The sequence below is a fragment of the Danio aesculapii genome, chromosome 7 (genome assembly GCF_903798145.1).
Source record: "Danio aesculapii chromosome 7, fDanAes4.1, whole genome shotgun sequence".
NCBI classification, from domain to species: domain Eukaryota; kingdom Metazoa; phylum Chordata; class Actinopteri; order Cypriniformes; family Danionidae; genus Danio; species Danio aesculapii.
In genome coordinates, this window is record NC_079441.1 from 65,255,954 (window position 1) to 65,328,042 (window position 72,089).

At 35.6% G+C, this 72,089-nt stretch overlaps 2 protein-coding genes and 1 long non-coding RNA gene across 3 annotated transcripts; 2 read left to right on the forward strand and 1 right to left on the reverse strand.

Moving 5' to 3' along the window:
- The first annotated feature begins 1,225 nt into the window (after positions 1-1,225).
- On the forward strand, positions 1,226-19,464 carry eif4g2a (eukaryotic translation initiation factor 4, gamma 2a). Its single transcript, XM_056460796.1, has 21 exons — positions 1,226-1,235; positions 1,825-1,933; positions 2,151-2,216; positions 3,225-3,350; positions 3,610-3,712; positions 5,822-5,953; positions 6,039-6,105; positions 6,191-6,342; positions 6,424-6,534; positions 6,613-6,795; positions 9,707-9,845; positions 9,947-10,083; positions 10,171-10,251; positions 10,526-10,654; positions 10,730-10,834; positions 10,919-11,134; positions 13,440-13,698; positions 16,040-16,244; positions 16,327-16,535; positions 16,877-16,998; positions 18,356-19,464. The coding sequence occupies exons 1-21, from the start codon at positions 1,226-1,228 to the stop codon at positions 18,419-18,421; spliced, it is 2,727 nt and encodes a 908-aa protein (XP_056316771.1). The 3' UTR covers positions 18,422-19,464.
- Positions 19,465-24,058: 4,594 nt separating this feature from the next.
- On the reverse strand, positions 24,059-56,410 carry ctr9 (CTR9 homolog, Paf1/RNA polymerase II complex component). Its single transcript, XM_056462357.1, has 23 exons — positions 56,264-56,410; positions 54,408-54,506; positions 54,092-54,331; positions 51,663-51,780; positions 50,496-50,585; positions 48,578-48,834; positions 47,502-47,609; positions 46,453-46,689; positions 46,279-46,368; positions 46,063-46,191; positions 44,273-44,456; positions 44,106-44,194; positions 42,328-42,513; positions 42,153-42,240; positions 41,786-41,934; positions 39,753-39,869; positions 37,336-37,481; positions 37,184-37,255; positions 35,065-35,347; positions 30,893-31,050; positions 30,122-30,218; positions 29,923-30,035; positions 24,059-24,742 (listed from the first exon to the last, which is right to left on the reverse strand). The coding sequence occupies exons 1-23, from the start codon at positions 56,306-56,308 to the stop codon at positions 24,352-24,354; spliced, it is 3,486 nt and encodes a 1,161-aa protein (XP_056318332.1). The 5' UTR covers positions 56,309-56,410; the 3' UTR covers positions 24,059-24,351.
- An 8,735-nt stretch (positions 56,411-65,145) lies between these two features.
- Positions 65,146-68,464, forward strand: LOC130231485 (uncharacterized). Its single transcript, XR_008838046.1, has 3 exons — positions 65,146-65,164; positions 67,895-67,955; positions 68,444-68,464. It is a non-coding gene; the product is annotated as an uncharacterized LOC130231485 (long non-coding RNA).
- The last annotated feature ends 3,625 nt before the right edge of the window (positions 68,465-72,089 follow it).

Here is a 72,089-nt window from a genome sequence, read left to right on the forward strand (position 1 = left end):
TCCACCGGAAATGTATCCGTGTGGGAAGAAACCCTAGGTCTGCATATACCCTATGGGTTATATGCCGAAGCATGCTAATAGGATTTTTAACTTGCCAGTAACCTGGGTTAATCGTTTCCAGTGAATTGTATACCAATGCAAAATCAGCGTGTTTAAGGTTTGTTTTCTTTAAAAATCAGCGATCTCCACTGGCTGAGTGATATCCGATATAAAGTGGGTGTCAAATTGTACAAGAAGCACTGCATTAAATAACATTTCCCCACCATGTGTTTATAATATGAGCATTTATTTTACCCCAGTATATACAATGGAGCTTCTGCGCTAGCCTGCCGATTCTGATAGGCGCGTGCGAGCAAACGGCTTTTTGTCTCGTTTTACGCTTGAGCAACTAAATGAATGCCAATGTCTGTTTAACTGATTGTATTTGAATTACATTACAACATTGATGCTGTAAAGGAACCGTATAAAATGGAAAAAAACTCACAATAACAGGTCACCGGAAGTTTATCAGTATGGGAAAAACACTAGCTCGGCATATACCCTTTTGTGTGTCAATATACCTAAATGATTCAAGCACTCGCTCAAAATATTCGTCGCCACCTACTGGCGAAATTGTAACATGCATGAAAATGGTCACTGGCTACATCGTTTTTTTTTTCTTCAGAAATTCGTTTTGATGAAAAGACTCACGAGAAACGAATCACCGGCGTGATTTTAAAGTAGTCCAGTGTGGGTGCAACTAAACTTGACGCTGACGTACCATCCAGCAAGTTTGACGCATCCAGTGAATAAAGTTGCGGCTGTGCGTGACGTCAGATCACACAGTTCTCCTCCTCATACCGGTGCGGCCACTGATACCTCAAGGCGCACTGTCTTTAAACATAATACTAATAACGTTAAAATAAAAATCTTTTTCTTTTCTCATCTTTCTTCTTTTCTTTTTCGGTAACCCAACACCATCAAAGCTGAAGTTCTTTTAGAAAAGGTAAGCTTGTTCTCATCTAACGTTAGCCTAGGCTGCTGCTGCTGTAAAATGGCTCCGGTTACTCGCATGTTCTCGCTTTCTACCTTTGCTACACCCATAACACCTTACAGTCCGTTATCCCGCCGAGCTGACCGCTTTTACCAAGCTAAACCCAAAGCTTTAGCGCTGTGTGTGAGCTGTGTGTGTATTTATGTTAATTGTGTGGCTGTCCTGACTCCCTTTATGCTTCTTTATGAGAAAATGGCGTCTGGTTATTAGATCAGCTGTTCTATCGCACCACCCTGCCGGTAAACCGCACATTTGACTATAAACCGGCGGTTGTTACGCTAACAAGTGACCCGTTATCAAACTCAGTTCTTATGTTTAATTTCTGCTTCTTTGTTGAGCTCTATTTCAGCCTTAAATGTCTCAATCTAGTCAGGTTTCTTGTGTGTGATAATTAGCTTCAATGCTAATGCACGAGAGGAGATGTATGACAACAACTGAGTGTGTGATTTTAATTATTGTTCAACATCATCATAAAGTTTACATGGCGTTAAACCGTATAGATGTCATCCATAGCAAATGATAGCAAATAACTGAATGAGCACAAATATGATATCACAGGATTGCGGTTTAATAAATCAAGGTTCTTTTGTGAAATCTGAGCTCATGGCAGAGGCCTTGGGCTTTGTTCAGGTTTGATGGCAGCTTCTTACATTTTTAACAGCTTTTTATTTTTTTACAGCAACTAAAACAACCATTTGTTCTCTGCTTGATGTTTTGTTTTAAGTTCTTTGCTTGTCATTTCCATTATGGTGTGATTTTTGATGAATTAAAGTGCTTTTCTCTTTTCTCAGGCGTGTTTTACACCCCCACCCTTTCACTCTCATTCTTTTTGAGGATCTTTCATTGTCAAGCCGCCAAAGTGGAGAGTGTGATTGCAGAGGGGGGTGCTTCTCGTTTCAGGTACTCATTTTTCTTAAGTACTGTTTTTGATATAAGCGAATTAATGATTTTAGTTGAGGTTAAATTCGTGGTGAGGTACATACTGGTTGCATTTTAATAAAACTGATGGTCTGGCAGAACATCTCTAACATGGCTTTCTGTGAATGTTGATTTATAGAAATCTGAAATTAGAAATAGTTATATTAGTAGATATGAAAGATAATTTTCCCTGTTCTAGTGCTTCTTCGGGCGGAGGAGGAGGTAGGGGTGCAACTCAGCACTATCCCAAGTCTGTCGGCAACAGGTACATTTAGAGAGTTTGGTTTATTTGGGAGACATTAGACCACAGTACATTTTAAAATGTTCTTTTAATTAATTTGTATTAAAGCATGCTTTTTTTCTACAGAGGAACAAAGAGGCAATGTCTCCAAAAAAATGTAAATGACTAAAAATATACATAAGATGTTACTTGGTGTAAAATCAAAATGTACCATGTTAATTTTGCTAGCGCACATTATTCTTCAGTTAACAATTTAGGTGAACAAAAGAAAATGTTTCTTAATTCAGCATTTGGATTGGCGGTCCTCCTCTGCTGATGTCAGTTTGATGGCTTCAGCCACCATGTTCTTAACTATGCCCTTTTTACTGTTACTTTGGTATGATGGAATGATGTGCAACATACTAAAATAAGTCTCCACAACATCTGGTTCACACTGGCTCCAAGAGTTTGTTGATCTTTCAGATTTGTCAAAAAGCAGCCAGCAACAAAGTTCTGCACAAAATAAAATTTAATTGTAGTACTTTTTGTTTTCATAAATTAATTTTAAAACAAAGTTTCTAATGGATTTTGAAATTATTTATTAAAAATAATTTCAGTGCACTTTTTATTATGCTTATAATCTTGTGAAAATAAGTCCCTTTTATAAATACATCTGTACAAAGACCAAGAACACAGCATTTAGAAAACCTAAATGAACTAAAAAAAGATTCAATGAGCTGGTCAACAAAACCAAGTCCCACCATACATCCCATTTGAGATGTTTCACTCTGTCACAACTGTAAAGAATAGACTTCTGCAACTTCTGTTTCATGCTGACTTCAGTGTCTCAACTCAATTTTGTAGTCATGAAAACTAATTTCATAATTAAATGAACTAGTAAAATATATTGGTAGCTTGTCCCAAATTTAAACCGAAAATATTTTTGACACCTTGTGATTTAAATGTTGTTTATAGTATTTTAGTGGTTCATGTGACATTAGCAGCCCATTGAATCCTTTACAATGCAAGTGACTGTGTTGCATTGTTTTCTAGCGAGTTCCTGGGGAAAACCCCAGGGCCTAGCGTTCAGAGATGGGTTCCTTCACGAAGCACTAGACGAGATGTCAACTCCTCCAATGAAAAAGAACGACACGATGCAATCTTCAGAAAAGTGAGAGGGTAAGGCTCTGAAATTCATTTACAAATTCAAATTCATTTACAACTGCAAAGCTGTAGTTGATTTGACTTTCAAGAACAATAGATTATGCTGCTGATAGCAGATGAAATGATCTAGTCATACTGAAAAATTGCATAAAGGTAAAAATAAATATATCATACATTATGTACTTGGTTGCAAACGTAGTACAATTTTCTAAAATAAATGCTAGATGTTGGCTTTTACTAAAGAGATGACGGTTTTGTTTTCATGTCTTTCTAGCATACTTAATAAACTGACCCCTGAAAAGTTTGACAAGCTATGCCTTGAGCTCCTGAATGTGGGCGTAGATTCAAAGCTCGTCCTCAAAGGAATCATCTTGCTGGTGAGGATTTTTATTCACTTTACATTTTCACGCTACCAATATTGGTGAAATTCCTCAACACTTAATGCCAGTAGTTACTAACAAAATGCTATGATGATTTTAACATTACAATGAAATTGGAATGAACCGTTTAAAAAAAAAAAAAAAAAAAAAAAAAAAAAAGGTGGGGTTTTTGTCAGTTTATGATGGGCAAAGTCAAGTTATGCATTGCATTTTTCACTCCTTCAAGAAGCTATATCACTTCAGTATTTGTTACAATAGGATCCCTTAACTTTTTTTTTAGCACTTCTAAAGATAGTTATAATTTCATAACTGAATTATGTCTTAAACTTCAAGTAAGATGAAAATTCAAAGTGGCAGCAAAAAAAAGCTATTATTTAGTGATGAGGAGTGGCTATGTGCCTGCTCCAATATCTATCCCAAAAGTACTTCAATTTCAGTTCATGAGCAAAATTATAAATGTACTCACAGGATATATCTAACCCCACTTTGCCTCCAGAGAATATTTCCCAATTGTTCCCAGCTATGTTTCAAATGTAAGTTAGACATTGGTGCAGTGATTGTGACAATCAAAATTTACTGGAAATGTACTCAAAATGATTCAAAATAATTGGAAAGGCTTTTGCTTTGTCCCCAAAGGTATACCTTCTGAATTGTACATTGGAATGGTGTCTTGATCATTATAAGGAATGCAGTGTTTCCTCTAGGATTTTTTCCAGCTGTTGGAAAAACAGACTCTGTTGGATCTTTTACTCAGATCTATCAACTACCTGCGGCGTCGTTTCATTGACAAATGTCGTGAGCGCAATATTATAATTTGACATGGCATTCATGTAATACGAGCATGCGAATCTTTTGTGCGTTTATGTAACGAGTATATCTCCAACATTTATTAGATTTGCTAGCAATATTTGTGAATGTCTCCAATAGACCTACAGAGCGGCATTGATGGTCTTACTAAAGAGATCACCGTTTTGTCCTTGTGTCCTTCTAGTTTATTTAATAAACTGGTGAAATTCCTCAATCAATGCTAGTAGTTACTAGCATAATGCAATGATGATTTTTAACCTTATTCAAATTTAAAGGAGTGTTTAAAGTTAGTGGGGGGTTTTCAAGTCTGTTTAGCATGGGCAAAGTCAAGTCATGCATCTCATTTTTCACTCATTCAAGAAGTTATTTCACTTCTTTATACATTACAATAAGATCCCCTTTCCTTTTGTAGCACTTTTAAATGCTTCTAAAGACAATTAATAATTTAATAACTGAATTGAGCTATTTCCTAAACTAAGTAAGATGATAAAATTCAAAGCGGCAGCAAGTGTTGATAGAATGTAACTTGAAGTGTTTACATTGTTAAAGCTATTATTATATTCATGTATTGACCTATCGACTCCTTTATCAACTAGATTTTGTATACTTTGTTCGGTTGCAAACAATTTAATTGATTTATTAAAATGTAATGCTAGATGTTGGTTATTAAAGAGATCACTGTTTTTTTTTCAGTATCCTTCTAGCTTACTTAATAAACTTGTAAAATTCCTCAACACTTCCTCAACTAGTAGTTTTATAGCAAAATGCAATGATGATTTTAAAGTTACAATATAATTATTTCTAATTTTAATTTCTAATAAAAATTGTTTTTCAGTCAATTTATGATGGGCAAAGTCGAGTTACGCATTACAATTTTTTTTTTTTTTAAAGAACCTATTTCACTTCAGTATACGTGTGCTTTGTGTTAGCCTTTTTTTAATTTATTAAATTTGCATTTTTGGAGCTTTGGTGTTACCGCCTTTTTGAGTATGTATAAATGCATGCATATTGCACGTTTAGCATTTTGGCTGAGCACCTAGTTAAAGTGATATGAGTGTAATTTTTTTGTTTATTTTTTTACATCAGTAAATGTTGCAGTAAGACCTCTTTTGTAAGGGATTAATTTAAAGTTAATACCTGTATTGGGCTATTTTTTCTGAGTAAGAATTTAATTCCAGGCATCTCTTATTTCCAGCAGTGATAAAATCATTGAATTAACTTTTTTAAATCTGAAGTGTTGTGTAATTCTTAAAGCTTTAATTATATTGATATTGAACCATCTACTCCTTTCTCAACTAGATTGTAGACAAAGCCCTCGAAGAGCCGAAGTATAGCTCGCTATATGCTCAGCTATGTCTGCGTTTGGCAGAGGATGCACCAAACTTTGACGGCCCATCAACAGAGATCCAATCATCACAAAAGCAGAGCACTGTAAGAATTTGCCATTTTTATCTGTTTGCCTGAGGCTTCACAACACAAAGTACACTTATTCAATTATCTAATCGTGTTCCTACAGACATTCAGGAGACTTCTGATATCCAAACTTCAAGATGAATTTGAAAACCGCACCAGAAATGTTGACAGTATGTAGATTTCTGGAAGTGCCAGTATTATCTCAATACTGCTGATATGTCCTTTTACTTAATTTTTTTTTTTTCCCTTTGTAAGTCTATGATAAAAATGACAGCCCTCTCACCTCTGAGGAGGAGGAGCAGCGTGGCATTGCCAAGATCAAAATGCTGGGCAACATCAAATTCATTGGAGAACTTGGCAAGCTCGATCTCATTCATGAGTCTATCCTTCATAAATGCATCAAAACAGTGAGTCATTCATAAATAATCCATTTAAATACTGCTGTTCGCTCTCGGCCTTCATTCTAACGTGAACTCTCCTGATTGAAGCTTCTGGAAAAGAAGAAAAGAGTCCAACTTAAGGATATGGGGGAGGATTTGGAGTGCCTCTGTCAGATAATGAGAACCGTGGGGCCAAGGCTAGATCATGAGAAAGCCAAGGTAAGCTGCTTTAAGACTACCAGGACTTTGACTGCATTAAGGCGCAGTGGCATTTCCTAACACACTTTTCTCTTGCAGTCTTTAATGGATCAGTACTTCGGCCGTATGCGATCCTTAATGAACAACAAGGACTTGCCTGCTAGGATTCGATTCCTGCTTCAGGATACAGTGGAGCTGCGAGAGAACAACTGGGTGCCTCGGAAAGCTTTTATTGATAATGGACCTAAGACTATCAACCAGATCCGTCAGGATGCAGTAAAGGTCAGATCTTGCCCTTTAATTATTTCTTGACCCCCCCCCCCCCTTTTTTTTTTTGGATTAAATACTCCATTCAGACAGGTCCCATGAATGTAAGAGTTTTTTTAGATGTTAGTATCAGCATTGTTCGTTTTGTTTTTATAATATCTATAATCTAGTGCGCACACCAAAACGGTGATAATTCACATTTAGGAGACCTAAAATTGCTATAAACAAAGCTTGCAGTTTGTGACTTCCGCCTAAATAGATCAACGACTTTATTCACTACATTCAGTTTCTCGTCAAATCGTTACCAATAAAATGCTCTCTAGTATGACATGCCACGCCCCCCCTTCAGAACGCTTTTCATTTGATGCACTTGAACTCAACCACCCACTGGCAATAAAAAAATATAAATAAAAAAAACAAAAAACAAGACTGGTTACTCATGAAGCTAAGCAGGGCTGAGCCTGGTCAGTACCTGGATGGGAGACCATATGGGATATTAGGTTGCTGTTGGAAGTGGTGTTAGTGAGGCCAGTAGGGGGCACTCAATCTGCGGTCTGTGTGTCCTAATGCCCCAGTAAAGTGAAGGGTACACTATGACCCAATTCTAGCCCTTACCACTACCCCTTTTTTTGTGCGTTCCCGTAAAGGAGTAGGGGTGTCCCAAGTCTCTTTAGCTTCAAGGTGTCGGGGTAAAGGGAAGGGGTAAATAGCCCTTCGAACAAAGATTTTTTTTTTTTAGGACCACACTTGAAGCCAACGGGTATGTATCCCAGAATACACCACCGCAAACAGCAAGATCGCAGCACCCGGAAGTAAGGAGAGCCACAATTTATTTTATTTTTTTTTATATTTGTCATGATTCCAAATTTTTACAACATAAAAGCACGTTTTAATATTTTTATAACCACGTTTGTGTTTTACCATCATGCTTAAAAAAAAAAAAAAGCGCTAAAATAAAAACCGCTAAATTTCACAATCTATAATTCATAATCATAAGTCTTGTACAGCAGTACCACAACATTCTAACACGAAAACCCTGTCAGTAATGTCTAGTGGCTGGGAATGAGCTTTTTACAGTGTCTGGCATAATGTTAATGTTGATTTTGGTGTGTTTGCATGAATATGGTCACTGTGTGAATGCACAGTACAGTTACAATCTTATTGCCACATTACATCGTTATGATAACATGATATCGTTGCCTTCAGTGATTTTTTTTCCTAAAGATAAATACCAAAAAAATAACACAACTGGAATAACTACAGCAGTCGCGATCGTCTGATCTCATTTGAAGCAAGAGATCGCAATGACATATGATGACATGTGCAGGTGCTGTAGTGCTGTCCCAATTCTTAGGGGTACATTTTAAAGCCCTTCCCCTTCACCCTCTGTTTTAAGGGCCAAGAGGTAGGGGTACAAAAATAGAATTGGGATTGGGCCTATACTGTTAGTGGGTGCCGTCTTTCAAATAAGTCTTTAAACCAAGGTCCTGACTCTCTGTGGTCATAAAAATCCCATGGCACTTTTCGTAAAGAGTTAGGGGTGTACCCCTGGTGTCCTGTCCAAATTCCCTTCATTCACCCTTATCCATCATGGCCTCCCAATCATCCCCATCCACCGAATTGGCTCTTTACTGTCTCTCCACTCGACCTATTGCTGGTGTGCACACCGGCACCGTTGTCCTGTGGCTGCCATTGCATCATCCAAGTGGATGCTGCACACTGGTGGTGGAATGGGGAGACCTCCCTCTCATGATTGTGAAGCACTGTGGGTGTATGTCCATTCGTAATAAGTGCGCTATATAAATACATATTTCTTTAATACTATAGAAAGTTTACGTTTTTTTTTTTTTTCTGTTCATCCTGCCTCTGAATGATACATATTTAAATGGTGTTCATAAGTGCAGTGCTCCTGTTTGCAGTGGTAAGCCAGGAAATGCCATCACTGCTGTTCTTAAGTGCCACTTGCTGGCCTACTATTTAAGTCTCCTTCAGCCTGTTTGCTATTTCTTTCAGATGTTTTATATTGTAGGCCAAAGGTTTTACAAAACTAACACCAGAGCCTTCTAATTTTGCTTAGAATTTCAGAATTAAACAGTCTAAATTATATTTGAAAATGCTCTTGTCTATGCACATCTTTGTTTGGATCATGACTAACATGCAGTGGTTTCCTCTAATTATAAACGTGAAAAGAGCAAAGGCAAAGCTTTTTATTGAATGGTTTTTGTTTTTTATTTAAATCTTTTTATTTGATTTATTTCAATTTCACAAAGAAAAGTTCAGCAATTCAGCTTAAAACACATTTTCATAATTAAAAGGACAGTCTAGTTTTGTTAAACGTGAGAAAATCATCCCGTAACGGTCAAATCATGTGTCGCGTATTGTTGCATTATCAATCATACATGCGTAGTATAGAACATTTTGCAAGATGAGGGTTTTTCAGTGCTGCTCCCCTTTGGTGTATGTTGCATGGTGGTTAAACACACCTGTTAACACGAGGACAACTAGTACCACCAGAATGGTTCTGGAGCCTGTCCCAAACTGGCCTCTTTTTCATTTTGAAACCGTATTTTAGTCACCTGTTACATGTTGTTAGCATGTTACCGTAGACATTGGGGTTTCAAAACAATATTGTTACTTTAAAATTTGGTTCTATTTCAATATCAAAATCTCCGAAAATGTTCCTATTTTAAACCAATCACAGATTTTCCAAATTGTAAACACTTCCAATTTTTGGAAGGTTTTTAATTTATTTTTTATTTATTTTTGTGATCTGCAGTTTGTGGGTACGAATAATTCTATAAGCAAGGTGTTTGTGTCCTTAAGTTGTAAAAAACTATGTATTGCAGATGTATAAAAACAGGTTTACTTATCAGTATTATTATTATTATTTATTTTTATTTATTTATTATTTTTTTTATCCTTATAGGATTTGGGCGTTTTTATTCCACCTATGACTCAAGGAATAAGGACTGACTTCTTTCAAGAGAGTTCGTTCATGCCGACGAGAATAAAACCTGATCGAGAAACTCTTGGGGGATTAGCGGATATGTTTGGGCAGATGCCAGGTATGTCCTGAAGTCTATTGACATTTCAGGGGCAGGTGGTGCATGACTGGATTTGTACTGTGGTTCATTGCAACCTTAATAACAGTGTTGTCTGGTCTTAGGCAGTGGGATTGGAACTGGCCCCGGGGTCATTCAGGACAGGTATTCGCCAACCATGGGCCGCCGCACAAACCCTCTTTACAATGGGCACAGTGGCCACATGACTCCTGCACCTCAGCCTTTCATTAAATCCAACCAGGTAAATGCCAAGGCACCACATAATTGATGTTTCAGGGTATCGAAATGTTACTGGAACTAACAAGCATGTTTCACTTTGTCAAACCAGACTCATTCATCTCAACAGCAAGCTCAGTCCAAGGATATGCCACCACGATTCACTAAGAAAGGACAGCTAAATGCTGATGAGGTATGAACACATTTTATTTTGCATCAACTCAACAGCCTTTCAGTAGTTCTCATCAATAGAAATGTGTTGGGTGCAAAAATAAAAATTGAAGATTACAGTACAACAAAAGAATCCATTTTAAGTCAATGTTTTAGTTTTTCCAGATAACTAATTTTTTTTTTATTGTACTTCTATTTTTTGGGGTCGTAATTAGCCAAAGTGAATTTTAGAGAAGTGCCATGTGATCCACTTCTTCTTCGTCTTCATTATTCATTATTCATCCTTCCTATTTCAGATTAGCTTGAGACCGGCTCAGTCATTCATCTTGAACAAAAACCAAATGCCAAAGTTGCAGCCTCAGATCCCAACAATGATTCCTCCTAGTGCTCAACCTCCACGTACATCCACACCACCGCTGGGACAGGTAATGAAGACTATTTCGCAAAGGAACTGAGTCGGTTTCTTTTTAAAAGTGTATTTAACCCTACCCTTTGTTTAGCCACCACAGCTTGGGCTGAAAACAAATCCACCTCCAATCCAGGAGAAGCCACAGAAGACGATCAAGAAGCCACCTCCTGCTAAAGAGGAACTTCTTAAGATGACTGTATGTACCCTTTGACATCTTTTCATTGACGCTTGTCCACCAAAACATTTGAATGAGCCTCTCCTTGTAATTTTATTTGTACAGGAGACTGTGGTGACTTCGTTCCTGAGCAGCAAAAACATGAATGATGCTGTGAACGGGGTGCGGGAGATGAAGGCTCCCAAACACTTCCTACCTGAGATGTTGAGTAAGATGATCATCTGCTCACTGGAGAACCCAGATGAGGACCGAGAGCATGTCAGCACTCTGATCAACAAGCTCCGCGTGGAGGGACTGGTATCAGGAGAGAACTTTTTGCAGGTGTGTGTTTGAAGGATAATGTGGGTTGTCTGTATGTGGTTTATGTTCAGAACAAAAATTGAGCATGCATGGGTCCATTAAAAACCTTCTACTGTTACGCTTGGAAAAAACGGCATTGATTTGAAGTACATGGACCATTTGAAGTGGGTTAAACCCAACACAATACAAACATCATGGACATTTATAAACTGTGTTGCCAGGGAGGTGGTTTTCCTGCACAGTTTGGGCTATTTTAAAAGTTGTGGGGAAAAAATGTTGGTCTTTTTTTTTTTTTTTTTTTTTTTTAATGATGGTTATATATTCATCATAATGTGCTGAGGCTACAAACAACACAAAAATAATAATAGTATTAATAATAAAAACTAAATTGTTTGCTCCTGCTAACCATACCTGGCAACCCACATACTGCTGTATTTATGCCCAGATCTTAGAAAGTGACTTAATGTTTTCAAATTGTTGATTTGGTGTGTAGATGAACACAGGGCAGGAGCAAATAAAGACTGTCATTCAAAGAGAACAAGCTGGGAAATGAGCTAGAGCAGAAGTCTTTAATAAATATAACAAGGATCACTACAAAAAAAAAAAGCAAAACAAACCTGCTGCTATATAAACCGCAATGAATGTTTTCTCTGTACTGATAAAATCTGGTAAAAAGATGATCAAAATGAACCATGTATGTAGTGCTTTAACTGTAATTTCGTGAAGCTATAGAAATGATTGTGCACAACAAAAATAGTGACTTTAGTTTTTCTAAATTAATTTAGTTAGCAATCGTAAACCTTTAGGTTTGTGGGAATCCAGCAGTTGACTGACTGAATAAGGGGGAAAAATTAATACTTTTCCTTTCCTTTGGAAAGATTTTGAGCTGTTATTAGGCTGTAACATTTCCTTGCACTTGGCAACCCTGTTTATATGTTACTAGCTACGTTTCTATCCACCTATTTTTATGTGAATTTTGGATATGCGCATAAAAAAAACGGTTGACCGAAACGCCAAGATGCGCATACATTTTGAAAATGCTCTTCAATATATGTGCATAACTAAGTAGGATTTTGGTCATTCTAAAATGCCTTGACCGTCTCAGTATTAGTGTTATTATATTATTAATGACCTCCAGAATCAAGAGTGTCAATGCTTCGCGCCTCACGCCTTAACGCTACCGCGCATTCACTGTTTGTTAGGATTGCCTTCTGAGGCACTAGTAATTTATTTAATGATTAAAAGATGCACGCAGCTTATCGCAGCAAATTCCATTTTAATGTTGATATTTAGCACCAATTAATCGAAGTGATGATTTTGTTCTCTTTGGTTGGATGTAAACGCTGCTTTATTCGCAAGTCTTTTATGCAATCCAGTTTTGCGCATTTTTGGAGAAGCATAGCTAATGTTGGCCTTTTCTCCAGATTTTCTTTTGTGCAATCATGCACGTTTGGGAAGAAAATGACACTTGCAGTAACAAACTCTTTGCTCACATGGATGCAACATCAGCAATTAACTTTGTATGCTAATCATTGCATTTAATCAAATCTTTCTAGATTTCTAGATCATTTCAATTTGTGGTTACTGGCTCCCCTAGTATGTCGACACACCAATCACATTTAAGGCCCCGGTATACTTCAAAAATAATCGGTCATTTCGAACAAAATCTGGCAACAACGAAGTTCTTTTGAGTTTGTTTTGGCAGTTCGAAATGGCTCACCAAAGCAAACTTTTTGGGGAATTCATTTTGTTCCTAAACCTCTTTTTTTGAGCCACCATTGGTCATTGTGTCATGGAGCTCCATCTTTGATGTGCTCCGTATTCTCCAAGTTCATAGTCTGACAGCAGAATAAGTCCAGCATTACACCAAATTAGCAACTTGAATGCACTGGGGGGGTCGAGTAGCAGAGCTGGTAGAGATCCGCACCTGTACTATCGCCTGTGGAAAGACTCTGTCTGATGCTTAACCCTCAAAGAGGCACAATCATGTCATGCCACATCTGATAAAGTTCTAAACCTTGTTCCAATCGGTGTCCGATAACGGCAAAATTAAAGCCATGTGACATGGTGCTTTTTGCTGGAGAAGGCCGTTTACTAGGTGTTTATGATCTGTTATTATCTCTCGTTGTGTTTGGCAGTATTAAAGCAGCATAACACTCTGCCTACTGCTGAACGGGAGTGTTGGAAATGGTATAACATCACTTAGACTTTTGCCTTCAAATGAAGAACAAAAAAAAACACTTTGTTTGAAGGATACCGAAGCCTTTACTCTCGCTGCATCTGAACTCAAACTGAGGGTGTTTTCTAACATAACATTTTTCTCCAGGCTTTCCTCAATGTTCTGGACCAGTGTCCCAAGATTGAGTTGGATGTTCCTTTGGTAAAGTCTTACCTGGCTCAGTTTGCTGCCCGGGCAATCATTGCTGAACTCGTGAGCATGGCTGAGTTGGCTCATCCGCTGGAGAACGGCACACACTTCCCTCTTTTCCTCCTCTGCTTGCAGCAAATGGCCAAACTAAAAGATCGGGAGTGGCTGACTGACCTCTTCCAGCAGAGTAAGGTCAACATGCAGAAGATGCTGCCAGGTTGGTGCTTTTGTATATGTTGTATATCGTTCTTGTTATCTTGCATCATCATTCTGGTCCTTTTGAAAACCTATAAGGAAATTGACTGTATTATGTTAATGATACCTTTTGAAAACTGTATTTCTAAATGCTTTGTAACTAGGGCTGCACAATAGATCAGAGAATGCAATATCCATATCACAGAAAAGTGCAATAAATAGTTAATCATATGCCAAGCATTTGTATTCATAGCATTTTAAAGTCTTAATGTTTGCGCACATTTGTTTTGTTAATTGACTTTGAAATATATCGATTACCTGTTTTATCATTACATAAAATATATTTTTTTATTCAGAGTTCATACGGTCATGGAATTTTGACGTGGCATTTTCCAGGCCTGGAAAAGTTTTAGAATAAAAAGGAAAATCCCACAAAGTTTTGCAAGTCATAGAAATTAGTTTAACAAATATACTTCAAGTATACTTGAATTAGGGCTGCACAATATATTGGAAAAATCTGACATTACGATATTTTGTATTTCTGTGATTTATATATTGCGATGTGAATACAATTTCACCAGATGATTAAACGGGTTAATTTGGATTAATTGAGGGGATTTTGTAGAGGAGCGAATCTCGAATAATAAATTACAAGCATAGAAAAAATATAGCAAAGACAAAAGTGAATTTATTTAATCTTTATTAAAGTTACAAAACATTTCTTGTGGCTGGATGTTTTAAAATTTGAAACGTTCACACAGTCACAGGCCTTAAAGGGACAGTTCACTCAAAGATTAAAATGTACTCCGTTTACTCACACTTCACTTGTTTCAATACTAAATGGGGAAAAAAGGAAACCCATAAATGTGTGAAACAAGTGAAGGGTGTAATGAAAAGTAATTTTTAGGTGAACTATATCTTTAAAAATGCATGCAGATGATAAACTTTTACTCCATTATGATTGAACTATAATCCCAACATTGCATATCTTGCGATGTGACTATTGCGGATGCACACATTGTGAAATTGATGCTGAAGTTATACATTGTGCAGCCCTAACTTGAATACAGGTTAGTTATCTTTACTTTTCTGTCCTTGGCCAAAAACTTGCTCTCACAGTGTTAGTGCTGTGTAACCATTATCAAAATCTTTTTTGCATAGATATTTAAACAAAAAATAGATTGTTGCGTGTCCTATGATATGCTGTAATTAGAATGTTTTTTTTTTTTTTTTTTTTTTATTATTATTTATCATGTATATGTAGACATTACATGAAACATTACGTCATGAAAATGTGCTTAAGTTCTGGAAAAGTCATGGGATTTTAGTAAAAATGTGTATGAACCCTGTTTATTGCTGATAAAGCATTTTTTAGGGTTAGTTGTATCATAATAATGGTATTTATCCTATACATAAGGATATTTCTTGTGACAGAATAACAAAGTATTTAACAACCCATCAACTGAAAACAGCATTGTTTCATTTTGTTGAAAAGAGATTATCTAACTATCTATCTATATATATATATATTTTTTTATGTCACTTTAAAATTGAGAAATTGGTAAAGTCAACCCCAAATCTAATGTTTACACAGTTGATGGGAAAACAAATTTTCTGCACTAAATAGACTCATTACAGACATAACCTGTCATCAGAGGAGCTTTAACGAAGCATCACTGTTTCATTCAGTAATTTCAGCCAAAACCAAGAATTCACTTTCAGGCATAATATTTTCAGTGGCTGAAACTTAAACCTGTTACTAGCTATGTTTCCATCCTCCTATTTTTATGCGCATTTTGGATATGCGCATAAAAAAATTGGTAGAAAGAAATGCCAAGATGCGTATAAGTTATAAAAATGAGCAAAAAAACAACTACACATAACTGAATGGGATAAAGTTTTTATTCGATAAGAAAGGATGGCCTTAAACTACGATAGAAACCCTTTACCGAACAAATTTCAGTATGCGCATTGTCATGTGTGTTTTTTTTTTTTTTTTTTTTTTTTTTTTTTTTTTTTTTTTTTTTGTTTAAGAGATCATGTGGTGATAAAAAATGTGTGTGAATGGCCAAACCAGCAGGCTGAGCACATTGTAAAACATCTGAAATGTTGTTTTGGTCATTCTAAAACGCCTTAACCATTTCAGTATTAGTGTTTTTATATTATTAATGACCGTCAGAAATGTCAAGTGTCTGCGCTCTGCTTCAAACGCCACCACGTGTTCATTGCGTGTCTGCATACGGTCTTCTGAGGCACAAGTTATTTATTAAATAAAGAAAAGATTGACGCAATTCTTATCACTGTATGCTGGAAAATTTTTTTGGACTTCATGATATCCCCCATATTACTGTCTCTTCCACCAGAAATTGATCAAAACAAAGATCGCATGTTGGAGATTTTAGAGGGGAAGGGCCTGAGCTTCTTATTCCCTCTCATGAAGCTGGAGAAAGAGCTGCTGAAGCAGATTAAAGCAGATCCTGCCCCGCAGACCATCTACAAGTGGATAAAGGACAACATTTCTCCCAAACTGCACACCGATAGGGGGTTCGTTAACATTCTGATGACCAGGTATGGTTGACTGTTAAAAACCGAAAGACATTTGTTAAGGTTAATTCGGTTTACACTTGGTTTAACCTCTCAATTCTTCCAGCTTTTTGCAGTATATTTTCCATGAGGTGTATGCCACTGATGATGAAGAGCAGTTATCTGCACCTACGAAAGAGCAGCTCGACCAGGAGAAGCAGCTGCTCCTTGCCTTCAAACCGGTGATGCAAAAATTCCTGCATGATCATGTGGAGCTACAAGTCAGTGCCCTCTATGCACTGCAAGTCCATTGCAATGCACATGCTTTTCCTAAAGGTATGTAAACGTTTTCAGATTAGAAATTGTGTTTTTTTTTTTTTTTTTTTTTTTTTTTTTTAAATATACATTTTAGTTTTGTGATTTATAGATGGGGAAAATGTATAGATTTAAGTTATTCCTATAGTCTTTAAATATAAATGTTTTTTTTTTTGTTTTGTTTTTTTTTTTGATACCATCAATCAGTCGTAGAAGTAGTGGTTATTTGATTAAATTACTAAAGTGTTCTTTATACATTTTATAGTACAATTTGTTTTTTTTAAGTAAATAAAAATATCAGAACAGTCAAATTTGTAAAGAGTTATTTTAAATAAGGATTTTCTCCCTCGTTATTTTTGTAGGAATGTTACTGCGTTACTTTGTCAACTTTTATGATATGGAGATCATTGAAGAAGAGGCCTTCTTAGCATGGAAAGAAGACATTTCCCAGGAGTTTCCTGGGAAAGGGAAAGCATTGTTCCAGGTAAAGAGCAACATGTTCAATCCTCTGACTGCAGTAATCAATGATACCCTTTCACCAGGATTCTTTGTCTGTGGATTACTCTGTTAGCTGCATTATTGTTGTCGATTAAGATAATCCAGAATAGCTATCCATATCTATTCATCCAGCAGTATCTATCCATGAGCAATTATCCTGGATGATAGATAGATGGATGCTGACCAAAAGTTGTATCTTTCTATCTGTCTGTCTGCCTGCTCAAAAATGGGTGGATAGTAGACATGTAATGGATCACAACCTACAGTTCGGAACACATGTGACCCATGGATTAATAACTTTTTTGTACTTGTAGGTTAATCCAACATTTTATAACATTTGCAGAGAGATCACCTCCCGCGTCATTCAAATAACGTGTATGAAAGCATTTTGTCTTCCCTGTAAAAAATAATGAAGGAAAAAGTTGTGGTGGGACCTAAATGCTTTCTTAGGTTATTAAAAGGGTTTCTGTCACTGTTTGTTTAGCCTGCATTAATGCATTCAGTGTAAAGCTACACAATTAAACATTATAAGATGGTCATGTCAGTTCAAACCTGCGCAACATGAATGATAATGATTTGCGTATGTTTATCAATCCTTTAAAGCGTTGCATTCAAATCTGCGCTTGATCGAGAGATTGTTTTTACACTTTCAGTTCGTTACAAACAATTAAATATCGCATAAGAACTGGGATAACGGTTTATAGTTCAGATATAAACACTGATGTTTATGGTGAAGATTAAATTCCCCGTTTAATGGAACTTAACTCTGGTGAATGTTGTAGCAATTACATTGTATAACCCAATAGGTGGCGCCAAACAACCATCAAAATGATGTCGCTAAATCAATAGTATCTGGATGCAGCTTTTATGATGCAAGCTGAAATTGCATCACTCAGCGACGCAATGTCAGACACAGTGCACTCAATGGAGTGAGTGATGTCACTGTGATGGGTGGGGTTACCTGAGCGTATTGAAAAGCATTGGATGTAGCTCAGATTAAGTTTGTGAATTGTTGAATCATGACTTGAAAATAAATGTTGTACAAGATGTTATATTTCTATATTTAGCATTCTCCACAACAGCAGCAAAGATCATTTTTAGTATTTTATATTATCCTTTTATTCAGCGGGGTTCTGTTTGTTTAAGCCAATGGTTTTTGCAGTAATATTTTTGTATAAATGGTAAGCAAATTACATTTGTCGTCTCCCTTTTTTGCTGATCTGTAAAATGGTCCAATCCGTGACTCAACCATAGTGTGATCCGAATCATGAGATTTGTGATCCGTTACATAACTAGTGGATAGAAGCATGGCTATTGACACAATCTCTGTTTCTGTTGTTCAGGTGAACCAGTGGCTCATGTGGCTGGAGACTGCAGAAGAGGAGGAGTCCGAGGAGGAAGCTGACTAAACAACCAGCCAAAGCCTTTCACCTTCATTTACTGCCGCACTTCATTCCATGCCGCTGTTTTCTGCAGTGTCAAGCCAACGTATTACTTCACGCTTCTCTTCGACCTCATCGTTTAAGCATGTAATGACTAGCATCTGTTAAACCCACCACAGATAAACGGTATTAGCAGCTTAAAACTGCATCTTTTTTTTTTTTTATTATTATTATTATACATTTGTTTTGCTTTTAAGAAACCTGTATTTGCAAGAGCCTTTTCTGCTGCTGTTCCTTTCAGCACAAAACTATAGAAATGCACTTTTGCTCAGTGTCATATTTGAGTTGCTGCAATATATATATTCTCTTTTGTTTGTTACAACGGATCCTCAGTAATCATCGGTTACCATGATGTTTAGTCGATGCTTTCGTACCTCACAGTACTGGGTGTTTATTATGCTGTGTGTAATGGAGTCTAATGAAAACTCTCCATCTGCAAGGTGCTCGAGTCTGTGGAGAAAAAAAAAATGGTTTACTTTCCTGTTGTTTGACTGTACTTTTTTTGCCCTCCCCTCCTATTTCTTATAATAATGATCAAAGCCATTTGGGAGAGATGAATTATGCGGCCTTTTTCTTTCTTTTCATCCCCCTCCGCTACTTGTCAAGCTGATACTTGAATTATTCTTCTTTTTCTTTACAGCATGTTCAGGGAATACCAAACACAGCCTGTTTAGATGCAACGATTTGATCCAAACAGAAATGTGTAATTTTTTTAAAATGCATTTTAATTGGTAAAAAAATAAATAAATAAAGATGAAACGAGATGAGAAATTTGGTATGGATGTTCAATTTCTGAATCGCGGTTTTACTAACTTTCATGTGTGCCCATGATGTCTGTATTTATTTAATCATGAGGGGGAAAAAATGAAGCTTTATCATTAGGTAGGAGCCGCTCTTGTGTGGCGTCTGTACGATGATTTGCTATTTAAAAAGTGTTACTGTAAGGTGTACGAGCTCAGAATGTTCAGTGTACCACTGTTGCTTTCAATAAAGTTACACACCAGCATTTATTTGGCCTTATTTCATGTGTTCTTTGGTATTAATATGTGGAACAAAGAACATTCGTTGTGTCAGCAACCTTACATTTTCTTGTAGTTCATATTCTACTTTAAGATTAAGTTTATTATTAATCTGGAGACAGTTTTCAACTTGTCAGATTTATAAGATGACATTTTAAAGCCTCAATGTGAGTCCGGTGTTTGTCTTTGAACACTGAGCTCTGTTTTTCTTCTGTATGCTTGGATTGTGGTTGGTTGGCACATGAATCAAAATATGCAGATTTTTGTCAGTGTTTCTCAATCTTCAGGAATGAATAAAAACAATGCCCTGATAAGAAATGAAATATACAAACATCTTATGGTTATATTAAGTAGAAATATAGTTACTGAAATGGTTAATGAGGCGGTCATAAAAATGACGCCTCATGATGTAATTTTTAAAGTTAATTTTCTCTAGTTCTTATGTATTTCTCATTCGTATTGTGCAATGCTTTCCATAGGTAGGCTTTTATTGTATTATTGATGCCATGTTGGAAACCTTTTTTATAATGTGTGATTAAAAAATCATCTAAAGAATTGTTTGTCGACTGGGTCGCGTCGTGTTTTTGATTTTTTTTATTTTTTTTTTAAGTACCTCAGAAAAAACAAACTGTACACAATTTATGAGGTTAGATGATATATCGTGTTCCTATACATGTCAGTGTTGTTATTCTACAGTAATTTTCATTGTAAAATGTAAAACTCACCTCAGAATAAAGAACTTTGCTGACCTGTCAGGTCTTCGCGCGCAATTTCCGGCCGCGCGCTTTATATGGTAGGTTTGATTTTGATACTGAAACATTATTTTTGATTGAAAATGTAATCAATACGTAATCCCTACCCCTAAACTAAATCTTAACGGTAAATTATTCCCAAAATCAGAAGGGAATAATAGTTAGATAACAACAATGTAGACGACCGCCCTAATTGTAAGCCCAAATTTAACATAAACTGATTGGAATGTTGTTCCACGGCCTATTTGTTCATCCAAGAACGTGTCCTGCTTGGTGAAATCCCACTAATCCTTTAGCGTGAAAAGTAAATAACAAAAAAGTACCAATATTATTGCTTTATACTGATACTGGCATCAGATTATATGCATCCAGATATCATTATTTTAACCAGGAGCAGTTTCTGTTTTAATAATGTTGATATATTTTTGTAGCACTGAAATTGCACTATGGGATTATAGGCCGATACAAAACAGTGTTATTTTATATTTTTCTTATACCAGTTTAACTTTAAAGTGTAAAGAAAAACTAGTAACTGCAGCTACAATGTAGTCCTAGTCATATTCAGAAATGGCAGAACATTTTTTGTGAATTTAATTAGCTTTTTAATATGATTTGATTATATCCCTACAGAAAAAAAAACTGCTTAAACCAGCCTAGGCTGGTTGGCTGGTTTTAGCTGGTAAACCAGGCTGGTTTTAGAGGGAGTTTGGCCACTTGCAGGCTGGATTCCAGCCATTTCCAGCCTGGTCTTAGCTGGTCAGGCTGGGAAATGAACAGCTAAAACCAGCTTGACCAGCCTAGCCAGGCTGGGAATCCAGCCAAAACCAGCTATGTCCAGCTTAAACCAGGCTGGTCAAGCTGGTTTTAGCTGGTCATTTTCCAGCCTGACAAGCTAAGACCAGCCTGAAAGGGGCCAAAACCCCTCTAAAACCAGGCTGGTCAACCAGCCTAGGCTGGTTTAAGCTGTTTTTTTCAGTAGGGATGCTTAGGAGTTGGCTCGAATTTAGAAAAAAAAAAGTGGGTCCATGGTAAAACCATTTGAGAACTTCCACCTCAGGCATGTAGACTAGGGTTGGTTCGAAAGTCCACCCCACTCGCAAATCTTTTGGCCTAATGTTTAGGCAAAAGAGCCTTTAAGGCAGAATTTGGCCTTTACATGTGGTTGTTGTTCCATTTTTGACTGCTATGCCAACAATAATTGTGAAAATCACAGAAAGATGAAGGCTTTAAAACAAAATATATTTTTATTTATTCAAGTGGCCAATTATTTAATTAGTTTACACTTAGTTTAAAACAAGTTTTACCAGATTCCTAATTTTATTAATTTTTTAAAAGATTTTTTAAATGATGGATGATAAATTTGTATTTAAAAAACGCATGATTTTATAGTGTACAAAGTTAAAATGCAAAGAAATAAACAGTAATTTGATGGCCTGCCGCATTTGTTATTTGTGATTTCATATACACATTACCACAATTTATATCATTATAAAGATAATCGTGTTTATATAAACACTATAAATGAGGAGGACTTCTCTCCTCAAACCCCAGGTCTGAATGCAGACACAGTGGATAGCAGTGCAGCAGTGCAGTCTCTTTCTCTGTTTCAACCATTAGCCCTGCCGGTAATCTGGAGGATTTTAAACATATTGCGAACACAGCAGCACGGATATAGGCGATGTGTCTGAATGGGAACGAACTCAACTAATAAAAGACAAAGTCTGCCATTCTCCAAATTTCGTACAGCTCTCTTGACAAAAATGCTTGCTAAACACAAACAGCTTTGCTGTATCGGCCCTGACAGAACCACAGGGAAAAACATGCAACAAATCCTGTGGATCATGGAAACAAACATATACGACTCTTCATGAACGGTAATTACTGTGTTCTGTATGCAGAGTCCGTGGACGCGGTCTCACCCAGTCATTGGTTCTCACAGCTTGGCAGGTCTGCCTTGGCTTCGGAAAACACGTGCTGTCATGAATAATGAAGAAGCAGGGTCTTCTCAAAGGATAAGAAAACTCAGATATGAATAATAATGAGAAACTGATGCATCTACACTCCACTAGCAGATTCATGCCACATCACTGATTTTAATCTCGCCACAAAAATTATTTTAAACCCAGAAGATGAAATTAGCTGACAAAAGCTCCAAATTATCCAGTGTTCCCCACAATTAAAGCTAGCAGGTGCTAACGTGGTCTTAACTGATGCTCAACACACACAAATCTGTTAAAATCTCAAAAAAAGTACTCCAGGGTGTCTTGAAACTTTAAAATGTCACTAAAATGCGGTATTTAAACCTCATAATTGAACAGCAAATGAGGCGAATAACTGCAAAAAAGGTCCACCTTTTCAGAAAAAATACCCCCCCCACCACCTTTCAAAAGGCTGGCTATGGGCCTGCAGCTATCCTGTAATCGTTTTATTCATCCGAATCAATCATATACTTTTAAATATATTAAGTGGGATGGCACGAATGTGTCGCTAGCTACCATTTTTGGAAAGTAAATTTGCCTGTTATTGATGTTTTAGGAGGGGCAGCATGGTGGCGCAGTGGGTAGCACAATCACCTCACAGTAAGAAGGTCGCTGTATCGAGCCCCCGCTGGGTCAGCTGGTGTTTCTGTGTGGAGTTTGCATGTTCTCCCCACGTTCGCGTGGGTTTCCTCCGGGTGCTCCGGTTTCCCCTACAAGTCTAAAGACATGTGGTATAGGTGAATTGGGTAAGCTATATTGGCCTTAGTCTATGTGTGTATGGATGTTTCCCAGTGATGGGTTGCAGCTGGAAGGGCATCCGCTGTGTAAAACATATGCTGGATAAGTTGGCGGTTCATTCTGCAGTGGCAATCCCAGATTAATAAAGGGACTAAGCTGAAAAGAAAATGAATGAATGATCTTATAGGAACTGGGGATCATAGCTAAATGAGCACAGTGATGTGTGGGTCCAGTTGCCAAAGCAGTTTAGAACCACTGCCCCAAACTATCTTATTCATTCAGTTATTATATTAAATAAATTGCTACTGAAATGGATATTTAATTTCATCAACAACACATTTGATCCATTAAAAGTAGCAGTAGAGACATTTTCAAAACTTCACACTTAGCTGATGATTGATAATAAAGCTTGCTTGGCATGCTGTCCCAGGAGAGAGCCCTGAGCTTATGAGATCTTCGAGCCCTGGGCTCCCTCCTGTTTGCAGGGCGAGAGGGGAGTTTGAGCTCAGGTAGATCTCGATGAACTCCCCCGGCTTATTTCTAGCTAAATGACGGATATGAATGACTGAGAAGTGTACTTGCTAATAGCTTCAGAATCAGAAAGAGCTTTATTGCCAGGTATGTTCACACACATACAAGGAAGTTGTTTTCGTGACAGAGCTTCTACATAGCTTGGCTATGGTATTAATTTTGTGTGTTCAATTTACTTAAGTTTCGTGTTTTTGGACTGTGGGAGGAAACCGAAGAACCAGAGGAAAACCCATGCGAGCCCGGGGAGAACAAGCAAACTCTGCACAGAAATGTCATCTGGTTTAGTAGGGACTTTAACTAGAGGCATTCTTGCATTGAGGCAACAGTGCTAACCACTGGGCCACCATGTCGCCCATCTGGAAAGGAGGGTGAATAGGGGTGGGTGGGTAGGGGGTGGTTCTTCAAGACGAGGATAATGAGATAAGAAAAACTCTGGTTATTTATATTGAGTTAGGAATAATCTGATTGGAGGATCGATCATGAGCTGATGCGGGAACAGCTGAGAACAATCATAAGCACGTGATCCTCTCGAAATTAATTTAGAAATAAACTTCACTTAAAATCAATCGAATCCTGAACTAAGTCTTCTCATTCTGTTTCAAAATATTTTATTCAAAGGTTATTTCATATTGTACACCAACTCTGAACCACAGTGTGTGATTGTCCCTTAAAGACCACAGAGCACATTAGAAGCTGTGATAATCAACAGAAAAGCGTTTCATTTCATACTCAAAAGACTGAACGACAAAAGAAAACGTTCTCGTTGGAAAAATAAAACAACAAAACGAAAACTCCAGAAACATTATTCAGGAAGACGCACGACTACAAACGCTATGATCTGAACATGACAAGATTTTTTAGTTTTCTTTGTCCTGGATTTAGTCACTGTCCTCATCAGATCCCCTGTTGGAGGCCTCGTTGTTGGACCCGGAGTCATTATCAGATCTCTGTGGAGAGCCTTCGTTTTCGGACCCGCGGTCAGATGCGGCGGCGGCCGGAGACCCGGCGGGAGATTCATCATCAGAGGCGTCAGAGCGGCTCTTCTTGCTCTCGTTGTCGGACTGCTCTGAATCAGACTGTGGTCGTGGTCTCCTCCTCTTCACAGGCCGTTCGCTGCCGGACTCGTCGTCTGAGTTCGCGGAGCGCTGTGGAGGGCTGCCCGCCTCACTGCCTGACTGATTCCGGCCTTCATTAGAATCGCTGTCAGAGACGATGCGTTTCCTGGGGGCTTCCTCGTCATCTGAACCGGAGCCGCTGTCTCTGGCATTTCTGGACAGAAAAAGAGGAGGGGTTAGGGCTGGGCGATATTGCAAAAAAATTATCACGATAACATGTTTCATATCATTCGATATCGATAGGTATTGAATATTTTCTAACAATACATTTAGGAATATTAGGATTTTTTTTTGTTTAACCACTTTATTTTAATTTACCAGCATTACTAAGGCAAATAGTTTTAATAATCAAAAACTGAGTTTGCGTGGGTTTCTTCCGGGTGCTCCGGTTTCCCCCTCAGTCCGAAGGCGTGTGGTACGGGTGAATTGGGAGGGCTAAATTGTTCGTAGTGTATTTTTGCATGTGCTTTTATTCTGACCTGAATTGACAACGGGCTTTGAGGTCACGTTTTACTGGTGTCTCCCGTAACTAGGCGACCATCAACCATTTTCTCAGAGGATGACAATCAGACAAACCATTGCTGCAGCTCGGAGACTAGTTTATGGAGAAAAGTAAAAACAGCTGCAGTGTTTGGATGCGCTGTGTTTGTCTGAGGTAATTAGTCTGCCTTTTTATTACTGAAATGGGTATATTCCATACAAAGTGTGAAGCAGATTGGTGCGCTCGCGGCATTCAGAAAAGTTCAGATGTTTTCAACTAGGTTCGCCTGGAAAATGCGCGTGCGTCATGCTGCTTGCACAACATGTGAGCGTCGCTCCCATACTCCTCCACTGGAAATGACAAACATACACCCTAAGCTTATTGGCATTGCTTCCAAGGCTCGCACTCAGCAGCCACGTTTTAATAAAACTATAGTGCTTCATACTGAAACTTGACAATGGTATTCGGTCAATAAATATTGATACCCATTTTATTGCCCAGCCCTACGAGGAGTTATTATATTTTACCTTTGTATTTTTTTGTGTATCAGGATTTACATAGCACGATCAATATAAAATACTAAATTATTAAGTAATATGGAAACAACATCATAATTTAATAATAGAGGATACAAAAATAAACGACAAAAATGTACATTAAAACATTAAACAAGATTTTTTACTTTAAATTTATTATAAATAAAAAAATTTCTTGAGGACAGATTATAATAAATATTGTGTACGTTCAATTTTAGGAAAGTTTTTAAGCATTTTTATAAATCAGACTTGAAGTGATTACTAACAGCAATGATAAGTCTTTTCTCCATTTTGACGTGTTGCACAAAGATGATTGGCTAGCATCTGCGCTAAGGTTATTATAGTTAACGAAAACGAACGAAAACTAAAATTTTAAATAATTGTCGTTAACTGAAATAAAAATAAAAACTAGAGTTTTTAAAAAAAAAACTAGAACTAACTGAAACTGTATTGTGTACATACAAAACTAACTGAAACTAACTAAAATTATAGCAGAAACGTCCTTCGTTTTCTTTGTAAATGTATTTAATACATAATCTTACTGTAAGCATTTTAGCAGTAAATCTATTTACTTCATGCTGCAGATGTTTGACCGAACAGCACTTCAGAGTCTGTAATCCTGTTGCTATTGGCCAAATCAAGCGGGTTGTCCCCCAGTCATCCTCGCTGTTGCTCCCACGACAAAAACAACAAGTGGACATGACAGCAGCACGGTGACAGCATTAAATACAGAGACTTAAAATTATTACTTTAACACATTTGTGTCCAATAATGGGTTTTATTTTTGTATTAGTGATCCATATCACGAATTGATCTTTTTAACCGAATCTTCTAAGTGAACCGCTTGAACTAGTTCACCAAATCGAACTGAATCATTTGAAACGATTCATGTCTCCAGTAAGCACTCTTATCTACAAACTACTTACTTTTTAACATGCCCAATACCCCACTCTGACTCGAAATAAACCAATATATACTGTTATTCAGTTATCAGAACAGTAACGTTACACTGAGATCAGATTTGAGAAGCGGTGAACCGATAATACTGCGCATGCATGATTCAGCAGATGGTGAACCGAACACAAACAGTACATGACAGCCTGCTGTGACTGAACTAAACTTGAATAACTGCAGCGTGGGTAAACTGAAAGCTTAAATGAGTGGATCTGGTGAAAAAAAATTACGTTTATTTCACAACAGAAAATCGTAATGGATTTTAAATAAGTGATTCATGCTTCTGTTGGGTTGCAAAACCTAACTGTAAGAAAATTTTCAGATCATGGTGATGTTTTAACTGACTGAAATTATGATTTCTGACTACATAATTTTGGTATGTTGAGTACTAACATAGAAGGACTGTCACAAAAGATCTGGTTCACCTCAAAGATCTGAACTTCCCATCACTACTGTGTATCTAACCTCAGAAGCAGCCTTGCACACTTACTTTACTTAAGGCTGCTATGCTTCCCTTTTAAATGTAAGGCTGTTGCATAAAATAATAAAGTTTTAATTTAAAATTTCTTTGCTGCGTCCTCCTTGTTGTTTCAATAATGCATAATAATCTTTAAACCATATTAAAGACACAGCAGCCAGTAAAGGTTTAAAAGTTTTTGTGAAGTTTTAAAGGTGTGTTTGTGCATGATACATGAGCGTTTAGATGCCTGTATGTGAGTGTGAGACTGGGCAAAAGAGCACTCGCTTCACAGCTCTGTTGATTCCGCGAGTGACTCCGTTTCGGTAACACTTTGTAATAACTACACACTATGAATCATTTACTAAGCATTAGCATCTAGTGAGTTCATTATTTGTTAAGCATTAACTCTACATTAATAAACGTTAGTAAGCAGTTTATAACTGAAGCTACAAATGCTGTATTCTTGACTTATAAGCACCTATTTAATGTGCTTAATAATTGTATTTTCATACTTAGTTAATGATTTATTTTTCATTACTAAATTAAGTATTGCATTATTTACAAACCATTTGTATTTAAGAGTAGTTGAGGGTTTTAAGGATCATTCAGAATGAGTTAGTAAATTATTAATAAACTATTGAAATCAACATTTATATATCTTATTATTCAGGCATATACTAATAGTTAACTAATATGTTAATAAATGCTTTATTAACTCAACTTCATGCAATTTTGTGACCTAATCTAAAGTGAGGACTATGCTTTATAAATCCCTTATAAATGACAATTAAAGGCTCAGTATCAAATAAACAATCTTTGCAATCTTATCTAAAAAGTGAAATTACTGTAAAGTTTAAACATTGCTGAATAACAGGAGTGTCAAAATACAACATAAAACTGGATAAAACAACAACAACAATATAATAATTTAACAATATAATAAGATGCAATGTTTAAACTCTACAGTTATTTTATTTTCGATAAGGTTGCAAAGATTTATTTTTCATTTGAAGTACAGTTTAATTTGTGTATCTTTAAGTGAAAAGGAATAAATAGTCATTTTTTCCTGTTTAGAATTTAACTGAGCCTTTATTTGTCATTTATAATTGATTTATAAAGCATAAATAGTCCTCACTTTAGATTAGGTCACAGAACTGGATGAAGTTAAGTTAATAAAGCATTTATTACCATATTAGTTAACTATTAGTATATGCCTGAATAATAAGATATATAAACATTGATTTCAATAGTTTATTAATCATTTACTAACTCATTCTGAATGATCCTAAAAACCCTCAACTACTCTTAAATACAAATGGTTTGTAAATAATGCGATACTTAATTTAGCAATGAAAAATAAATCATTAACAAAGTATGAAAGTACAAGTATTAAGCACATTATAAATATGTTTTGTAAGTCGAGAATACAGCATTTGTAGCTGCAGTTATAAACTGCTTACTAACGCTTATTACTGTAGAGTTAATGCTTAACAAAATGAATTAACTATTTGCTAATGCTTAATAAATGATTTATAGTGTGTAGTTATTATAAAGTGTTACCCTGGGTTTCTTTATTTCTTTCTTTATTTTGAAGATAATAAAAAATATGAATACAACAGAAAGACATAACACTTAACAAATGACGTGTCCACTTTTGTAGGCTCAAAACAATAGTGTCATATATTGATAAAATAGCCTAAGCTATATTGAAATCATTTAAAGAATTACAAATATCGGCTATAATAAAATCACAATAAATAAATAAACCAATATAAAACAAATAAAAGCTAGATATAACAATGTAGGTATATACAATACATAAATTAAACTGTTTTAAAGCCATATTACTCTTTCATTTTACTAAGGCCTATCTGAAAAAAAGATTTTCTAAAAACAATAAACACCAGAGGAGGTTTAAAATACTATTAATAAAGTATGCCAACGAGGCCAACAGTCGGACGGCGAGTAAACAAATATTATTAGTGAAAACACACAGGCCTGTGCATATAGACATATAATGTAATGCTTTACAGTAACGTGTCATTTGTTTGTTTCGGTTGTCTTTATTTTAATCGTTTCGTGATGATGCAATGGTGTGATTTATCTGCCGGATTCCCACTGAAGGGGGCGGGTTGTGTGATGTTTGATTCGGGGGACGTTCTGGGGGCGGGGTTTGCGTGACGAGGTACTAGCTTGACAGTGGAAACGCGACATGATTTCGGCCTCACTACTCAACCTCCCGGGCGATTGGCCCGGCCCGATAAAAGCCCTGGCACGCACTGGTCCGACAGTGGAAATGCGGCTAATGAATCCGAAATTTTAGTCTGAAACTTTCGTCCATCATTATAAAATTTGAACCGGGTTCCATTTATTTCCGCTTTTCGCATCCGAAAAAGCACTTTGGAGGGTGTTTTGACAGTTCAGAGCCACCGTACAAGTGAATAGCTAAATACAGAATGTCATCACTTAAGCTACAGATAACTTTATGACAAACACAGTGCATAAAATAAAGGTACTGCCAGTCTATATTCAGGATTTGTTTACATACGTGAATGTGTGAAGTATCCCAAACAACGTATCAAAATTCCACTAATTTCTTAACATAAACTTTGCATTTAGGGATAATCCAGTGCAGATCTTTAATAAACAGGACCCTGTGCAGTATTGGATGCACACAATTTGTAGCCTATTCCTTTCTCTACTTTGGAAAAGAGGGAGGCCTTTTAAAGTTTCACTTGCTTTCAACCAAATCAGAAGGACATGTTTTGACATTCTGTTTAAACAATGATTTTTTTTGTTGCATTTTTTGCATTCCTCTGCAATACTCCACAATAAATACGCATCACAAAAAAAGGGTAAATTATTTAGTTCATGCTGAAGCAAACACGAGGAGCGTCTCTCACCTGTCTTCTGCTATTTTCAGGCCGTCCTCATCAGATGAGGAATCAGAGGATGAAATGATGGCTTTAGACTTGATCTTTCCTTTAAGTGAAGGCGGCATGCGCTCTGGCTTGGGCTTTAAAAAAAGAAAAAAATTCCATTAGAACTCTCATGCCATCATTCATCTTGCATATTATCCTTATCCTCCATATTGCACCTTACCTTCTCAATCTTCTTGCGCTCTCTAGGTTTGCGTTGCTTTTTAGGCCTTGATCCTCCTTCCTCATCATCTGAACCTTCATCCTCTCTTTTATTTGGTCTGAAGCAACACGAGAAACAATCAATCTCAAACTTACAATCAGTTCACAAACACTACAGTTCAATTCTAATCAATAGCTCAGATTTGTCAGCCAAATAACAGCACCAAGTTATCGTTAAACATGATGATAACGCATGGTAAATCCTCACTAATCTAGATGAATCAACCAAAAAATGAGCAATACACTGGTTACAGTATTTATTCTAACTGATAGTTAATAAATTAGTCAACTGGTCATTGTTTATGATGGTCAGGTCCATTATTAAAATCAAAAGGTCTACTTGTTAATTTAAATTACATTAGCTAGCATCAATAAAAGCATTATTTAGTAAAGTGTTACCAAATTATGTAAATAATACATGTTTGATCTATAATTTAATCTATAAAACCGATTTAAACCATGACAAACAACAGCAGCAAAAAATAAACCAAATAAAGAAATAAAATTTGTATTTAACAGTAGTAGTAAAAAAAACTAAATTGCATAAAAGACGTATTACAAAAACGTATGAACAGAAAATAAAATAAATAAATAAATAAAAATTTAGTGTATAAACATAAAAGTTAATATAAAATATTAATCAAATCTATAAAAAGTACACAAGTTCTAGGTTCTAGATAGCAATTTGTCCCATAATATGAACTTTTTCCTGAGAAAACAGATGCACATTTACCTCCTCCTCTTCTTATTTCTTGGTTTTTTCTCTCCGTCTTCTCCTCCATCCTCAACTTCACTGCCGCTCTCAGTCCTCCTCTTCTTTTTCTTCCTGATGGGCAGATCCTCATCAGAGTCATCGTTGACAAATTCATCGAAGTCGCCTCCTTTCTTGCGCTAATGAAACAGCATATGAACATCATTAAGGCAGCTGCTACAAGTGAAAACTGATTTTATTTAACCTTATTCAGAGAAAGTCAGTGAAGACAATCACCTATGCATCTTTAATACCATGTTTGAAAATGGCCTAATGGAGCATTTACACTAAACGCGTCCTACGCCTTTCGTAATTAGACGCTTGAACATTTGGAGTTTATTTGCACATGAAATTCACTTCACAACAGACTTGGAACCAGTTTGGATCCCTAACCCAGAAATCGCTCCAGTTTTGATGCAATATGGCTGACATGGATTTTTTTGTGTGGGTAGATGTGCTTTATATGCTATGAAAGGCTGAAAGACAACGTGGACTTGTGCAATGCAGTTTCTGGGTCCATCAAATTCTTCAGGGGCGCTTTCAGCTTGGTGAGTTTCATCACCTGCTCAAGGAGCTACGCTTGGGTGACGGCGGCTACTAGAGCAACTAGTGCCATGAATTTTCGACAAAGTTCAAATTTTTCAACTCTAGCGAATCACATGCATGTTAAATGCCCAAAACACTCAATTCATGCCATGTCATTCACCTAAATCATGTTATTTGCGTCACCTCATTCTAGCGAACTATATCGACCTAAAATGTAAATGACTTGCACATAACGATTCATCTGCATCTGGTGTGAACGCACCATAAAGCCTAGTTAATACTTGATGCGTCTGCTAGTTCGCTTGTGGCGAATGTGACATCATCGCGGTGTTGTCGGAGGTTTGCTTTGGGTTGATGTGACATGATTTCAGTTGGTTCAACGCACAACTTTTTTTGTAAATTTGTACATGGCTCCGCATCCGATAATACACAACTTGGAGATGAGTCTGGTCGAGCTGGGGCAGTTGTGCAACATCTTAAGAAATCCAAAACAACCATCTGATGTAAAGTCCTTTAGGTTTCCTCTGAAGCTTTGAGGGAAAACAATGCATCCGTTTTGTGCACAGATTGTCCAACAGTTATTAAGTAAACTATTTGTTTCTTTTTATTGTGTAAAAGGTTTTGCACTAAGTACGAAGTTAACTTGGATCTATAAATGTAACCTAAGTTTACTAAAAGCAAACATTTTCATTTTCATTCATATTCATTTTATTTATAGACCTTATTATGCTTTGCGTGTATGTGCAAGGAGAATGCTAAAAACTTTTGGTCGGCAGCTGATGCGTATAAACAATCGCATTTGGACAGCTTTGAAACAATAGTTTTAATCTATTTTATTCACTTTTAACGTCTTTGAACTAATCCTGTTGTCAAACAGCGCCACCTCCTGGACTGGTTATTTTTTAAAAATGCGATCTAATAAGAATGAAAAACAACTGCTGCGAGGCATTTTCCCCTCGTTGTCAGATGGCATCTTGTGTCGTTTCTTGTGCCGTCTTGTGAAGCCTCGTCATCGAAGTCAGCAATTTCTCTTTCTTTCAAACATACAACCAACCCAAACAAATGTAATTCATCAAAATGTTTGACACACAGTACAGCACAGGACAGATAGTACAGCCTCCTGACTGTACTGTCCCACTAACACACTGATTAAATTAGTCACAAAGTAAAAATAAAGTGGCGTTTTAAAATGACCGAAAAACACACACCCTGGTAGATACTACACAATACACACTAACTAAAAACATAAACGGCTTTCGATTAGATACAACATCCACATCAGCCAGCAGCAGAGTATCAGTAACAGACTTTTACTGATCATTTTTGTAAATTGCATGACTTGCATAACTGTTAAGTTTCATGCCAGTTATCTGGTTTGCTCTATAATGCAGTGAAGTATTGCGTTTGTGTGTGTGTGTGTGTGTGCACGCATTGAAGATTCGCTGATCATACAGCTGACAGGTCGGGAACATACACATCCATTAAATACGCCATTGAAACCCATTTTCAGATCGCAAATTACCTGTTGTAAATGCTGTAAACGGAAGTTCTAAACATTCTACCGGAAGACGCTGGTCGCTATGGTGCCCTCCATGCAGCAGCCAAGAACAAGGTCTATAGTTAAATTCATTCATTTAGCAACTCCAATTGCTGACTTCTTTACTACAGTTTTGGCAGGACAGTTACTTCGATTCACCCTGAAATAATAGCACAACGGTGAGTGCCTCAAGTATAAAAGCCTTCACAACTCTCGGCTCAGCCTAGGCTCGCACTTCAGAACCAGGCAAAAGTATAAATCATCCTTAAGATATCTTGTGCATTTATGCCAGTTTATACTTCTGCGGTAAGTGTGCGCAGTCACGTATCCTTTGCCATAGCCTGACACAGACCCCGACACGAACCTCTCAGAAAATGCTGTGATTGGTTGGCTTGGTATTGGTGACCAATGTTGGTGGCACCTGGTGGTGCGAGTGTTTAACAAGTGTCGAGTCCCATGGAGGAGCTCCAGATGGATACTTTTGTTTTGTCTTCACTTAATAATTAAAGTTGTTGCACATTCGCGCCTCTTTTTTGCTTGAATGAGTGAATTTGAGATACTTGTACAGTCAGTTAGCATTGCTATTTGGAAAATGTGCATTAAAAAATGATGTGCACAACTGAGGAGGAACTTTTTATCTGATTAAAAAACTATGCATAAACTGCAACGGAAACGCTTTTACCGAATGAATTCCAGTATGTGCATTAAATATGTCAAACTGCAACGGAAACGCTTTTACCGAATAAATTCCAGTATGCGCATTAAATATGTCAAACTGCAACGGAAACGCTTTTACCGAATAAATTCCAGTATGCGCATAAAATATGTCGAACTGCAACGGAAATGCTTTTACCGAATAAATTCCAGTATGCGCATTAAATATCTCAAACTGCAACGGAAACGCTTTTACCGAATAAATTCCAGTATGTACATTCAATATGTCAAACTGCAACGGAAACGCTTTTACCGAATAAATTCCAGTATGTGCATAAAATATGTCGAACTGCAACGGAAATGCTTTTACCGAATAAATTCCAGTATGCGCATTAAATATCTCAAACTGCAACGGAAACGCTTTTACCGAATAAATTCCAGTATGTACATTCAATATGTCAAACTGCAACGGAAACGCTTTTACCGAATAAATTCCAGTATGTGCATTCAATATGTCAAACTGCAACGGAAACGCTTTTACCGAATAAATTCCAGTATGCGCATTAAATATGTCAAACTGCAAAGGAAACGATTTTACCGAATAAATTCCAGTATGCGCATTAAATAAGTCGAACTGCAACGGAAACGCTTTTACCGAATAAATTCCAGTATGCGCATTAAATATGTCGAACTGCAACGGAAACGCTTTCACCGAATAAATTCCAGTATGCGCATTAAATATGTCAAACTGCAAAGGAAACGCTTTTACCGAATAAATTCCAGTATGCGCATTCAATATGTCAAACTGCAACGGAAACGCTTTTACCGAATAAATTCCAGTATGCGCATTCAATATGTCAAATTGCAAAGGAAACGCTTTTACGGAATAAATTCCAGTATGCGCATTAAATATGTCATGTAATTTTGTTAAAAAGCGATCATCTGGTGATAAAAATAGCATTAATGCGAAAACCAATGGGCCGACCGTCGCCCCAGTGGTTCAGTATGATTATTATTATTATACTATTATAACCTTCAGAATGCAAAGACACAACTCTAAAATTCACCACGTTCATTGCATTTTGTCTTCTGAGGTGCAAGTAATTTATTATATAAGAAAAAGACTCACGCAGCTTCTCCTACCTTTTTGATATTTGGTGCCAGTTTATCAGGAAGTGACGATTTTGTTCTCTTTGACTCGTTGGTTGGAAATGTTGTATTATTCGCAAATATTTAACGCGATAATTCAGTTTTGCGCGTAAATTTTATTCGCTTCTTTGCATGGAAACATAGCTATTGTCAGCACAACACAAACAGCATGCAGAAGTATAAATGCGCAACTACAAGCAAAACATATGCTGTGGGTTATGACGATCACTTGACGCAGAAGTAGGTCATAAAAAGTGTAGTCTCTCACCCGTCCGCTACCGCCTCCTTTCTTCTTCTCTTTTGCGGCTTCTTTCATTCCCTCGAAGTTGAGCAGGTTTCTAGTTCTCTCCACGTACTGCGCTCTCTGCTCCAGCAGCTTCTTCTGCTCCTCGGCCTCGCGGCTCTTCCTCTCCTCCTGCTCCTTCATCATTTGCTGTCGCAGCAGGTCTCGCTCCTGCTCTTGCTTGGCTCGGTGCTCCTTCTCCTCCTCGTCTTGTTTACGAGCTCGAGCTACATGGTACTGAGCCTGGCTTAACAGGTCAGAGCACTGCCTGAGAGACGAAACACAAGCGCACACACTGCTGATCAGATCACTGAAACAATCTCAACAGCCTCAGAGAAGTTGTTCTGTTTTATGAAATAAATATTTGCACTAAAAAAAAATAATAATAATAATATAATGTTCATAATTCCTATTTGTTACTAAAATAAATAATCGAATTCATATATTTTATAATAATTAATGACTGATTTTAATAATATAACGTATTAATGACTAAATTAATGACTAAATAAATAAAATACAGGGTGTATTTAGGGGAAAGGGCTATTCAATTAGTTTGTCATGGGGGCCAGTTCATGAAAAGCATGCCAAATGAGGGGCCGGAGAGATATGACTTGCAAATTTGAGTGATGACACAAAAGCAATATAAGAGCCCACATGTTGTGTTTTTGCTCCTTAAAACACCCACATTGGCTTTTTCTACATTAAAATATTAATATGTTGTATTTTGAAACTACATAACATCACGGCATTGTACAATGTGGCTTTTTTTACAAACATATTCAAATGTTGTATTTCAAAGCACAACAAAATCAGTGCATTGCTGAAGTAGGCTGCTTCTACATTCAGACACATTCACATGTAATGTTTTTTTTTTTTTATTGTATGCCCACATTCACAAAATATTAACATCAAAACGTATAAATGTGTTACAGAGAGTGTACAGTCTTGAAAATGGAAAGTAACAAAGGAATTAATATATAAAAAAAAACATAAATAGGTAAAAAAAGTACAATCACACCATTTTAGAGCAGTCTGTAAGTGTAGGTTATAACAAAAATCGTATATGAATGATAGGCATCCTGTGTTAATTTAAGAGAGCTCTTTTATGTATTCCCAAAGGGGAGACCAAATTGACCAAAATCTGTCAGATTTTTTATGTTTGTCATAGGTGAGTTTTTCTAATGGTAACCATGTAGCAATTTGTGATATCCACATTTTAAAAGATGGAGCCTAGGATGCAGACCAAAGTAGCAAAATAAATTTTTTAGCTAAATGTACCAGGACAATAAATAACTGTGATGCATCTTTTTCAAACAGATTGTTCACATTAACATTCAATAAATATAAAGCTGGGGTCATATCAAAATTTTGCTTAAGAATATTTTCCACTACCTTATGTGTTTTCTTCCAAAATGGCAAAATTTTGCCACAGTCCCAAAAACAAAGAATGAATGTACCTTTATCTTTTTTACATTTGAAACAAGTCTGTGGCATTGGCAAACCACATGTTATGTTTTAAACTGCGTAATAATTAGGGATGAAATGATTATAGATTTTGGTTGTACGATTATAGTCTGAAGAATAATCATGGTTTCACGGTTACCACAATTACGATGCATTTATTAAATTCTAAATTAAGAACATAACTCCCGCGATAAACAAGGGACCACTGTACACTATAATATAATGAAACATTACATAATAAAATATATAAACAAACATTGTGCTTCTTCTGCCCTGTACTAGTTTAAACATATGAAAGAAGAAACTGTTACAATGAATGACATTTTGGTGGGTATCCTGTGTAAACTATAGTAAAACTTATGGTAATCATTATTTGTTAAGAAATTTTTTTTTTTAAATTAAACAAGAAACATTCTAAAATTTAAGGGAAAATATTCTAGAAATGCTGCATTACACTATATACAGCATATATATATATATATATATATATATATATATATATATATATATATATATAAACAAATATAATAACAGTATATTAGTCAGTATTGTCCCCAGCCATATTGGCCTATTTTAATGAACCGTGACATCACAGCTGAACAAAAAACAAGTAATTGTAAAAGAAAAGCAAACGTACCTTGCTTCACTTGCTGCCAGCGCAAGGTCAAACCTCATTTTGTCTCCAGATTTGCTGAGATAACTGAAGTACCTGAGAGAACACCAGAGGGTTAAGAAGGAGTCATCTCTAAACTTTAAGATGTGTATCGCCATTGGCTGAAGATCACATACCTGTGAGCCAATTCCAGCTCTTTAACAGCACTCAACACAGCCTTCAGGTTACTCTTCTCATCCTTCAGCACCAGCGTGGCCAATCTCTGCAGCACCAGAGCCACATTAAACATCAGCACGGTGTCATTTGGAGCCACGTGACGAGCCTGAGCACAACCACAAGGAAAAAAAAACATTAAGCAGTCAAAAACATCTGTAACACAATGTCCCAAGATGCACTACAGAGGTTTTTGGAGGTGTACAACAAAGTTGACAATAGCTGAATTAACATTTTGTGCATCGCATGATAGTTTTCAAAAATATATTTGTGTAATTGTGAAAAACTATCTGTGCATTCTAAACATTTTGCGCAAATTATTATAAGAAAAAAAAATGCAGCACGGTGGCTCAGTGGTTAGCAGTAACACTGTCACTTAACAGCAAGAAGGCCTCTGGTTCGAGTCCTGGCTAGGCCAGTTGGCATTTCTGTGAGTTTGCATGTTCTCCCCGTGTTGGAAATGAATAGAAAATTAATGAATGAATATTAAGAGAAAAATAATTACATGTTTTCTAGAGTTTCCTGCCAAAGTAAGGGACATCACAGTGTTTCCTCTAGGATTTTTTCCAGCTGTGGCGGCAGGCCTTTTTACACAGATCTACTAACTACCTGTGGCGTTATATCAATGACAAATGTCGAGAGCGCAGTATTATGAGTCGAGGTCGCATTCATGTAATGTAAGCATGCAAATCTTGCGCGCCGATTTCCTCTGCTCGTGCACAAATCTTCTTGCACGCCTTCAAATACGCGCTGCTCAAGTGCAGACAGTGTTGCCTGATATGACATAGGCGGGTAGTGAAAATTTGGGCGGTTTTGCAACAGCGTGCCTGCCAGCCCTGGTCTGCCCTCATAAACCAGTTTTAATCTTTCAAAGAGATGCCATAGCCCCCAGTTCTTCGCATACATATGCTTAGAACAGTGTATAAGCGCTTGTGATCTCGACAGCTTTTGGGCTGGAAACAGTTAGCATCATCTGGCAACACTGAGCGCAGATCTTCTTGTGCGCTCTCAAATAAACGCTGCTGAAGTGTGATTTAGTGTGTTTATGTAACGAATCTGTCTCCGATTTGCTAGGAATATTTATGAATGTCTCCAATAGACCTAAAGAGCAGTATTAATGCGTCCTGAAGTAAAGTGAAACAGCTTTACGTCGAGTTAGCTGGCCTCACGCATCTGCCAGTCAGTCAGTCAGTCAGCACGTAACCTTAAAGGGTTAAACAAATGACGCACAGCACTACTACGGTCGGTTACAGAAAAGTTCACGCGGTTATAATTCACTTACTCTTTAATACGTTTTGGTGCGATTGTCACCCGCTATTAAAAAAATAAAATGTTTTGAATGAGAAGCTGTAATGTAGCCGTGGTGGGATGAATTTTGGCGTGGCGCCCCGCCATGGAAGAATGATTGTAGCGGAAACAATGCATCACTTGGAGCTTCAAAAATCAGTGCTTTAAAAATTGTTATTACTTTCTTAACCAATGTAAGAGAGTTGACCAGAATGTAAAGAGACACAAAAATAGGGTGGAATTACAGGAGTTTTCCAGAAGAGATAACAAAAAGGAGGGTGGTGGGAAATGAGTGTGAAATACAGGAGACTCCCTGTAAAAACGGGAGTGTTGGCAGGTATGGCCGTATCACCCTGCAGCCCAAGACCGGTTGCTTACTAAAGATGAGCAGGGCTGAGCCTGGTCAGTAACTGGATGGGAGACCATTTGGGAACACTAGGTTGCTGTTGGAAGTGGGGTTATAAGCCAGCAAGGAGCCCTCAACCTGCGACCTGTGTGAGTCCTTATACCCCAGTATAGTGACGGGGACACTGTACTGTCAGTGAGCACCATCTGTTGGGTGAGATGTTAAACTGAGGTCCTGACTCTCTGTGGTCATTAAAAATCCCAGGGCAATTTCTCGTAAAGAGTAGCTGGTTAACCCCAGTGTTCTGGCCAAATTCCCTCAATCAGCCCTTATCCATCATAGCCTCCCAATCATCCCCATTCCAGCGAATTGGCTGTATCTCTGTCTCTCCACTCCGCCTATAGCTGGTGTGTGGTTAGCGCACTGGCACCTTTGTCCTGTGGCTTAAACATCATTTATTGAATCTAAATGTATGATTTGGAAGACTGAAACTGGCAAAATAAGGTATATTGGGAGTCTTTGAGTTATTTATAAAATATTCTTTAAGACAAAATTCCTAAATACACATACAAACAATGTTTTAGAGAGAACGATATAATTTGTGTTATTATTCACAATGATTTCATTGAAGTTTTAGTTTTTGAAAAATAATATAACAAGGTTTATCTAGAAGATGCTAAATGTACATAAAGACAATCAAAAATCAAACACGCATACATACATGTGATTTAAATAATTAATACTCACCCTCAGAAGAGTCTGTTTGCACTCCTGCAGTTTTCCACATTTGAAGAGCGCGCGAGCCAAATACAGCAGCACTTCTGTGTTCTGATACTTGTAGAACTTCTTCAAGCAGTTTTCATACTGAAGAGACACAAAAGCAGTCAGTCAGTGCAGAAACAACAAAAGGCTTCCGCATCTATAGGCTCAGATGCTTTCTTAACAGCTGCTTTCTCACCACTGCCATTTTTTCTCACATGCTTATTTTGTTTTAAAGACAATACAACTGCAGAAAAAAAGCATTGTGGTCATATTCTCAAAATGATTTTTTTTCTTATATGTTTTTAGAGTTATGAAACATATATGAAAACATAGGCAGGAATTAATATCACCCTCTGTATAAACGGATGAGTTTGTTTATGGCTGTCCTTTCACTCCAGAAAAATCCCAGAAAGAGCGGCGTGATATGACACAATGCATAAATGTGCAATAAAACTTCTATTGAGCAGATTACACGTTTTTGTTGCCTCATTACAAACATACAAGTGTCTGCTGCCTCATTACATACACAGCACATTTCACAATATACACGTTAAAGTGACAACACAGTTGAACAGACCTTATGCCTTTTTAAATAATATTAGAATCCATATTTACTAAATTTTGCATTCTGACAACAAGCTGTGATTAGATAAGATACTTCTTGACTGGTTGCATTACCTGAGAGCTCTATAATAATATCTTGTTTTCTAAATAGTGTCCCACATTTTTATTAACTATAATACAAGCTTAGATGCACTTTAAAATATGGGGAATTTATCATTCTTGTAATATCACAACTAGAAAATGTTGTGGCCAATCAAACGCAGCCTGGAGTATGCATATTAATGATCATTACAGTCGGATTTTACAATCACAGGATTTACATGAGAACAAGGAAACAATGGTGTTTGATGTGTAAGATTCACAGTTTTTTTAATGTACTAAACTCTTTATTTAGCTTTGCCTAGGTACAGTGGGGAGAAATAAGTATTGAACATGTCACCTTTTTTTCTCAGAAAACATATTTCTAAAGGTGCTGTTGACTTGAAATTGTCACCAGATGTTGATAACAACCAAAGAATTATATTAGAAGAAAACGAAACTTCTTAGTTCACTAATTAAGTTACATGTAATAAAATAAAATGATTTCCCAGAGATGGGTTGCGGCTGGAAGGGCATCCGCTGCATAAAACAACTGCTGGATAAGTTGGCAGTTCATTCCACTGTGGTGAACCCAGATTAATAAAGTGACTAAGCCGACAAGAAAATGAATGAATGAAAATGAAATGACAGAGGGAAAAAGTTTAGAACACATGAAGAACGGGAAGTGCAGAAAGACAGTGAAAGCCCAAACAGCAGCTGAAATCTCGCAGTAGTTGTTCAGCTACCCTCTGCCCTTCGTCTTGCAATTGAATATTAGCTGCTTCAGTCCATAATTTACATTAGCAGGATGATGAAGATGAAACCAGGGTGGACATTTCAGCAAGACAATGATCCAAAACGCTGCCCAGGAAACACTCAAGTGCTTTCAGAGAAAGAAAATCAAGATGTAGAATGGCCCAGCCAATCACCTGACTTGCATCCAATAGAAATTACAAAACAAAGATCAGAATTGGTAGACGAGACCCACAAAACCATCAAGTTTTTTTCACAGTTGAAGTCTGTGAAAAACTCACACCTGAGCAATGCATGTGACTTCATTCTCCATTTGATAGGTGTCTTTAAGCTGCCATTACCAAAATGCTTTTATATAATGTATTAAATACAAGTATTAAGTACTTTCTCCTTGTATCATTTCATTGTTATTACACACATTTTTCAAAAAGGTTTTTGTTTCATTTTATTTTATGTTTGTATTGTCAATTTCATGTCAACAGCTCCTTTAGAAATATTATTCGCATAAATATTAAAAACATGTCATGTTCAATTATTTCCTCAACTGTATATCTAGATTTTCCTTCTATACAAGTAGAAAAAGACATTTAATTAAACATTGCTACGGCCGTTTACTGTCTCACCATCTGCACAGCGCTGATGTACTGCTTCTGCTCCACATAGATGTGTGCCAGATTGAGCCAGACATCACTGATCTCTGCTGTGGCTTCTCTGACCTGAGCAAAGACGTCTCGCGCCTCTCGGAAATAACCTTTATGTGCCAACACAGCACCTACGTGACAGAGGGAAAATGCTTATTATGAAAGAGCTAGTTTATCTGTGAACACATCTGTGCAATGCAGTATAGCATACACACATTAGAGAAGCAGAGAAACATAGATGAATGCGAATTAAAAAAAACACGACTTAGTGACTGACAGATGCCTTTTTGTGCACATGAAATGAATCAGAACATCAGAATCTGGCCTTAGAAGAGTTACTAAAATGCACCTATGCCATTGGCAGCATATAGATTTTTGGAATCGTTCCTCAGAACTTGTTTGTAGATCGCCAACGCTCGATCCTGGTGACGCTTTTCCTGCAAAACAAAACAAATACAATAATAGAGTAAATAAATAACACTGAAAATAAATTCTGACAACGCATGATGGATGAAGTGAAGCACCTTCTCTCGGTCTCTGGTGGGCTGATGCAGCGTCTGAAGCCACACGTTTCCCAGGGCCAGCATAGAGTAAGTGTCGTTCTGAGTTGAGGGCTGTTTGAGGATACGTTCAAACTTCTTCTGGCCGGGACCCCACTCCTGTTTTGCCAAGTGAAGGTTGCCAATCAGCGACCAGGCATCAGGGTGATCCTACAACACACATTTTACACTTGATTGAACATGTATTATACACATTACCTTTTTGGAAGAACACTATATAATGCATAGCTGCAGGTTAACTATGTGTATATACTGTCTAACTTATACATCACTGGTCCCAAAGATTTTTTTATAACCAAAGACCGGTCAATGTTTGACTATTTTACCTGCGCTTGTGGTATTCGGAAAAGTTAAGATGCTTTCAACTGGATGCACCTGGAAGGTGTGAGCATATCGCTTCCAATATGCGCACACAAGCCGCACTTTAATTAGAAGTAGCAAACTTGCGAGCGGAAAAGACGCAATATGTGAATGGCTGCTGTCATTTGTGATCTCCAGCAGTTGATCTTTTTACCCAGACATGCTGGATTCTTTTCTCATTTTGACTGTAATGTAGTAATAATGTGCACCTTTTTGTAAAGCTGTTTTGGAGCAATAACTATTGTGAAAAGCGCTATACATATAAACTTGAATTAAATTTTATTTATACAGATTTGAGGAAAATTAAAAAAAAAAACTCATAACACTTAAAGAGACCAAAAAGTCTAGAAATAGATGATCCAAATAGGATTTACCGATGGATGACAAATGTTTGAGCACTGAATATAAAATAAAGGAAGTTTACATGCTTGGATACATCACATAATGACCTATTTAAATGATCAAATGAGTATAATTAATTTTAGAATAAAACAAATGAGTTAGAATAATAATATTCATAATAATAAACTGTATATAATTCTAAATTCATAATACAATTATAAAATATTTGGCAAATAAAGAAATCTAATTATCAATATACAGAATTATGGGAGGAAAAAATAAACTCTGAATGTACTGGATTACCTTAGAGTTTTTAATACAATGGACTGATAACATCTCCTAACATTTAAAATAAATAAATATTGATATGTATTTAATGTTTTCATTAGTTGTGACTGAAAAATCAGGGTTAGTCCACCAAAAATTGCTATTCTTGACTCTTCTTTTGCTATGGGTTTGTCTAAAAATGAATAAAAACCTGCCTGAAAACATGACGAGCCTTTTGTTTATTTTGGCAAATGATTAGTTTATACTCTAAAACACAGTTTTTAATTTGCATCTTAATTAGTAATAGTTAGTATTTTAAATTGAGCAGAAATATAACAAGTAGTTTGCAAAACAAAGCCAAATTCATGTTGATCAAACACAAAACTACAACATACAACTTGATACTTTAACAAGTATACTGTAAAAATTGCTTTGTATGTTTGTAATGAGGCAGCATACACATGTAATCTGATGAATATACATGTTAATTGCACATTTATCCGCTGTGTCATATCACTCAGCTCGTTTTTTGGGATTTATATGAATTAAGTCTTTAATTGACAAGATGTTGGTTACATGATCACCAATAAAGAAGGTGATGTTATGATGATTCCACAATAAGGCTGTAAATCTTTTAATCCCACATTTGATTTTTGATGTCTTTTTATCACATCGTTCTTACTCATTTTGAAACATTTTGCTTATTTGGATTAATACAGATTTACAAAATACCAATATATGTAGGCCTATGTATAAACACAAGAACTTTCTACCTGGTTGATCTGAAGGGCTTCTTTAAACCAGTCTGAAGCTTCATAGAAATTTCCCTTATCACGTGCCATCGCTCCAAGACGCAAGTAACCTGTTACAGAATCAAATAAATCTTATTAACTGACAATTTCTTTTAAACAAACAAACCACAATACTGGGATATACATACAGTCCACGTAGTTGGGATGCTCTCTGAGGATGTTCTTGTAGAGTTTCTCAGCCTCGTGGAACTCACACATGGCCTCGTAGAGTCTGGCCAGGTTATAGGAGGTTGTGACAGAGATGGCGTTGTAATAATGCTCATCGTGCTCGCCCTCAGCTTTTGCCCTCTCCAAAGAAGCCAGGAAGTATTTCTACGCAGATATTAAGATGTGTAACTTACTCGTATAATGTATTTTTCTTTTCTTATTTATTACACCCTTTGCCAATAATATATATATCAATAATTTCCAAAGCAAACTGTTTCTTTGTATTAAGTAGCGATTTCTGAATGAAATTGTTCCTCTCCATATGCACCAGACACTTTCTTATAAACACTTAACATTTCTGGGAAAACATTCTGAGAAAGCATGTGTGGGCTAGACAAATCAGCTGTAGGAAACACAATCTTTCCTCTCCATATGCACCGGACACTTTCTCTCAAATACCACTGATTTGCCATTGTGTTCACAAGCTCAACAGAAATGACTGTGATTGGCCATGAAGGTCATCAGTTCACCGCATTTACCGCTGTTTATGGAGTTCAACTACAGATACAGGGACACTGGAGCATTTTAAAGCTGCAAAGATCAGTCTGTTTATAAGCTAACATATGAGTAATCCATTGATGAATTGGCTTTAAAACACTCCAGTGTCCCTGTATCTGTGATTACCCTCAGTAAACATTGAACTGATGAACTTCATGGCCAATCACAGTCATTTCTGTTGAGTATGTGAACGCAATGGCAAATCAGCACTGATTGAGAGTGTTCTCTACTTAACAGCACTCAAATGTTAGCGGGAAATGGATGTTAAATGTAACTTTGAGTACCGATTGGTCTTGAATTACAATATCGTGACAACACTAAAAAAGACTCATTAAAACTTTTTTAAATGCTAAACTAACTTGGACTTGTCATGGCATCTATGTATTGCTGCTCTGGTGATTTTAAATGATTCTTTTATCCTCATAAGTCTGTTTGGATGAACAAACAGACAATACAGTATCTAAAGTATAACTCGTTCAATTTTAAATACTAGTTTGTTGATAATAAAATCAATTTCACATTTGCAAGCACGCTCATGGCTTAATCATTATCAGACAATGTGCTTTATTTCACATCAGACACACAGAATTTAGGTAGCTAGAATATTTACTCCATACTTCTCCCATTTAAACAGCCACTTACTTTCTAGCGTTTTGGGCGAAGTTGATGAATTAACATGTTGTAAATTCAGCAGCTCTAATCTCTGCAGCCCAAACTAACAAGGCAGCTGCCATCAACCACCATAGATTAAGTAATATGATCATTATTAAGCAGTTCATTCATACATTTTCCTTCGGCTCAGTCCCTTTATTTATCAGGGGTCTCCACAGTGGAATAAACGTATCCAGCATATGTTTTACGCAGTGGATGCCCTTCCAGCCGCAACCCAGTACTGGGAAACTATAAAGCAGTTTAAATGATAAAATGCAGATCTTCCACATATTTGAGAATTGAGATATCAGATGTTTCACATGTCAATTAGGGACTTTGGTAATAAAAAAACAAGCATAAATCATCAGGCCTGTTGTGTCACATGATAAACTTGATGTCTCGCTATGGTAACTTTAAAGTGATGGATTCTAAATAATAGCCAGTTTAAAAAGTTTAACATCATACCGTAATACAATTTCAATATATAATCATGTAGAACTTCAGTCGACAGCAGAACCAGCACATTTGTATAATTAGAGCCATAAATAAAAATCTCTTTTACCTTGGCCTCACCCAGGTTTCCCAATCTGAAGTGTAAAGCCCCCAAATTATTGAGGATCTCAGGGGGAACATCAGCTTGGACCTTCTCCTGGAGGATGCGAGTGGCAGTGCCGTATGCAGAAAGAGCACCCTGAAGGAAAACATGAGTGATTCAGCATGAAAGAAATGCATCTTACTTAAATCGATACAGAGGCAAATGTAAGACTGGCCTGGTTACCTGAATGTCTGTTTGCTCCAAAATTTGGGCAAGCTCAATCCAGGCTTCCACATCATCTGAATATTGTACTGTGACTTTTTTCAGATGTTCCTATTACGGGGGGGGAAAAACGCTTCATAAAAATATGTTCAGAGAAAAACTCAAAATGTTTTGATATATACTGTAATGTCATACTTTAGCAATATCTCTCTTCTCCTGGTCATCTGACGTGGCGTAAAGTGACCCGAGGATCTTCATGGTTTCGTAATTGTTGGGATAAGCCTTAAGGACTTTTTCGAAGCACTGCGCGGCATTCTCCTTGTCTCTACGGTAAACGTACATCTGACCCAGGCCAAAGAAGGGCAGTACAAAAGTAGATGAAGCAAACTGAGTGGCCTGATAGTAATACTGGAACGCTTGGTCATAGTCCTCCTAAAAAACAAAGATGCAAGCAAGATTCTTATTATTAGAAGTGTTACACAACGCAGAAAATTTTAGTTGACTGAAAGACATACATATATATATATATATATATATATATATATATATATATATATATATATATATATATATATATATTGGGCAAGTTTATTAACAAATGGCATAAGCTAACAATTAACATAATTAAAAAACTTACTCAGCTAAATTTAAATAAACAGGTCATTTTTTACATTCATTGTTTTATATACATAAATAATTAATAATATTAATAACTATTGATTTAAATAAATAAATAAATAAATAAATAAATAAATAAATAAATAAATAAATAAATAAATAAATGAAAACGCCAACATTCCCAATCATCCTCTTAGGTTCAGTCAGCAATGCTAAAATATATAAAATATAAATCCTCTGAAATATTTGTCTGCGGACACCCTGGTATATGCTCTTTTTCACTTCGAAATATGATAAATAACTTCTTCTAAATAAACTATTACTGCTCTGTTAACTGTTTTGTGTCTAATTTTTAGGTTTTGTGGCAAGTAGTGATATAACAAGTTAGATAAAGTACATCCAGGAGGTTTTTTGCAGAATAACGCCCTTCAGTCTCATACAACAGTGTTGCATTTTGTGTCAGGCTGCCGGTAATCTGGCTTTATTCTGTGATAATAATCTCCTGGATATACTTTATCCCCAACTTAACTAATACAGCGTTGTTGTAAATTGTTACAAAAATAGTTTATACAATATATCATTATAATATAAACTATTTAGGCAAATATAGTAGCCCTATTTCTCACCTGTACGTGGAAAGAACGTGCTAACTGATAGCAGCTCTCTGCCTGCATCGCCTCCACCTCTGTGTTGTGAAACGCGTGAAGAGCCAAATGCTGCACTTTACTGTAATCCTGAAAAACACAAAGAACATCATAAGACCACAGATTCGAAAAAGATCACAAGCAGATCGCAAGAGAGGTCTAGCTTTACCTTTTTGAGATAGAGAGAGAGAGTTTTGAATTTATTGCCATACCAGTAGGGCTGTGCTATTTGGGCAAAATATCTAATTGCAATTTTTTCGACAGATATTTCGATTTGATTTGCAATTTACTTTTGTAGTCAGCTTCAGCTCAATATTCTGTATAGTAGCTTCTTACTGCTAAAATGCAGTGAGTGTTAGTTGAAAAGATTTTACTTACTCCAACATTTATTCAAATTTGTTTTTAATATAAAAAGGGTGGCTGGTACATTTCCATGCACACAAACACTCTGTTATTGTCAGGATGTCCGTGCGCAAACTTACCCATCAACACAGAAAAGTGATGGACAATTATAATTTTCATAATTTAAAAAATATTTGCATAATGACCACCGGGATAACTCCCGATTATAGATATTTGCATATGTATGTTTCTGGCTCTAGATGGCCTCGGTCCTCCACTGAACCTTGGTCTCGCATTCATTTCAATGGAGCGCTACCCTGTACAAAAATGGTGGCTCCATTGACGCATTCCTTCCAATAGACGACAACAACAGGGTAGGCGACATCTAAAGTAAATATCTATGGGGTTAAACAAATAACGCACAGCATTACTACAATTACAGAAAAGTTCGCCCTGTTATAATTCACTTACCTTTTAATACGTTTTGGTGCGATTATAACCCTCTATTTAAAAAAAACAACAACAACTGAATGTTTTGAATGAGAAGCTGTAATGTAGCCGTGGGGGGAATGAATTTTGGTGTGGCGCCCCGCCATGGAAGAATGAATGTAGCGGAAATCATGAATAATAACAATAATATACAAGATAAAAAGTTTTTTAAGGTTTACTTTTGATAGAAATTGTAGATTCAATTTAAAGCCTCTCCAGGTCTTTACCTTTTTGAAGAAGAAATGATTGGCCAGGTGATTGAGCACCATTGGGTTGCTGGGGTCAATGGTGTATGCTCTGGAGAGCAGCTGGACACCGTTCTTGATGGAGTCGGCCTCTTTGTTGTTGAGCTCCAGCACGGCCAAGCCCACCAGCGCTCCCACACATTTGGAGTTAAGCTCCAGAGCCCTGCCAAATGCCAAGCGAGCTTTCTCCAGTTTGTTGAGCTTGACAAAGCAGTGGCCCATACCTAGCCTCACCTCAGCTGAAATACAACAATTTACATAGAAATCAGTTCGGCCTTAACCGGACGCATCTGACCTGCTAACTTTACATTTAGCAGATGCTTTTGTCCAAAGTAACTTACAATTAAGAAGGCATTCAGCGATTCAACAAGCAGAGGCAATACACACAAGAAGTACCATTTATACAAATGAACTTATTTGTGCTCAGAGAATTTAGTGCTAGAGTAAGAGTGCTAGAGAGAGAGAGAGTGGTTTCTACAGGTGGTTTGTCAAGCCCAGTCACCTGTGTGAAGCACACTTCATAAATGCACAGTGTTTGTGTCTGTTAATGTGTCAGTGAGATGAATGAGTGTGCTTTCTACAGGTTGTTTGTTAAGCCCATTCACCTGTGTGAGGCACAGTGTTTTGGGTTGGTGTGGGATGGGGGGGAAACACAGACTCAGAAATATGGTCATTAATAGTAGTTATTATTCCATGACTCTCTAGAATACTTGTTTCTGATTGGCCAATCACAACATTCAAAGGTGTTATTTCTTAATATTGTCTGTGTTATTAATACATGAATGTGCCTGTTATTAGTTATTAACCAGTTGTTATCTAGGAATAACAAACTTTGGAATGTCGTGATTGGCCAATCAGAATCAAGTCTTCCACAGAGCCATGTAATAATAATGATCAATGTTTCTCTTGAATACTTAATTAGTTAAATGCTTTATTAATTCCAAACAAAATTCAGTAATTTAATAACATTCAATATCGGGCTGAACAATGTATACTTTGAGCACTGAGTATGTATCTGCAATAGCCACATTGCAGGATTAGATTATTTATTGAAGATTGAAAGAAGAAGATATTAATAAATATTACGCTTTCAAATGATTTATACAATGATGACCATGTCATTTTACATTTGATTGTTCAATTGCCGTCCTTGAATACTGCTAGACTCCCCAGAAAGCCATTGTTTTCTAACTTTTATTTTTGTTCTGCTGCAATTATATATGCTTGTAATTAATTGTATTTTATGCAAATGCACTGCATAGACTTGACCATCCCAGTTGATCTAAATTAATGACATCTTTTCAAATCAAGTAATTCAAACCAACTGGTAAAATTAGGTTTTTATAACAATATATATGACAGCAAATTAAAATATCGCAATGTGATTTTTCCAATATTGTGCAGCCCTAGTCCAATACATAAAATACATAAAGTGAACATAAAAACATAAACAAACACACTCTGAAATGAAGGGGGGTAATAATAATAAAAGAGTATTGATTCTAATTGGCCAATTTTGACATTCCAAGGTATGTTATTCCTAGATCACAATGGGTTACACTAATAGCATGACTCATGCGGGTACTACAAATCATCATGACTATTATTATATACACGATAGTAATATTTTTATATCCTTTTTTGCTCTCAAATAAGCCTGAGCCACTGATAACTATTTTGTAATTTTTTTTAAATGCCTCAAACCAGTGATAATTAAAAACTGTTTACTAGCCAGAGCTAAATTTACCATGTCATTTGCTACTACTGAAACATAGTGACGGATTTTATTCAGAATGACATCACACCAGTTTTTATTTTGAATGAAAGTGCACTGGATTCTTTAGTTTTTCTTCAACATGCAGTTTGCGAAGAGTGGTGAGTTTAAGGAAAAGAAACTCACCTGGACAGCCAGGGTTAGTGCGAAGAGCTTTTTTGTAGTAGGCTAGAGCTCCTCTGTAATCCTTTTTGTTGAAGGAGATGCACGCTTTACCTGTGGTGTGACATAAACAACAATAATCATTAACATAGTCATGAAATTCCTTTTTTTACATCATATGTAAACACATATGCAAAAAATAATACGATAAGTCTGTACCTAACTAACCTGTACAATCCCAAAATAAACCATGTGCACTACTGATCATATAAAATAATTATGATTTTTCAAAATCACAGTAATTACTGATCAAAATCACAGTAAAAACAGTGTATTGTGTAAGTTGACAGAAGTAATACACAACTATTTGAAAGTTAGTAGTTTAAGGGAAAGATTAAAAGTGCTTTTATTAAGCAAGGGTGCATTAAATAGATAAATGCATTTATGAACATTGAAATATTAAAAACATAAATATTAAATAACTGTTATTTTTAATGAATTTTTCAGCAATGTTAGTAAGATAAAAACAGAAATGGTACTGAAGGCTGGAGTAACGATTCTGGAATTTTTTTTTATTTCAAAACATATTCAAATAGAAAACATCTGAAATTGTAACAATATTTTATCATATTGCCAGACTTACAATATTTGATTAAATCTAACTATAGAGAGAACTTAAAAATATATTTTTTTTACTTTTTAGGGTTTGGCACAGACATACACGAAAGAAAAAACTTGTAGTGAGCATACATTATAATAATTAATAATGCAATTCTGATTTTAATATCTTCCTAATTTAAAAATTTCAAACTTTGCCATTTCACTATTAGACGATAGGCTTCATCAAAATAATGCCTTTATAATACCATTAATAATACACAAAGTGTTATTTTTTACTTGTGCTGTAGATTATTCGAAAAATTCTGCTAGTCATAAGTATTTTTCCTACTATGAAAGTCAATGTGACCTTTTGGCAACGTCATTTTATTTTAAACAGAAGAATTAAATATCTGATAATAAAATTTTCATTTTTGAGTGATCAAACCATTTTTAATGTCTTTTTTTAGTGTGGATTCAATTCATACTTATTTCTATAGCGCTTCAGTTTATTTCAGTTCAGTGTAATGGAAAGATCACTTTAATGATGAAAACAGAAATCAGTGATTTCGAATGATGGTGTGAAATATTTACCCAGCAGAGCAGGGATGTTGTTCGTTGACTGGTTAAGTACAAACTGAAACTGGGCATCTGCCTGATCCATTTTATCTCCTTCAAGGAGACAAAAGCAAGCTCTTCCCAAAAGATGGTTCTGTGACAAAACAAAATATCAAAAAACATTAGATATGCAACGGTATAAATATTTCATATCCTGATAATGGTGACCAAAATTATCACAGTTATAAATCTTATCATTAAAGGTTATGATTTATTACGGTTTTGTTAAGAAGACCTGAAAATGTTTAGAATTAAATGATAGACACACTTAAGGCATTTCACCAAGTTTTACATCTGAAAATGAACAAACAACAAATAAAATTTGCCGATTTTTTTGCAGTTTTGTAGCAAACAACAATCAGGGATCTGTGTATTTTGGATATGTTTATTCATATTTGTATTATTTTATGTACATTGTGTTTTTATAGGTACTAGGCATGGGACGATAACTGTGTTCAAGGTATACCGCGGGTTTGGAAAAGTCAAGGTTTTAAAACCACCAAAATATTCTGTAATACCGTTCCTAAGGTATGTGTATGATTTTTTATTTACTTTTTTTTTTTTTTTTTTTAGGACAACAGTATCTCCAGCAGAAAAACAAATCCAAAGATGCCGTTTAAATTGTAAAGAAATCTGTATTTTTGAAACTAATGAACACAGCAGGAGTCTTCATTCATGATTCATTTGAATTATTAAGCCTGACATGTTTACTGCTCCTAAACATTTTAAAATTTATTGAAATAATAATAAAATATACTGTTAAAATAAAAAATTAAATATATTGGTTTAAAAGAGGGAAAAAATTGTTGGTTTTTACCCAGACGTTTAAAAAGAACACATTTTAGAGCAGTAATCACAATACCGTGAAACTGTGATATTTTTATCTAAGGTTATCATACCGTCAGAATCTTATACCGGCCCATGCCTAATAGGTACATTTGATTTTTCTTAATCAATCAATGTATTAATTGTTAAATCTGCACTTAGATAGCTACCACACAGAGATCCATGTTTACCTTGTTTTTCACAAACCTGCATAAAAGCCAAAAATGGCTGTGCGATTTCACACAAATATCTAATTGCAATTTTTCTGACTAATTCTGGCATATACGTTTGCGATTTAATTTTGCAAGTCAAGCTTCAGCTCAATATTGTCAATAATGTGCAGAACTCACTTTAAATAAAATGAATACAACATACATTAACTGTGTATGAGCAATTCCATGCAAAAATCAACCTTGCCATGAAAAAAGGAAGTTTTCACCAAAATAGCGAAACCATTTGTACGTTTCATGTGTGCAAGCAACCATTCTACAGTAATTGAAAAATACTCAAACACGTTTCTGTCAATCTTTTCAAACAAATATATGTAGTTTACCAATGTTACACAAGTGGCAATTTCACATCCGTCACATCCATAATGGAGAGGAGTCGCATCCAGAACGAAGCTTTTTCCTTATGAGTGCAAAAGTGTAAAATAAAATTAATCATTTTTGTTCTATAGTGAGTCAACTTATCCTTTTGATTAGCATTATTTATTTTGGGTTGTGCAGTTTTACTCACTGAATTTCTACAAAGTATGTTGTATACTGTAAACTTGATCCCTTTTTTCGTCACATCCATAACGCATTTTTTTTCCTCATTTAAAATAAAAAAATGTTTAGTTTGACATAACTCTGTGGTTAGTTGTTTTGAAAAATATAAACAGATGCTTCAATATGTTAAAATACACCTTCTCTCTGAATCTACGTTTTGAATTATTACTTCAAATGTCACATCCATAACGCTGGAATTGCTCATATATAAATATATATTTATTAGCAGCCTACATAAATGCATTTACATTGCAGCCTTTTGTGGCTAACTAATTGCAATGTTACAGGATTTACTGCGAGTTTTAAAAACTCGATAATAAATCACGGTTTTAATGAATATAAACATCTGAATCTGTAAACCGGTAATCGTGACAGTACTAAAAGACAATAAAAATAATACATGTTGACAAATGGACAAATACCTGCAATATTAGGAGAAATGGATTGTGCTTATGCCTTTACATTGTGTTATTTGTATTTGTTCATGTGACTTGTAAGGAAATATGTGACCTGTAACTGTTCAAGTTTCGATGTTATTGTATTTTTTTATTTTTATAAAAAAAAAAATTCTTGATAAAATGTATAAAAAATAATAATAATAATAATAAAGTATATAAAAATAATAATAAAGCATGTTGAAGCGTTAAATAAATAATAAATAAAGCAATAAAAATGATCAATATGTTGTTATTTAGGTGGAAAGTGAGAAGTTCAAATGTGCGCATTAATATGAAAAACTTGCACAATAATTAGTGAAAAAGACCCAATGACTTCTTCAGCGTGACAGTGACTCCCGTCACTTTGATTTACCTGATCGTACATGATGATCTTGTCAGCCATGGTGTACAGAAGTGTGGACTGGTTGATGAGATCCTTTTTGGCATCTTTGTTCTTCTCTTTCCGAGCCTGTTGGACATAATAAGCTGCTAGTGTGTCCAAACAGGTCATCTGGTCCTTCTCATGGTCTCTGTAATCCAGGTTTCCGTCAATGCGTGCCGCCTCCAGCAGCTTGACAAAATCTTCTGTCTTGCCTTGCTTGTAGTACTCCAGCTAAAAAGACACAGCGGTGAGGTGTCATTGCTCCAGAAATCCTAACGATGACATGATAAACAAGCGTGGGACTTACAGCGAGTGCGATCCATATGTGCAGCTGCGTGTGCTCCTGCTTGAGGATACTGATGACTTCATCTCCTTCTGGAAGCTGGTCGAAGTCGAGCTCGATAACCTGAGAATGAAAGAGCACATTAATTGCATATCATTAATGACAATGAGATAAAGATCCATCAGAGAATTTGGCTGTTATAGCACATATAGCTGCAATAGATATCTTAAAATGTCATAGATATAATAATCAATTTATTTACTTCCTGATAAATCTATGCTATCTATTTATAAACTGAGAAATAATATAGATTTTTAATAATAATAATACTTTACAATAAGGTAGTATTTACTAACATAAACAATAAACAACACACTTAATACAAAATTGATTCATGTTTGTAAACGTTAGTTAATAATAATACAGACACTCTTAGTTAATGTGAACTTACAGTGAATTATTGTTAACAAGCATGGATTTGCATTTTATTAATGTACTGTTGAACTATGGTTAAAAAAGCAGCAAAAGTATTGTTTATTATCATGCAATGTTAGTAAATACATAACTATCAATAACTAATAAAACCTTATTGAAATGTGTGACAATAATTACGCACATACACATAAATATATATATACACACACACACACACACATACACACAGTTAAAGTCAGAACTATTAGCCCCCTTTTATTTTAATTTTATTTTTTATATTTCCCAAATGATGTTTAACAGAGCAAGGAAATTTTCACAGTATGTCAGATAATATTTTTTCTTCTGGAGAAAGTCTTATTTGTTTTATTTAGGCTAGAATAAAAGCAGTTTTTTTTTTTTATGAACCATTTTAAGGTCAAAATTATTAGCCCCTTCAAACTTTTTTTTTTGATAGTCTACAGAACAAACCATTGTTGTACAATTACTTGCCTAATTACCCTAACCTGGCTAGTTAACCTAATTAAAATAGTTAAGCCTTTAAATGTCACTTTAAGCTGTAAAGAAGTGTCTTGAAATATATGTAGTAGTAGTTATTAGAGATGAGTTATTAAAACTATTATGTTTAGAAATATGTCGAAACAATCTTCTCTCCGCTAAACAGAAATTCGGGGAAAAAAGAAACAGCGGGGCTAATAATACAGCCACATCGCACTGCTACGAGTGTGATATTGCATTTATACAACAGTTTGACAGCATAATCGTGTAAATAAAAAAAGAAAATCAAACACGGACAGTCTCAAAACCGTTTTGTAAGAGGAACTACTTTCTTTCGCCATTCATTCACATCTGATGTCAGAACAGCAGAAACTGTTACTAATTCACCAAGATCTTTTTAGAGCTAGTATTTGAATGATTCTCTAGCGTAATGTCTAAAGTGATGACAAAACAGGTGATTTTGCTGACATTTTAAGATTATAAGTCTGAACTGCATGAAATGCCATCAATCCACAGATATATCTCCCAGTATATATATAAAGTAATTATAATATAATAATATATAAAAATATTAATATTAATTAGATTGTTAGAATAATTAAAATTGTAATAAATCTTTATTTTTTTTTCTTTAGTAATATGCTTATGCCTACTTTTATTTTATTATTGCTGTGTGTGGGTTTTCTCCAAATATTTGCACATGATATAAATAGACATAAACAACCGTTTCACATCAACGTAACGTTATAACATGAGACAAGTTCACAGTCACAACTTTACTCCCAGGACGAACTGAATCATTTCTGTCATTTGCATTCGTTAGCTAGTTAATTTTATGTACACTCGTCATAAGCGCGTGAATGATAGCATGTTAGCAGATGATAGCTAATTTATTCATAGAGCAGTAATACAATTATTCTCGGCATCATAGAGATAAAACGAGTCCAAACCTCATCTGTGTCCCGCAGAGGGATTTCAATGGATCCCCGAGACATGGTTGCGACTCAAGCCTCAAACCCAATATCGCAGATTTTGGTTTTTGTACTTGTTCGTATCCAGTGGTGATGAACGGCAGTAGACTCACACACTGACCGAACCTGAACAACAAAATACTCTACACTTCCGGGTTAGCAGTCAGGCCCTTCAAAATAAAAGCACGTGCTTGACGTATCAGTTAATTTTTCTGGGGAAAAGTAGTCTTGTTTCAATGTTTTAATATACTTTATGCCTCCTTTAGTTAATTGTAATTGATCAACGCACAATGCCCAATGATAAAACATACAAATATAAATTTAAGTAATAAATAAAAGGGTATAAATGCTGCTTATTAGATTGAGTACCATTTTATACTACTACTGCTACTACTAACGTTACTACTACTACTACTACTATTACTTCTTCTAGTACTACTACTTCTAATAAAAAAATCAATTAATAATAATAATAATAATAAAACAGTTATACAATTATGCAAAAAGAAATTACACCTACAATTTTAGTGCTTTCTAATACTTTCGTGACTTAAAACATTTACAATTACAATTTACAGTTATTTATAATATATTAATTAATTAACCGAGTACTACTAATAATAACTATAGGACATAAACCTTGTGATGATTTTCATTCATTCTTTCATTTTCTTTTCGGCTTAGTCCCTTTATTAATCCGGGGTCGCCACAGCGGAATGAACCGCCAACTTATCCAGCATATGTTTTACGCAGCGGATGCTCTTCCAGCCGCAACTCATCACTGGGAAACATCCATACACACTCACTCACACACTACAGACAATTTAGCCTTCCCAATTCACCTGTACCGCATGTCTTTGGACTGTGGGAGAAACCGGAGCACCCGGAGGAAACCCACACGAACGCAGGGAAAACATGCAAACTTCATACAGAAATGCCAAATGACCCAGCCGAGGCTCGAACTAGCAACCTTCTGGCTGTGAGGCCACAGCACTACCTACTGCGCCACTGTGTCACCCTAATGATAATTTTATTATTATTATTGTTAGTAGTAGTAGTAGTAGTAGTAGTAGTAGTAGTAGTAGTATTTTTATTATTATTATTATAAGACTGTACGATGATATAATAGTAAAATTGTATTCACACTTTTATACTTTATATAAATTTGTTATATATTTATTAATACTACTAATAACAATGAAAATAATAATCATCATCAAACATTTACAGAGATATAATAGCAAAAATATATGTACAATTTTAGACCTTTCAAATTCTTTTGTGACTACAAACTATTAAATTATATTTTGTAATTTATGATACATTAGTTAAACAAATGCTTCTAACAACAACAAATATAGATAACAAAAATTTAAATAAATTATAATAATAATAGTTTTTTTAATATTTATTTTAATTATTATTATTATTAATATTATTATTATTATTATGATTATTATTATTAGTAGTATTATTATGGGGCAGCACGGTGGTGCAGTGGTTTGCACTATCACCTCGCATCCGCTGTTTAAAACAAATGCTGGATGAGTTGGCGGTTCATTCCGCTGTGGCAACCCCAGATTAATAAAGGGATTTAGCCGAAAAGAAAATAAATGAATGAATGATATTATTATTATGGGTGTCACAGTGGCACAGTAGGTAGCATGATTGCCTGACAGCAAGATGGTCGCTGGTTTGAGCCTCAGCTGGGTCAGTTGGCATTTCTGTGTGGAGTTTGCATGTTCTCCCCGTGTTCGCGTGGGTTTCCTCCGGGTGCTCCGGTTTCCCCCACAAGTCCAAAGACATGTGGTATACGTGAATTGGGTAAGCTAAATTATCCGTAGTGTATGTGTGTGAATGAGTGTGTATGGATGTTTCCCAGTGATGGATTGCAGCTGAACATAGAACATATGCTAGATAAATTCATTCCGCTGTGAATATAATAAATTATTATAATTATTATTATTAAATGATATATGGATCAGTTTGCACAACTGGACCATGACAACAATTAGTGGGCGGTCCTGACAGTGATGAGTGCTGGCCTGGAATCATTTGATATGGAAAACTGCTGAATGTTAATTAAAATGGTCCGTTACAACATTGTCCTGTCCTGCTTGCAGCACACAGGCAGTGAATGGAGGGTGTTTGGGGAGGGTCACCATGTCATCTGGTTTTGATGTGTGCCAGTGTGCGTCTATGATGAAAAGAAGCAAAGGCTCTCCAAAGATCAGCTGCTGTTGCTTTTACAAGCACTGAGATCTTCAAGCAAGATGGATGATGCACATAAACAACAGTATGAGAATCAACTACTTTGATTTGATCATCAATGCAGTTCTGAATGTACTATCCCTGTGTGTTGTTAAAGAAGTGCTTGCATCTAAAAAGGTATGTCATTTTCTTTTGCATTTCATTTCAGAGGTGGATAGTTCACCAAAAACTGAAAATTCTATCATTATTTTTTATTGACTTTCCCTCTTTAGTTGAACATGAAGGAATATATTTTAAAGAATAGCCATTGGCTTCTTTAGTATTTGTTTTTCCTGTGGAAGTCAATGAACAGGTTTCAAACATTTTGTAAAACATCTTAAAAAACTTTTAAAAAAAACTTATTTTTTCTAATAAAGGTTTGGAACCACTCATAAAGAAACTCATAAAGGTTTGGAACCACTTTAGGGTGAGTAAATATTGAGTACAGTTTCATTTGTGGGTGAACTATCCCTTTAAAATCTGGGAATAAACAAGATTTTTTTTAAATGAAATTATTTTCTGAAGGATCACAAGACTGAAAACTGGATTTATGGTTGCGTAAATATTTAGATTCTGCCATCCTTTACTCGCCCTTCACTTGTCACAAAAGAAGATATTTTTAAAAATGTTGAAAACCCGTAACCATTGATTTCCATAGTATTTATTTTTCCTGCTAGAAGAAGAAAATCTAATCTCCAAAAAGTTTGTAAACAATTAAAATAGTCAATATTCAGTCAATTTTGGGTCAATCCCTTTAAAAACAGTTTAAAAATCTGAGTTATTCCAAACAAGTGATTAGCACAGTTGGCTCACAGCAAGAAGGTCGCTGGTTCAAGTCCCGGCTGGGTCAGTTGGCATTTCTATGTGAAGTTTGCATGTTCTCCCTGTGTTGGTGTGGGTTTACTCTGGTCGCTTCAGTTTCCTTCACAGTCCAAAGACATGCGCTGTAAGTAAATTGAATAAACAAAATTGGCTGTAGTATATGAGTTTATGTGTGAATGAGTGTCCCAGTACTGGGTTGTGGCTGGAAGGGCATCCGCTGCGTAAAACATATGCTAGAATAGTTGACGGTTTATTTCGCTGTGGCAACCTCTGATAAATCAGAGACTAAGCCAAAGGAAAATGAATGAATGAATAAACCATTTTGTTGACTATTTTTGTTCAAGCTACACTGTCAGACACAAAGGTACAAGGCTGTAACTAGGTTGCAAGTTTTTATTTTAAAAATACACTAATAAGTACACTTTAGGAGCTAACACAAACCATTAGAATCTATTTAGGTACAGATGCAACAGTGAAAGTATTTTTAAATTTAGTTCAAAGAGTGTACTTAAATGGCTAGTTTACTAAAAAAAATAATTCTGCCATCCTTTACTCACCCTTCACTTGCCACAAAACCTTTTGTCCCAAATATTTTGAATTCTTTTTTGAAACCTGTAACCATTGACATCCATAGTATTTGTTTTTTCTACTACAGAATTCAATGGTTACAGGTTTCTAACATTCTTTAAACTCTCTACCTTTGCGTTCAACAGAATGAAGAAACGCTAAAGGTTTGTAAACATTTAAAATAGTCAGAATAGTCAGTAAATAGTGAATAGTCAGTCAATTTTGTGTGAACTACCCCTTTAATAACATTATAAAAAGCCGCTGTCATTTCTCACTGACGTTTTTATATATAGCAAAACCATACAACTGAGGAGCACAATTATTCTACAGTAGCTCTGGAACATGTAAGTATATCTTCTAATGAAATTAAGATGCATAATATAATAAATATTTTTAGTGCTGGGCAAAGATTAATCAAGTCCAAGCACTTCATGATTTTGCCAAGTATGATGCAGTCCTGTATTAACCTCTATGTTGATCCTGGAACATCATTTTTGTTGGAAAATGTAATCCATACCTTTTCCCTACCCCTAAACCCAACCATAACATAAACTGTAAACATATCCATTAATTCTGATTGGCTGATTGGAATAGTGCTCCAGGATCAACATAGACGTTAATCCAGGAACATTGGTGAAATCACGTTAGGGGATTTCCAAAATAAGAGATTGTTTTGACATTATATACAATTTATGTATGCACTGTATATATTTTTTACGGATATATAAATACACATTGTAAAAAATTTAGGGTTCTAGACAAATTATTCATGTTGTCCCAATACAAATCGATTAAGTTAATCTAACAAATGTAAGTAGATTGAACATAAAACAAGCAAGTTGTACCAAAAAAATATCAAGAATTGTGTTGTATCGGCTCATTTTAAATAAGTAGTTTGAACAAGCCGCAAAGTTTTTTGAGTGCACACATATTTTTGAGAAATGTTTATTTATATTTTTATATATAAAATATGATAGAATTGATATATAAGATTAAATATATATGTTGCAAAATAGTTTTGTTTTCATGTATGTGTGTGTATCATATATACAGTGCTCAACAGAAATGAGTACACCCCATTTGTCATAAAACCATAGGTTTCCTCTCAGAATCAACATGAGATACTATATTACAAAATGCTCCCCCAATGTAGACAATTGATTGCAAACATTCATTCATTCATTTTCTTTTTGGCTTAGTCCCTTTATTAATCTGGGGTTGCCACAGCGGAATGAACCACTTAATTGCAAACAAGATTTGTTAATTTGTACACACAAAAAAATGATTTTCCTAACAAATTTATTCAAGCCCATGTTGCAAAAATGAGTACACCTCAATTAAGCTTCGGTCACACTGCACTTTTCTCTCCATAGACTTCATGCTGTGAATTCATACGTACGCCAATGCGTCAGACCGAAAACGCAAGGTTGTGCGACAAATTTGCAGTTCAAATCGTTGGAAGGTTCAAGCTTGGTGAACTCTGACCTGCGAAATCGCATCACATGATTGTGTGAGACCAATTGAGGATCAAAACATGACTTCTCTATCATCTTGTTTAATCCTGCCCCTTTTCGCAGCGCTATACTACAGAACTCTAGTGTGACTGCGGAGTCATAGTCTTAGGACAAAAGCCACACTTACAGCTGCAGTCACACTAGAGTTTGATCATGCGAAATTCTGTTGTGCGGCGCTACGAATAGGAGTGGGATTAAACAAGATGATTAAACATTAAAAAAGCAGGCGATTGCTCCATGTTTTAAATTTCTGTCCAGAGAGGTCATGTTTTGATCCTCGATTGGTCTCACGCAGTCAAGTGATGCGATTTCGCAGGTCACAGTTTACTAAGCTTGAACTTTGCACCCCAGCGACCTGCAAAACTTGACACACGACCTTGCGTTTCAGGTCTGACGCATTCATATGCGTCTGAATGGAAGTCTATGGGGAGAAAAGTCTAGTGTGACCGCAGCTTAAGTCAAAATACTGTAGCAAAAGTGATCCAAAAATTTAGGAAAGATGGGTGAAGGTGATTGAATGGCCAAGTATGTCTCCTGATCTGAACCCAAACGAACACCTGTGAGGAATTCTGAAGCGACAACTTGAGCATTACTCTCCATCCAGGCTCCAAAAGTGGTTATTTTTGAAGAATGGAAAAAGATAGATGTTTCAATATGTCTCCAACTTGTTCATTCCACGCCTAGAAGACGTGGTGCTGTGCTTAAATCACGGTGCTCACACAAAATACTAGATGTAGTAGTTTTTGTTGCAGGGTGTATTCATTTTTGCTTCAACCAATTTGAGTAAAATTGAAGGTTTTTTTGAGATCCAAGTCAGATTATTAACCTTCAATTCATGTTATGGAGTTGAATAAGTGTTCAATAAAACTCAGCCTTGTGAAAAGTTTGGAAATTGTTGTTTTGTTTATTGAGCTACTGATTAAATTCGAACTTTTTAAAGGGGGTGTACTCATTTATGCTAAGAACTGTACATAATAAATGTATAACATACATATATTATGTCAAAACAAACTTATTTTTGGATGTGATTAATGGCGACTAACCACTAATAATTTTTGTATTAACAAACTAGTTTTTACACTCACACACACACGCACGTGCGCAAAAAGCCGACTCTTAAAATTAAATAAAACTCAAAATTATAAAGCAACTTGCTGCCCATCTTTTTTCTGAGTTGACTCAACGTTTAACCCAAATACAGCACTTGATTTGAGTCAACTCAAAAAGCTCTGCTGCAATTTGCCTTACAATTTTGAGCTGACTCGACTCCTTTTTTACAGTGTGAAAACCTGTTTTATAATTCGAAAAATACTAGTGCTGGGCAAAAATGTAACTTTTCTTTTGTTTGTTTTCACAGTGCAGTGGCTATGGCTTCAGAGAATTCGGCTGAACATCAGAATCGTTTAGATGAAGATGTCGGTCCCGTTCTCTCCTCCTTGGATCACGGCTGTCAAGAATGCAGCATCCCAAGCCTTTCCACTGACTCTGGAACGTACTCTTTGGAGCCATGCCATGTGCTGGAGAACAGTGAAGGTCAGCTGAGGATCTTCTGAATGTGTAGCTATAATTACAGTCTTCTTATCTGAACCTGTGTCTTTACACTGCTGTAGATTCCTTATCAGAAAACAGAGATCTGAGTGACTGCGCTGACACTATTGGATTTTCAGAGGAAGAACTCCTGAATATAACGTTTGAAGCATGTGACACTTCTGGAAAAGGTATTCAGTGTCCTTTCCGTAACAGATTTCTCAGAAAAAATTACCCTCTTCCTTTTTAATTTTACTTAAACTGCACCTAATATATCTAGAAAATCCAAAAAAAACATTAGATTAGAGTGAACATTTTCAAGTGATCTCTTATTTTATTCATTTTTTGCATAGCTGTGGATATTTACAGTTGGAAAGACATAATTTGAGGCCTTCTGTGAAATTGGTATATATTTTCAAATATTTCCCAAATGCTGTTTAACAGAGATAAACTTTTTTTAAACACATTTTTAAACATAATAACTTTGCTGACACTGTATAATATTTTACTAGTTATTTTTCAAGGTACATTCTGCTTAAACTGCTATTTAAAGGCGGTTTATATATATATATATATATATATATATATATATATATATATATATATATATATATATATATATATATATATATATATATATATATATATATATACAGTTGAAGTCAGAATTATTAGCCCCTCTTTGAATTTTTTATATATATTTATATTTCCCAAATGATGTTTAACAGAGCGAGGAAATTTTCACAGTATGTCTGATAATATTTTTTCTTCTGGAGAAAGTTTTTTTCTTTTATTTTGGCTAGAATAAAAGCAGTTTTAATGTTTAAAAAAACATTTTAAGGTCAAAATTATTAGCCCCTTTAAGCTAATATTTCTTTCAACTATCTACAGAACAAACCATCATTATACAATAACTTGCCTAATTACCCTAGTTAAGCCTTTAAATGTCTCTTTAAGCTGTATAAAAGTGTCTTGAAAAATATCTAGTAAAATATTATTTACTGTCATCATGGCAAAGATAAAATAAATGAGTTATTAGAAATGAGGTATTAAAACTATTATATTTACAAATATGTTGATTAAATCTTCCCTCCGTTAAACAGAAATTAAGGAAAAAATAAACAGGGAGCAAATAATTCAGGGGGGCTAATAATTCTGACTTCAATATATATATTGAAATATTAATTCTGCTCTGTTGGATATTTTTTCTTTAAGCAATCCTGAAAAGTTGTGTGTCTGTGAAATATTCTGTTCTATTATCTTTAGAATCTAATTTATTCCTCTGACTCAAAGCTGAATGTTTATCATCATTATTCCAACACTTGAGAAATATGCTTATTTGCTGCTCAGCTTCAAAATTTATAACTTTCCATATCATTTTTTATTCGTGCTGCATATTGATTTTTGGATCAATGAAACAGTTTGTTTTAGCTTAATAATTTCATGGAAACAATGCATTTATTTAGCAAATCTAAATTGTAGTGTATCACGATTTCAAGAACAACAAGAAGAAACATACAGTACTGTATGGAATAAATTACTCACATTAAATTGCACTTTTTTTCGTCGTCAAAATCATTTGGCTACAGAGTCCCCATTCTTCTGAAAATTCGTATTTATACTAGCTACCTCTGTTTGTTTCCTTCAGGAGAGGTTCGGGCCTCAACCGTGGTTCAGTATCTTCAGGCCATGACGCTCCAAAGCTCCGGTCAGGAAAAATTAACCAGTTTACGACACATGCTGGACCCAGAAAAGCAGGACTCTCCGGTCAGCAGAGACGTGTTTCATGCCACTATGAGAGAGTGGATCAGAAAATGCTGTCAAGACGGGTGAGAAACACGAGAACAAACTCAACGATGCTATAATTATATTAAAAAGCAGAGACTCTTTAAACATTAAAGCCATACACACTTTAAAAATTTGTTATTTTCATAATTATTTAATTTTTATATTTGTGCAGTTTGTATGTTTATATTTTGTTTATACTTACCTGGCATCTATTTTTTGGCTGTGAAATGTTATGCTAAATGTTATGCTAAACTCAACGACGCCATGCTGTGGCGCCATTTATATATGACCAGACGAGGCTACTTTTTAAAATCGATATAAAAAAGTTATATGAATTTGTATTTCTTTTACAGAGCTTCTGAGGACAAAAACAACCCAACAGGATCAGCCTTAAGAAAATCATCTTTAACGGGTAAGTGGATAATAAATAGTGGTTAACTGATTGTTTAATAGTTCACAAACAAACACTTGTTTCAGCTTCAACTTGTGTTTCAACTTGTTTCCTTCTTCTGTTGAACACACACACACACACACACACACACACACACACGCACACACACACACACACACACACACACACACACACACACACACACACAACACAATTCATATATTTGAAAGAATGATGAAAACGTAAACACTGACACTATAAACGGTGTTTAGTTGACATTACCTTAAAAAAGTGAGTAATCCCATTACCTTTACGTTATTAAGTAAATGAACTGTGCGTAATTCTAAACAATTAAGTTAAGTTAACAGTTCTAAGTCGCAACAGAATTACTTAAATTTTTAAAGTAAAACCCACTTGTCACTTTAAGGCAGTGCATTTACTCACATTTTTAAAAAAGTAATCGCTTTTTACAGTGTACGTAGTGTTTGTTTTCCCTGCTATGGATATTAATGATTAGCAATTTCAAACATGGTCAATATACTGTCTTTAGTGTTCAAAAGGGGGAAAGGAAAGTGAATAAATAGTGAGTCAATTTTAATTTCTAGGTGTACTATCTCTTTAACAACACTGAAAAAAATGATTCAAAGACGATTCCTTGGATTTACTAAATTTTTTTACGTTAAGTGGTTGTAAACAATTTATTTGGGCTGAATTTAAACAAACAAATTAAGTTGAACATTATTAAATTTAATTTGTTTGTTTAAATTCAACACAAATAAATTGTTTGCAACAGTTTTGCATGCAACACTTTTTTTCAGTGAAGTTAGAAGTGTGTTGTATCTGACAAGGCTGCATTTATTTGAGCCAAAACTCTGTAAAACCAGTGGTGTTGTGAAATGTTTTTACAACTTTAAATATTTTTTAATCAATATAAAATGTAATTGTTTTCAGTGATTCACAGTTATCAGCATCATTACGTCAGTGTTACACAATCCTTTATAGAAGCCCTTATTTTATGCAGATTTGCTGCTCAAAAATAAAAACAAAACAATTGTTATTTTTAATTAGACATGTCCAATTATTGCAGTGGTTTTTTGAAAACCATTGAATTTATTTCAACCTCTTTTTGTAATTTACTAAATGCTGTTATGAAAAATCAACACTTATCTTGCAGTGGAAATTTTATATTATCACATGCCTATAATGTAAATCTTAACACAAAGTGTACTACTGCTTACAATATAAATATATATACACAGTGTCTCAAAAAAAAACTCAAGATATTATATATGGTACAAAATATAAGACTGCTTATCCTACTACCGGAATAAGAATGACTAAATTTTTTACAGGAATAACAGCCCAATCTGTGCTTTAGAATAATCCTTTTATTTACTTTCTTTAACGATGACATAATGATGGCGTAATGATGACATATTTATTTTGTTACGTGCTGGCTAACACAACATAACATTAACATAACATATAACGTTCAAAACAACAACAAAGCAGTTTTTTTTTGTTTTTTGAGACACGGTGTGTGTGTGTATATATATATATATATATATATATATATATTAGAGGTGGGCGATATGACCTAAAATTAATATCACGATATTTTAAATCTTTTGAACGGTTACGGTATAATATCATGGTATTACTTTAAATAGCAAAATAATATACATTTCAAGGAAGAACGGACAAAAAAAGTCTCACTTCTATCACTCTTTAAGTTTTGGTTTCGGTTTGTGTCATTTTAAATGCTCCGTCCCGTTATGAGCTGAACTTCATTTTTCTCTGTTTGTGGAATAAAGCGGCACCAATTTATGAGCAGACAGAGCAGGATTCTCACGATGACCACCGGTGCAATACTGCTCTTTGTTATGAGCCGTAGTTTCAGTGTAAACTTAGTAAAGACGAGTTTCTTTGGCGATTATGTGTACAGTATTAGATTTTACATTTAGCGGACATTTGCGCTGAACACGCAGTGAAAGCAACGCAACAAGATTCGGGCACCTTCTCCGAAAACCCTCGACTGATCTCAGCTGGTGGATTAACATTTACCTCATGTCATGATCGCTGTCATCTGCGCCATTATTATTATTATTATTATTATTATTATTATTATAACTTTAATTGAGGTTTGCAAACCTGTGTACTTTTCATTCTTCAGCCGTTTGCATTTCCTGCGGTAACAAAAGCTCCCTGTCATCTGACAGCGGGAAGCGTTGAGTGATTGACAGCTAATATGAACCAATACAGCGGCAGCGTAGAGCAATTCAGCAAGTTTATAGAGAAAATCAAATGCTCCCAAATATATTATGAGGGCGCATAGATTAAATTTCGGGCGCACATGCGACCAAAATGGTTGCAATTTCGAGCCCTGTAGTATAAGGACAGGTATTCAGACCACAACTGAACGTTTGAAGAAAATGTAATGCCTTATTATTTAGAATTAGCTATTATTGATGTAAATGCTAATCAAGGCACATTATTGATTTATTACGGTATTGTTGGAATTAGAAAATCCATGTCGTGGCGCAATGTCACACCGGTGATGACTATGACACCGGTGTACCGCCCACCACTAATATATATATATTATTTATCATATGTAATATTATACATGTCTTTACTGAAATTATTGTACTAATTTCTTTAAAATGTTAACATAATCTCATTAGTAAATAGCATTAGCTAAATTGACATTTTAAACTGTACTCTTAAAGCAGTCTTACATTGTTCCCACAGGGACTGAATATCATCTTCCTTTAACCGAGGCCACATATACAGATGGAGATGAATGTCACTGGTCAGTTCATTTTAAAGAATGCATCTTACAGAAATGACTTGACAAATGTAGTTTTTATTTTTGTTTTAACATATTTACAGGTTGTCTTGACGTTATTTAGTCATACTGAAGATTAGAATCAAAATAAGATTAAAATTGTTGTCACTTTGGTGTTTTTTCTAGTTAATGTTCATTTATTTACTACAATAAACTAATGATAAACAACAGTTGAACAGCATTTAGCTCAACAATTACTGACACATTATTAAAATCCATATTCATGTTAATGTTATGCACTGTAAGGTAACATGAACTAGCAATGAAATTTATTTCCATTATCTAACATTAGCAAAGATAAATAATTACTGTAATAAATGTATTATTTGTTGTTCATGTTAGAAAATACATTAAATAATATTTTATTTGTTTTATTGTTTTGGTTTTAGTCAACAGTTCTACAAGCCCCTTGGTTTCCTCTCTCTCACTTTCTTTCTCATTTCTGTTTTCAGTGAGTCTGCAGATCTGTCAGGGTTGGTGGCGGAGCTCAAACACACACAGCGCAGACTGAATGAGCAGAACAGCAACCTGATGAGGAACCTTTCTCAGTGTGAAGACACAATCCTGAAGCTTAGCCTCGAGGTTTCAGAGCTGCACACTAAAATGGCCAGGTCTACACTGTTTCACTAGATATTTAGCAGTATAATTAGCATGAAGAGAAATTAATGTGTCACAAAATGCCTTTTATTTTATTAATTAACATGACTAGTCCAGGTCATAAAATATATTTTTGGCTACCTCATACTCACGTTTTTCTAGAATTTTTTTAATGCAGTTCATTAAAATATTAAGTAAAATGTCTTGATGTTTAGTTGTTTACTTATTTTATGCTTCCTTTGTTTTGTTTTAAATCGTATACATGCATACATACGTTCATTATTTCATTCACACATATATTCTTTCTTTAATTTAATAAATTTTCTTACATCCGTACATGTACACACATACACACACAGACACACTTGATTTTCAAGTTTAATGGGGACTTCCCTTAGGCATAATGACTTTTATCCTTTTTTATTTATGTTTATATTGTACAGACTATATTTTCTGTCTTCAACCCAACCCTAATAGAGAACAATCTGCATTTTTACATATTCAAAACACTTAATTCTGCATGCTTTATGAGCTGTTTTCCTCATGGGGACCAAAACACTAGATCAAAAAGGACTAGTATTGCTATAGTTGTGCATTACTATACTTGTACTTTACATACCATTGCCTTCAAATAACTGATGTAATATAATAACTATACTTTCAGTGATCAACATATATCATTCAGTACACCCCTCACAAATCTGTCTTTTAAATTATATTTTCTAAAGCATGCTTTACAGTATTATATTTGTGCATATACATTAGATTAGTCAGTACTAAAGCCAAATCTGGAGCTTCTTTAACAAAACAATTTCTGATGCCAGTAAAAAATGAGTACACACAAATTTATTCATTCAATTATTTTCTTTTCGGCTTGGTCCCTTTTATTAATGCAGGGTCACCACAGCGGAATGAACCGCCAACTTATCCAGCACATGTTTTATGCAGCGGATGCCCTTCCAACCGTAACCAATCTCTGGGAAACATCCATACACACACTACGAACAAATTAGCCTTCCCAGTTCACCTGTACGGCATGTTGTTTGGACTGTGGGGGAAACCGGAGCATCCGGAGGAAACCCACGCGAATGCAGGGAGAACATGCAAACTCCACACAGAAACGCTATCTGACCCAGCCAAGGCTCGAACCAGTGACCTTCTTGCTGTGAGGCGACAGCACTACCTACTGCGCCACTGCATACAAATATATATGTTAGGAAAAAATATTAAATAAAAAATTTAAAAAGAGCAAAATTCAAGAGAAACCAAAAAATTATAACATTTTCTTGAAATTTTGTATTTTGTAATTTTTTCCCAATAATTCACATTAAATTAAATGTATTATCTGTCTATTTATAAACCTGTTCAGTGACTAAAATATTATTTATATATCCATATTATAAATATTATTTATATATCCATTTAATAAATCTGTTTTTATCGAATGCGCCAATATATATTACTAAATGGGGTGTACTTATTTATGAGCACTGTTTTTATTTACTTGAATACATTGATTATTAATGTCAATGTCAATTTATATTTATATAGCACTATTGAACACAACCAGAGGTTGACAAATGTGCTGCAAAGTACAAATCACAACAGAGAAAAAATATAAAATTATTGCTAAACAGACAATTTTCATTGATAAAATTCCAAATCAAAGAGGTATGTTTTTAACCTAAATGAAAAAACAGACAGGGATGAAACAGATCTAACACAGAGGGGCAGAGCATTCCACAACCTAGGACCAGCTACTGCAAAGGCACGGCCACCTCTGCATTTCAGCCTCAACTTAGGGATGCAGTCTCTGGTTAAATGACCGAAGAGACCGACCAGGCTAATGCTCAATCAACATATCTGACAGAGAAGAAGGTGCCAGGCCATTTAGAGATTTAAAAACCAAGAGAAGCATTTTAAAAGTGACTCAATAGTGCACAGACAGCCAGTGCAGAGAGCGTAAAACTGGTGTAATGTGCTCATGTTTCTTGGTACCTGTTAAGAGCCTTGCAGCAGCATTTTGAACTAATTGTAACCGGGATAAGGTTTTCTGACTAATCCCAAAGTATAGTGAGTTACAGTAGTCCAATCTAGTGGTAATAAAAGCATGGATTATTTTATCTAAATTTTTTCTTTCTCTGTTTTTAAAAGTCGAAGCTGAAAGAAGCAGGATTTGACCACTGCGTTTATCTGTTCATCAAAGCTCAAGCCAACATCCAGAACAACACCCAGATTTTTTACCCAGGGCTTCATAGAAAAACTTACATTTTCAAGAATAACTATCGGTGTTCTGGAAGAGTTTGACAGGCCGAACAGAATCATTTCAGTCTTACTCTCATTAAAATCTAGAAAGTTCAAAGACAACCATTAAGTGTTGGTTTGTGTGTCCGCAGTGCTCAGCTGTATGTGGTGAGAGCTCGCTCTCTGTCAGAGGAGCTGGATGAAAGCAGATGTGCCCTGAGAGAGAGCCAGGAGAGAGCAGCACGAGCACAGGCCAGCAACTGCACATTAGTATGATCACTCTTCACTACAACATTACTAGCACTGAGGAGCATGTTTTTACTAATGACTGTTCCCACACAATAACTTTACATCTGTCTTTTAGATAAAGGATTGTGAACGGCTGAAAGCGTTATTCAGGATAACTGAAGAAAAGGTACGGACGACATTTATTTTTCTCTTCTGACAAACGTTATCAGTATTTCTCAGGATTTTTTTCCCACTTTTGTATTGTCATATAAAATATGTGCCCATTTAGATGTGACAAGGTGAAATAATTTTTCACATTTTCACTTTGTACAGTCTATCTGCTTAAAGGCACGTTGTGTAATTTTCGCCACTAGAAGGTGCAAATGCACAACAAACTCTTTCTCAATTCCAAGAACGCAAAGAACGGACTTGTGTTCTTGTGAAAACCGGTACTACCCAGGTGTCCTCGGAAGAACGAACTCGAGAGACCACGAGAACAGAGAACGCGTCCTGTGAGAAATGAGATGCTGCGTTCCTCCTGATGGTCACATGACCTTCACGCATTTTTAATGGAAATGTATTTAAACATTACAGCATTCATACAATGATTTATTGTTTTTCCCCTTTTCAAAATATATACTATGCATAAAAACATTATAAATATATTGCACAATATAAATAAAACAGATTTTAATACAAATTTCAGCAAATAAACACCATTTATGTGTGTATTCCTTTTTTAAGATTTCATTAAGGTTAATTTAGGGAAACTCCTGAGGTAAATAAGTTATATCTCCGAACTTTAATAGTACACCTATATAAAATGCTGCGATTTCCACCTCCAGTCGCAATGACTTCTGGGACTTCTAGAGCGAGTTCGGTGCTCAAGTCTGCATCAAAGAGCATAGAATCACCAAGAGGCGACACTCTAGTGCAATTTGGTAAACAGCCACTAGATGACGCGGCGGCCATTTTGGAATGAAAACTCCATATACATAAATATATAATATATCACTTTAAACAATTAAA

What these genes read in the sequence shown, in the direction of transcription:
- eif4g2a (XM_056460796.1), top strand. An exon ending in ATCTTCAGAAAAGTGAGAGG is followed by an intron (nt 3,351 to 3,609) that starts GTAAGGCTCTGA and finishes ATGTCTTTCTAG; the next exon opens with CATACTTAATAAACTGACCC. An exon ending in AGGAACTTCTTAAGATGACT is followed by an intron (nt 10,835 to 10,918) that starts GTATGTACCCTT and finishes TTATTTGTACAG; the next exon opens with GAGACTGTGGTGACTTCGTT.
- ctr9 (XM_056462357.1), bottom strand. Translation starts at nt 56,308, where the DNA reads ATGTCTCGGGGATCCATTGAAATCCCTCTGCGGGACACAGATGAG. An exon ending in TGGAGCAAACAGACATTCAG is followed by an intron (nt 46,192 to 46,278) that starts GTAACCAGGCCA and finishes GTTTTCCTTCAG; the next exon opens with GGTGCTCTTTCTGCATACGG. An exon ending in GCAAACAGACTCTTCTGAGG is followed by an intron (nt 37,482 to 39,752) that starts GTGAGTATTAAT and finishes GGTTGTGCTCAG; the next exon opens with GCTCGTCACGTGGCTCCAAA.